The sequence below is a fragment of the Rana temporaria genome, chromosome 8, assembly GCF_905171775.1.
Source record: "Rana temporaria chromosome 8, aRanTem1.1, whole genome shotgun sequence".
NCBI classification, from domain to species: domain Eukaryota; kingdom Metazoa; phylum Chordata; class Amphibia; order Anura; family Ranidae; genus Rana; species Rana temporaria.
Window position 1 is genome coordinate 46751919 of NC_053496.1, and position 59442 is coordinate 46811360.

General features: G+C 43.4%; 4 protein-coding genes across 4 annotated transcripts; 3 read left to right on the forward strand and 1 right to left on the reverse strand.

The window, feature by feature from the left end:
• The first annotated feature begins 570 nt into the window (after positions 1 to 570).
• LOC120946887 (trypsin-like) lies at positions 571 to 8808 on the forward strand. The gene is made up of 5 exons (XM_040361711.1): positions 571 to 669; positions 3088 to 3241; positions 4916 to 5169; positions 5291 to 5427; positions 8565 to 8808. Exons 1-5 carry the CDS (start codon positions 630 to 632, stop codon positions 8712 to 8714), a joined length of 735 nt encoding a protein of 244 aa, XP_040217645.1. The 5' UTR covers positions 571 to 629; the 3' UTR covers positions 8715 to 8808.
• Positions 8809 to 21715: 12907 nt separating this feature from the next.
• On the reverse strand, positions 21716 to 28344 carry LOC120946893 (anionic trypsin-2-like). Its single transcript, XM_040361716.1, has 5 exons — positions 28251 to 28344; positions 25176 to 25326; positions 24621 to 24871; positions 23932 to 24068; positions 21716 to 22109 (listed from the first exon to the last, which is right to left on the reverse strand). Exons 1-5 carry the CDS (start codon positions 28288 to 28290, stop codon positions 21960 to 21962), a joined length of 729 nt encoding a protein of 242 aa, XP_040217650.1. The 5' UTR covers positions 28291 to 28344; the 3' UTR covers positions 21716 to 21959.
• A 5221-nt stretch (positions 28345 to 33565) lies between these two features.
• Positions 33566 to 39103, forward strand: LOC120946885 (trypsin-like). Its single transcript, XM_040361709.1, has 5 exons — positions 33566 to 33676; positions 36020 to 36179; positions 37359 to 37612; positions 37780 to 37916; positions 38873 to 39103. The coding sequence occupies exons 1-5, from the start codon at positions 33637 to 33639 to the stop codon at positions 39020 to 39022; spliced, it is 741 nt and encodes a 246-aa protein (XP_040217643.1). The 5' UTR covers positions 33566 to 33636; the 3' UTR covers positions 39023 to 39103.
• A 7409-nt stretch (positions 39104 to 46512) lies between these two features.
• Positions 46513 to 58564, forward strand: LOC120946882 (anionic trypsin-2-like). Its single transcript, XM_040361705.1, has 5 exons — positions 46513 to 46621; positions 49985 to 50144; positions 52230 to 52483; positions 53511 to 53647; positions 58341 to 58564. Exons 1-5 carry the CDS (start codon positions 46543 to 46545, stop codon positions 58485 to 58487), a joined length of 777 nt encoding a protein of 258 aa, XP_040217639.1. The 5' UTR covers positions 46513 to 46542; the 3' UTR covers positions 58488 to 58564.
• The last annotated feature ends 878 nt before the right edge of the window (positions 58565 to 59442 follow it).

A 59442-nucleotide genomic window follows, 5' to 3' on the forward strand; every position in this document is an offset into this window, starting at 1 on the left:
GGGGTGCCTGTCTAAAATCCTGGTTTTTGTAATTTTTTGGGTGTTACCACTTGGGAGGGCAACTCCAGGAATTTACTGTTTGTTGCCACCACCAAATTATTTTATAGTGTGAGGTGTGAAGTACCCCCTTCCCAATTCCAAGTGCGGCCCACCCCAATGTACAATAGACTAAGAATAGAATTGAATGACGGGCGTCTAATCAAATATCTTTCACTTGGAGTTTACACAATAAAACTGGTATAATATTTAGCAATGTTTTTAAACTTTGGTCTTTGCTTTTTTATTTTCACAATATTTCTATTTTTTATTCATGTTTTGTAACAATCCTCTGAAAGCGTGCACTGTATACAAAAAAAATTGCATTTTGGATTAAATGTTTTTATAAAAACCGGTAAGACACATAACAGATCTTTAATCCTCTATTTTGCCAGGCATGGGAATTTTATACATCAAGCCATAAGGCAATTAGGGCGACTGTCCATAGACTTGCCACAATATGATTTATTTAATTGCATTTGTAATTGCCAAGGCCGCGTGTCCTTGGACAGAATCCCACCGCGCTTTTCCTTCAGGGTATAAATTCACGATACCAGCAGCTAAAAAATCACTCGACATCCCAGAGATCAACCATGAAGTTCCTCGTAATTGCAGCCCTCCTGGGCTTGGCAGGTATGAATTTCAATTGTACTATAAAATAGCTATCTGTTGTTTTATAAGGTTTTTTTTCTTCTTTTTAATGACTCATTAACTCATAAAAGAGATCTATTTATAAAATAAATGTCACAAGTATTTGTCTAGGCTGCAAAAATGTTCCCTGTATTTTCCCTAATACTACCTTCTATGATCACTAGCTCAGTCTGGTGGCCAAAATGCAGTATATTTCAATGTAATACCATATTCTGGCCACTAGATGGAGCTGATGATCATAGGAAGTCATAGTTTTATAGGGGTAGGCAACAAGTAGCCCTCCAGCTGTTGTAGAACTACATTTTCCCATGAAGGCTGGCAGTTAAAGTTACTGGCAGCGGCATTATGGGACTCGTAGTTCTGCAACAGCTGGAGGGCCCCATGTTGCCTACTATATGGCTAAAATGTGTGCAGTCTGGCCAAATGTTTTTGACATTCATCCAATAATGAATGTTCCATGTGGAGAAAAAAAACTGCGCTAGTGTAAACGAAATTAAATTAAATTAAACTAAACATTCAAAAAGAGGCAGCAGCTGGCGTGCAATACACAAAATAACATAGAAATAAAAACAAAGCCGCGCCATAAACAATAAACTATAGTGATTGCCAGAAGTGTGTATGTGTCAAGTCCATATAAAGGGTTAAAAAACACAGGACACCCTTGAATCAAAACCAGTCCATATAGTGAGGTTGGTACCCCGCTGTTAACACAGGTCTCAAAGTAGAAGGTTCCTTTAAACAATTTCTCAGATAAACTTCACACCACCAAAGTGACTGGATATATATAATTAGTGAACCCTTCACCGGTAATGAGATGCCGCTTACCAGAGGGCAAGCACAAATGAGCAGATGGCTATAGCCTAGCCGCGGCCTTTGGTATTCACAGGATCACTCAGGCAAGATATCAGGAACCGCTCATAAGGTATCTCCATCCAATACATCCGGTAAGAGAGTAAGGAAAGAATGCACCATAGCGTAACTCCGTATCAAAAAGGGCGTTTTAATAAAACATAAGATGTACTTACAAAACATAGAAGTAAAAACAGCGTTTTTTTTTAATTCAAATGTAGCCGGCCGGCATACAAGAAGCCCTTCTCCTCTGCGTGGTGACGTCACTGCGCAGCGGTTAAATTTAAAGCAAGTTGGCTTTTTTTTAACCGATGGTTAAATAACCTATGGGGCCCACACACGATCGGTTTTGACCGATGAAAAAAGGTCCATCAGACCGTTGTCCTCTGGTTAACCTATCGTGTGTACGAGGCCTTATAATACACACAGTCTTATGCCACGTACACACGATCGGTTCATCCGATGAAAACGGACCGATGGATTTTTTCATCAGATATGCGATGAAGCTGACTTTCATCAGTCTTGCCTACACACCATCAGTTAAAAATCCGTGTCCAACGTGTTGACGTAAAACACATGCAGAGAAAAATTAAGTTCAATGCTTTCGCGCATGCGTCGACTTGATGCATGGATTTTTGACCGATGGATTTCCCCACAGACGATGGTTTTTTAACCATCAGAAAATTTTAAAACAGGTTCTATTTTTTTTCACCGAAGGGGAAAAAAATGGATGGGGCCCACACACGATCGGTTCGTCCGATAAAAACGGTCCATCGGACAGTTTTTATCAGACAAACCGATCGTGTGTACAGGGCATTAGATTTCAGAAATATGTTTACACCTCGAAATTAAATGGAATTCGATGTTTAATTCAAATTTCAATTCGAAATTTGTTTCGTTATTCGGAGGCATTCAGCCAACTGCGTTTATACTGTGATTCAGGTATTTCAGAAATAATCGAATCTCCGAATAGCAAAAAAGTGTCTAAATATTTATTCGGAACGAAACGAACCGCACATGTCTAGTGAGTTCATCTGTCTGCTGTGCTGCATCTTCCTTCACTGTCCAGTCAAAGGCTGAAGGCAGGGCCGTCTTAATAGCATCATGGGCCCCTGGGCAAAGTAATGCTCTGGGGCCCCTACAATGATGACAGTGCAGGTAAACAGACATTAAGTAGGTAGGAGGCAGACTGCCTCCCCTTTGCATCTATCACTCTCAGTGCCATCATGGGGCCCCCAATTTCAGGGCAGTGTGGGCTCAAGGACCAGCTGCTTTGGGGAAAGTGCAGGGGCCCCCCATGTAGCGGGGCCCCTGGGCAGTGCCCAGGTGTGCCCTCTCATTAAGACAACCCTGGCTGAAGGAAGGACAAGATCTGTAAATATTAATAACTGCAGCAAAGAAAAAGCAAGTCTTCTGCAGGGTTTTGCTGCATGGCCCTTTTTTTTATTTTTTTTATCCGTGTTTAGTGAAGGGCCTGAAGTTCAGCTTTAAGCAATCTGCTGCTATACTGGCTGGACAATGAACATTACTAAATTCAATTTTTCACTGCAGCTGCCTTTGATGATGATGACAAGATTGTCGGAGGTTACGCCTGCACCAAGAACTCCGTCCCTTACCAGGCCTCTCTGAACTCCGGATATCACTTCTGTGGAGGGACCCTGGTGAACGCCCAGTGGGTGGTCTCCGCTGCTCACTGCTACAAATCGTAAGAGCAATTTCTCTTATTCTTTAAATTCTGTATTTATTTTTTTTGTCCAATACATTTTTATTTTTGCTTTTTTGAAATAGTCAAAGAATATTTGTTCAGAAGTTATCTTTAAAGTTGAAGTTTCCCTTTACTTATTCCTCCCCCAATCCCCACCAGCCTGCTAGTGAAATAAAAAAAAAAGCTTTTATATTTTTTGACATACCTTATTTTAGCCACCGTGATATCATCACTGGGTCGCTTTGCTTCTCTATGCAATGCAGGCAGATTGTGGCTGGTAGGAGGGCGCAGTGCCTGATGCAAGCAGTGGGCTGGCTTTTAGTAGGAGTTATGCACATTTCCTGCCTTGATGGGTGGTCTAGGGGAGAGAGAGCATAACTAGGCAGACTGCATTTGCACACAGACTGCCAACTCTAGAGTTTGTATCTCCCCCTGAATGGCCATCACTGTTGTCTTTTGGCCAGTTGCCCGATGTGCTAGATCCTCTTTTTCCTTGGTTTACTCCCTGAAGTGCATAGCTCTGACATATGCCAAAAGTGGTACTGATATGATGACCTCAGCATAGCTCTGTATGAATATAAGGTGCTCAGGGGTGGGGCTAGGAATTCTCCCTGCGGTTGGTAGTCCTGAAGGATGCACAAAGTAGTGCTGACATGATGACATCTGCATGAATACAAGGTGCTCATGGGTGAGGCTAGGGTTTTTTCTCCTTGTGGTGGATGGTCCTGAGAGATGAAGAAAATGGTGCTGACATGATGACATCAGCACAGCTCTCTGCATGAAGAATACAAGGGTGCTCAGGGGCGGGTGTAGGGTTTTCTCCCTGCGATGGGTAGTCCTGACAGATGCAGAAAGTAGTTCTGACATGATGACATCAGCATAGCTCTCTATATGAATACAAAGTGCTCAGGGGTGAGGCTAGGGTTTTCTCCTTGTGGTGGATGGTCCTGAGAGATGAAGAAAATGGTGCTGACATGATGACATCAGCACAGCTCTTTGCATGAAGAATACAAGGGTGCTCAGGGGCGGGTCTAGGGTTTTCTCCCTGCGATGGGTAGTCCTGATAGATGCAGAAAGTAGTTCTGACATGATGACATCAGCATAGCTCTCTATATGAATACAAGGTGCTCAGGGGTGAGGCTAGGGCTTTCTCCCTTTGGTGGATGGTCCTGAGAGATGAAGAAAATGGTGCTGACATGATGACATCAGCACAGCTCTTTGCGTGAATACAAGGTGCTCAGGGGTGGGACTAGGGTTTTCTCCCTGTGATGGGTGGTCCTGACACATGCAGAAAGTAGTTCTGACATGACGACATCAGCATAGCTCTCTATATGAATACAAGGTGCTCAGGGGTGGGGCTAGGATGTGCTGCTAACACAGTCTATCCTTTTGGGTTGAGTGATGCTGGGAAGACTGAGGGCATCTTGTGGTGAAGATGAGGTACTGTAGGCAACAGCAGTGGATTGAATGTTTTTTGTGTTTTAGGGTGCCTATTAAAAAAATGCCCAGAAGCTTTAACCTTCCCCAACCAATACCTTATTACTCAACCAAACTGCTAAAATTGAGCACTTAAAGGCACTCTGTTGCTATGTAAAAGACATTCAATTAACTACATAAAGGCATAAAGATTATTTTAGCTTGAGATAAATATTTACATTTTCCTAATTTTTCCAGGAGCATTCAGGTCAGACTGGGAGAACATAACATTGCCCTGAACGAGGGCACCGAGCAGTTCATCAACTCTGCCAGGGTGCTCAGACATGGAAGCTACAACTCCAGAACTCTGGACAACGACATCATGTTGATCAAGCTCGCCTCTCCCGCCACCCTCAACTCCTACGTCAAGGCCGCACCTCTGGCCTCTGGCTGTGCCGCTGCCGGCACCAGCTGTCTGATCTCTGGATGGGGAAACACTCTAAGCAGCGGATGTAAGTTACAAAATATTATTTCCTAGACTTGTGATTCACAGCTAAATCTTGGATTGGTCAAACATAGAAGATTCATGTTTTGCTGACTTTTTTCTTTGTTTGTTTTTTTCCCCATTTTTAGCTAATTATCCAGATCAACTGCAGTGTCTCAATGCCCCAATTCTGTCAGATAGCCAATGCCAAAGCTCTTACCCCGGAGAAATCACCAAAAATATGTTCTGTGCTGGCTATCTGGCTGGTGGAAAGGACTCCTGCCAGGTAATCTATGATTGTTTTTGTATTTGTAGAGCTATTTGCAAGTAGGGTGGTGAAACAAAGTACTACATCTGCAAATGTAAAAAGATAATAAAAAAATAGGAAAATCTACTTTTGAGGTACCAAATAGCTAAGATATATAAACATATATTCCATATATTCCACTCAAGTGTAGTGCTTACCAATAAGTTTAGTCCAGCCAGAAAACACAGTTTTAGGGCTTTTTGGCACACTTAAGTTCCTTAAATTATGATTTCTACTAGACATGTGCACAGCAAAAATTTTCGTTTATTTCTGTTTCGTTTCTGTTCGTTTATCGTGATTCGTAACGAGTCGTAATTTCGTAAGACGTTAGTTATCGTATTCGTACTCTTTAGTATTTTCGTAACACTCTTTTTTCCGTTTCTGTTTTTTTCTGTTAGTTTATTTTTCGTTGAATCGAGATTCGTATTTTCGTTATATTTTGTATTCTGCCGCGTTCGTATTTTTAAAATGATTTTATTCGTTCCTTCGTTTTTACGTTAGTTTAATTTTCGTTGTTTTGTTATTCGTATTTACATTATATTTTCCATCATGCCGCATTCGTATTTTCGTAAAGAAATATATTTTCGTTGCTTTATGATCATTCGTATTTTCATGTCTAATTTCCTTTGATTGTAAAAACGTACTTTTGTAGATTTTATTGCATTCGTAATTCTGTTAGAATACATTTTACGTTTATTCGACACACTACTCGTCGTAATTTTGTAATTCGGATTTTACTGTAAATGACTTGACTGTCTTAGCACACACACCCTGTCTAGAATGAAGTCTGACGTAGAAGAAAACTAAAATATGTCAGATATTACAAATACAAATCTAGAAATTAGATGCACTGCAGTCTAACACAGAAAAAGACACAAGGAGCCAGGAGGTAATGAGAAAGAAGCTCATTGGGGGAAGGAACAGACCTCTTCAGAGGAAAGGGACAGCGCTCAGTGGCTATTGGTCAATGTCCAGACATATTTCAGTACTAACGAAAGCTAATTTACATTATTTTGTATTTTCGTTGTTTTCATTTCAGTTTTCCGAAGATCCGTAATTTATTTTTCGTTAGTTTTGATTATCGTTTTTTAGTCTTTGTTCGGCATTTCGTTTTCTTTTCGGTCTTCGAATATTAGTAAGTTTGCATTTTCGTTCATTTTGTTTTTCGTAATTATTATTTTTTTTTGGGTTCGGTATTTTCGTTGTTTCTATGTTTTCGTTTCTTTCTTCTTTCGTATCTTCGTTGTTTTCCATATTCGTTATTTTGAAAATATCGTTATTCGTTATTAATTGCGCTAAACCATTCGTTCATTCGTATGTTAACGAATCAACTAAAATAACGAAAAATGACGGAAAACGTATTCGTAACTTAAAAAATTGCACATGCCTAATTTCTACACAGGGTTCAGCTTCATACAGCATTTAAAGCACAAAAACGTATTTTCCTAGCAGTTCACCTCGTGCTTCAAAGCTCTCTGGGATACAGACTCTCAATCCAGATCACACTAACCCTCTGCACCACTGAAACTCCAGGTGTCAGCCTGGTCAGTGCAGATGTGCCCCTGCTGCTCCCTGTAGCACTGGCCCATGCCCTGGCCTCTGGGCAGGGGACCTCTTGTTTCCCGATTGAAGCCCTAAACTGTAGACTGCCCCTTGATTATAAAGGCTATATGCTCCTGCACACACAACCTGCTGGTCCTCAGTAAAACCTGGACAACATGATAGAGACTTTGTACTTCCAATGACTCTTTGAAGTCTCCAAACTCCAGAATCAATTCTGGGTGTTCCTTGATTATAAAGGCTGTGTTCTCCTGCACACACACCCTGCTGGTCCTCAGTAAAACCTGGACAAAATGATAGAGACTTTGTACTTCCAATGACTCTTTGAAATATCCCAACTCCAGAATCAATTCTGGGTGTTCCTTGATTATAAAGGCTGTGTTCTCCTGCACACACACCCTGCTGGTCCTCAATACAACCTGGACAAAATGATAGAGACTTTGTACTTCCAAACACTCTTTGAAGTCTCCAAACTCCAGAATCCATGCTGGGTGTTCCTTGATTATAAAGGCTGTGTGCTCCTGCACACACAGTGTGGTGCTCCTCAGTAAAACTTGAGCAAAGTAATAGAGACTTTGTTCCTCCAATGACTCTTTGAAGCCTCCAAACTCCAGAACCAATTATCTCTGCTTAGAACAGCCATTCTGGAGCATCTCAAGCTCAGTTTGTGAGAACCATGTGTGCAGTTTTACCTCTTTTATATTTTTATATATTGTACTCACCTTCGGATCAAAATCCGCACAGAATTCATCCGCGGTGACGTGTCGCGCCGTCGCCGCGATGATGACGCGGCGACGTGCGCGACGCTGGAAGGTAAGTACTTCCACGCATGCGTCAAATCATTAAGATTCATGCGAGGGAGGGGAGCGGACGGATTGATCCGGTGAGTCTGTACAGACCACCGGATCAATCCGCTGCACCCGATTCAAGCGGATAGATTTCTTAGCATGCTAAGAAATTTATATCCGCTTGAAATCGATCCGGCCGAGAAATCTCCGTGGATAAATATCCGCTAGGCCGTACAGACGACCGGATTTGTCCGCTGGAACTGATCCGCGGATCAATTCCAGCGGATAGATCCGGTCGTGTGTACGAGGCCTTACAGAAGATCTATCCCGCTTGTGGCTATTATACCCAGCCACGACCTCTGTTCTTCCAGGGGGATCAAGTTGAAAAGCACTCGCCACTCAAGGGAGAACCCGATCATAAAAGGACCCCAAAAAAGATAATGCTTCCATAGTGTAAAATCTTCAACATTGTGTTTAATATAACTAAGATTGCACTTACAAGTCAATAAAAACATGCATAAATAAGCAGGCCGGTTCAAATTTTGAAGATTTTACACTATGGAACCCTGGTTGAGAAACCCTGCCCTACATCATTGTTCTCCTAAGGAATCAGTTTACTCTGGTATAAGATTATTTGACCATACAGAACTGCTACAGTGGTTATGCAAGATCTCTTAGTTTTACATCTGCTAAAAAGAAGATTATTCTTTTAAATGTGGTTTACCATTTTGGAGATGTCTATTTGATTTGAAAAATCTGTCTCCTCAGGGTGACTCCGGTGGCCCCGTGGTGTGTAATGGACAGCTCCAGGGTATCGTCTCCTGGGGATACGGTTGTGCTCAGAAGAACTACCCCGGTGTCTACACCAGGGTCTGCAACTACAACTCCTGGATCGCCAGCACTGTGGCTGCCAACTAAACCTTTATCCAGAAGGATCCTTTCTAATAATCTCAGAAACAAATTGGAATTACTATCTGTATCAATAAATAAACTAACACTAATGGCCTAAAAACTATGGTGTGGTATTTGTTTTGATATTTAACCTATAAAAATATATATTTTTGTAATAAGGGTCAGATTGTCTAAACACTGAGCTTCGGTCAAGCAACTAAATACACAGATGGAAAAAAAAAACATATAATGGAGCCGTCTTGCAAAGAATTGTATTTCTATCAATTCAGTCCTGAGGTTAACACAGCTGTGCCACACAGCATGGTCCTGTCTGGTAGGGTAAGAGACCTTATTTCTCCTAGCTGCGATAAAATAACACTTATAGGTCTCATCCCTCCTCCAGTCTGCAGTTGGACAGTAAAGGAGAAGCAGCAAACTTATGACCTCATCTCATTGTCCCACTGCTCTTCCCTCTTATCAGCATGTCCCTTTTTAGCCCTGCAAACCAACTTATTGGCTTCTTTTTTTTTTATATAATCTTTATTTTCAAAAAAAAGTTTTTGCATAGGAAAAACAGACATACAATTGTAATGTCGGCCAACATGGCCCAGCAATTAGAATACAAGCAATGTAACAGTCCCCTGGCATGTCAATAGGGATCCTGTCCCGGGCTGTCAAGCGAAGCATATGTGGCAAAAAGCGTCTCCGGGGCGTGCCTACACCTGGAAGCGCGGCCTGGGGAATAGTGAACAGCATACGTATGACATGTTCTGAGCTATAACCATAGTGGATCTACCCACCCGCACCACCTAAGCACACCCCGGAAAGGAGGGAAGTCCCTCCATCTGTCAGGATAATCAAAACAAGCCTCTGCGCCTCGGACCCTCATGCCATGGGGGAACTAAGGAAGGGAAAAACAAAAAGGGGGACTCATACAGTAAGGGAGGGGAAAGGGGGAAAGGGGAGGGGGTAACCTCCGGTACATGTGCATCGACCTCAAAAAGACATTAAATAAACTATAGTGTTTCCATTATGGCTCTAACAGCCCACTGCAGCATCATCAGGGTCCCTAGCGACACTCCCCCCTCCTGCCCTGGGCCCCCTTCCAGAGGGGGACACCCCCTGGGGGGGCCCAGGCACAGGCAGCTCCTCAGGTCCTACATAGTGTATCCAAGTCGCCCATATCGAGTAGAATTTATCATATTTGTCTTTGCACTGCGCCATCCACTTCTCTGCCTCCATAATTTTGTTCACCATACACACCCACTCCGAGCGGGTCGGTATTGTGGGCGTCTTCCAATGTATCGGAATCAGCCGTCTGGCCGCATTGAGCAAATGAGGCAGTGCAGATTTGCAATATTGGCTGACCGGGACCGTGGGGAAGTGAAGCAGGGACTCCAAGGGAGAGTCCGGGAGCGCCACATCCAAGATCAATTTGACCTGGGCATGGACATCCTGCCAGAAGGGGCACAGTTTGGGGCATTCCCACCAAATGTGCAGGAAGGTGCCCCTCTGGCCACACTCCCGCCAACATGCATCCGAAAGAGAGGGGTATATCTGAGCAAGTCTAGTTGGGACCCTATACCATCTGGTGAGGACCTTGTAGCTATTTTCTTGCATCCTTGTATCAACCGTGCTTGAGTGCGTTAGTCTGTATAGGTGGTCCAGCTGCGGCTTAGTGAAGTTGTGCTGCAGGTCTCTCTCCCACTCCCTTATGAACCTGGGCTTCCCATCCTCCCGTAGGGAGTATATCAGGGCATATAGCACAGAGATGGCATGGGGGACAGCCTCCTGGGCCATACAGAGGCGCTCGAAGGGGGACGCCTGTGTTGGTGACCTGACCCTCTGGGGTAGAGTTGTGAGAAAATGGCTGAGTTGCCGATAGCGCCACTCATCCATTAGGAAGGGACCATATTGCTCCCTCAGCGTGGCCAGGGACAGCAGCCCCCGGTCCTGGACAAATCTCCCGCATCTGGACTCCCCATCCTCCGCCCACGTCCGAAAAAAGGATGGGTGTTCCCCGGGAGCGAACCAAGGGAAGCCCCCCAGGGGTGCCAGCGGGGAAGTCGGCAAAGCAAGCCTCCCCGTCTTATTTAAGGCATCCCAGATCGCTAGAGCGTGGAGGGCAAAAGGGGACACCAGCCCCGAAAGACCCCTATGTTCTCCAGGCACCCACGGGGCGTGGGACAGATTACGCCCCACCAGGAACTTGTCCAAGGGCACCCACACCTTGTGCTGGACCCCATGGTACCAGTCCAAAATGCGTTGAAGGGCTATCGATTCGTAGTACCTCTTCACCACAGGGACCCCCAACCCGCCTGCAGATTTAGGGCGTTGCAGAATGCAAAGGGCCAACCGGGGGCACTTCCCACTCCAGATATATTGGATGAATAGACTGTTGAGGCTTGAGAAGAAGGCCCTGGGCAGCGCAATCGGGACCATCTGTAGGAGAAACAAAATTCTGGGGAGCACATTCATTTTCAGCACACTGACCCGGCCCATCCATGAGAAGGCCGCCTTATCCCACCTCTTTAGGTCCACCCTGATGGCTGAGAGCAGCGGGGCGTAATTACACTCATACAACTGAGTGCAGCTCATTGGTAGTTGAACTCCCAGATACTTCAGGGATGACTGGCACCGCGTGAATGAGAAGGAGGCCTGCAGCTGTGCATGTAAATCCGGGGGAATGGTCAGAGATAGGATCTCAGACTTGGCATAGTTTATCTTAAAATTAGATAAGAGGTTAAACTCTGCCAGCTCCGCCATGATGTTAGGCAGGGACAGCAGAGGTTCAGACACGTAGAACAGCACGTCGTCCGCATAAGCGGACAACTTATGTTCCCTAGGGCCAACCGTAAAACCCCTGATATTGCTATTGAGGCGAATCCGGCTGAGCAGCGGTTCAAGCGTCAAAGCAAACACCAGGGGTGACAGCGGGCATCCCTGCCGTGTCCCATTGCTAATCGGAAAAGGGTCCGACAGTAGGCCGTTCACCTTAACTCTGGCGGATGGGGAGCTATACAGTGAGGATATCCAGGCCAGCATATTAGGCCCCAGGCCAAGTTTGGTCAAAACTATGTTCATGTACGTCCAGTCCACCCGGTCAAATGCCTTCTCGGCATCAGTTGAAAGCAAAAGGCACGGTTGTGGGGCCACCTGCGACTCCACCCAGTGGATCAGCTGGAGTGCCCTATTCGCGTTGTCTCTCGTTTCCCTGCCCATAACAAAGCCAGTTTGGTCCGGGTGGACAACAGACGGGAGAACCGGCTTAAGCCTATTGGCCAATATTTTGGCCAAGATCTTAACGTCGGTGTTCAGAAGCGATATGGGTCTATAGCTACCCGGTAAGGAGTGGTCCTTCCCTTCTTTCGGCAAGACCGAAATATGGGCCAGCAGCGCCTCAGGTGGCATAGCCGTGCCAGAGGCCAGTGCCGTAAAGTACTTGCACATAGGTCCCGACAGTACCTCTAGATATTTTTTATAATAGGTATTAGTATAGCCGTCAGGGCCAGGGCTCTTCCCGTTAGGGAGATCCTTCACTACCGCCCGAATCTCAGCGACGGTAATGGGGGCATCGAGTTGTTTGCCCACAGAGGCTTCCAGCTGTGGGAATTGCGCCTCCTCCAGGTATTGGTGTATTCTAGCGGCCCGTTGCGATTCAGATATGCCAGGCAGCGTATCAGGCAGGTGATAAAGCTGGGCATAGAAATCCCGGAACTCCGCCGCTATCTTAGACGAATGAACCGCCAACGCGCCCGTCGCTTTTTTCTTAATTTGTGTACATGTCCCGCGTCCCGTTGGCCTCTAAGGGCCCGCGCCAACATCCTTCCACATTTGTTGCCGAATTCGTAGAATTTGTGGGTCATGTAACGCAGCCGCGCCCTAATCTTAGAATCCAATAAGTCAGCCAAGTCCCGGCGGAGGGAGGCCAGCTCCACCGCCAGTGCCGGGGTGACGTTTTTCTTGTGTGTGAGCTCTGCTACACGAAGTTTAGCTAATAGGGTCTGTAGTTCACCCTCCCTAACCTTCTTGAGCCTAGCCCCCTGTGAGATCAGCTCTCCCCGCACCACTGCCTTGTGGCCCTCCCACACGGATCCCATGCCTACCTCACCAACCGTGTTTTCTGCAAAGTACATGGAGATAGTATCGGAGACCCGTTTTTGGGCAACCGCATCATCTAGGATGCCGTCATTCAGGCGCCATGACCATGTCCGTGCCTCCACCGAAAGGGGACGCAGGGAGATGGACAACAGCGCGTGGTCGGAGATGGTGATGGAGCCAATAGTAGCCCCAGCCAAAGAGTCCAGGGAGAACTGATCCATCAACAGAAGGTCAATGCGTGTATATACATCGTGCGTGGCTGAGAAATAGCTATAGTCCCTGTCCGTTGGGCGCAGCAGTCTCCAGCAGTCCACCAAATGGTGGGCCTGCAGAGACTTCCGGAAGCGCTTCAAAAAGGCGAATGAGTGTCCCGAGCGACCGGAGGACGTGTCCACCCGGGGGTCCGGGCACACATTAAAGTCCCCCCCAGGATGAGGTGCCCATCCCGGAAGGTAGACAGTGATTCCAAAACAGTGTCCAGAAAAGAAATCTGACCGCTGTTCGGGGCGTAAAGTGTAGCGAGGGTATATTTGCGGCCGGAGATGGAGCCCTTAACAAAAGCGAAGCGGCCATTGGGGTCTAGTTTTTGGTCCTCAACAATAAAAGGGCAATTTTTGTGGATCGCAATGGCCACCCCCCCCGATTTAGGTCGGGGGGAATTGCCCAGGAACCACAGGGGGTAGAGGTGGGTGGGAAGGCGGGGGACCGAGTCAGTGCGGAAATGTGTCTCCTGCAAAAAAAGAACATGTGCCCCCATGCGTTTCATCTCAAGCCACAACTTACTGCGTTTCATCGGTGAGCCTAGTCCACGAACGTTATAGGATACGAGTTTCACATCAGCCATCTCAGATACTCTGGAACTGGACCTGGGAGAGACCCTTCACACAACCTCGCCAGCAGACAGGTGCATACAGGAATCACCGAACCTCTAAGGAGCCTAGGAAACAGAGCACGGTTATAACGGATGCCAAGTACCGGAAACAGGGGGGATGAGGAAGGAACAAGGAAAAGACATCCATAAAAACATAAACCATAAAACAACAACAAAAAAAAACATAATGCCCAATGGGCATAACTTAGTGCAATATCACCCCTGGTCGGGGATCCCACCCGCCTCCCAAAAAGGGGGAAGCGGCGGGGATCAGCGAGCAGAGGTTGTCCCCAAAAAGGGAGCATGACTCCAATGGAGTCGGCCTACTGGGGGGTTAGTGACGAGGCACAGAGAGAGCGAGCCCGTCCAGTGGCCCGCAAGTATCACTCAAATTAGTGTCAACCCCTGAGCCCAGGGGAGACTAATATTATAACGGCAGTCAGGGGGGAATATCATCCAGCATATGTCAGCAGCAAAAAAAATAGAAGAAAGAGCAAATCTGATGCCAGGAACAGTAGAAGCCACAGTGCATCCGGCAATGCCATCAGACAGACATCAATCGGTAGTGAGGATGGAAGAAAGCATCACCGGGGGCCAGAGGTCCCTAAGGCCACAGTTCACGCCTCTCCTTGCGGGGAATGGGGGAGCGGGGTGTGCCCAGGTGGACCCCTCCTGGGGCCGCGGCGGCGGTTGCGGCGGCGGGCCTGTTGCCACTGTCCAGGGCGAGTAGGTAGTGGTATATCCGGTGAGGCCCTCCAATCCGGGATATCTACGCGGGGGAGCCCCAGAGATTCCAGGAATCGGGGTAAGTCCTCCTTGGTGCGTAGGGTATGTGACTGGCCATCTTTTGTAGCCGACAGGCTAAATGGGAAGCCCCACCGGTAGGTCAACTGGGCGTCTTGGAGAGCCCCCAAAAGGGGTTTTAGTGCCCTGCGTTGCATCAACGTGCGTCTGGACAGATCCGGAAAAAAGGTCAGCTGCGCGCCATCAAAGTCCACGTGTCTAACTCCCCTGACCTGGGTCATAATACGCTCCTTGAGGGAGTACTTATGTAACTTACATATAACATCCCGGGGTTTATCCGGATCTTCTGAGGGGGGGCGTAGGGCACGATGTGCCCGGTCTATTTCAATAAAATCAGGGGCTTGGCGGCCAAGAATTTGTTTAAAGACCCCCTGTAAGGTGGGAACAATCTCCCTCGGGCCTGTCGCTTCAGGTAGGCCTCTGATGCGAATATTCACCCTGCGGCTTCTATTTTCAAAATCGTCCATTTGATCTAGCAGGGCCTCAAGCCTGCGGTCCTGCATCTTACAGTGTTCAGTGAGTGCCTGCAGGGTTGGGGTGGTTTCTTCCCATTGTGCTTCCAGGGCCTCCACTCTGCCTCCCAGGTGGGCTGTGTCAGTCTGCAGATCTGTGATGTCCTGCCTCAGGGCCTTCTCCATCTTATGGGCAAAGCGCTCCAGATCAGCCTTGGTGGGGAGAGATAGAATATGGGAGCGGATGTCCTTATCCTCCCAAGGGTCCCCTCCATTCCCCCGCTCATCAACGCTTTCAGAGCCGGAGGTGGACGGGGATCGAGGCTGGGTGGAAGCCTGCACGTGCGGGGAGATGATGGGGGAAGAAGGCCTGGCAGCGTGGGAGCCGGGCGCCATCTTGGCTGCGCCTGCCGTCTCACCTCCGGTCCCAAAGAAGGCATCCAAGGAGCCGGAGTTTCCCCGTGGTGTCCGCTGAGGCTGCGGGGATGACTTGCGCTTCGGTGGCATCTTTTCAGAGCAAAAATCCCCCCTGGAAATCACCGTGTGTGCCGAGTAGAGCGCGGGTCTCACGGAGCTCAGAGAGAGCACGTCTTCACTCGCTCATGCCGCGGCCACGCCCCCCAACTTATTGGCTTCTTATGCTACATGTCACTCTCTCAGTCCAAGCCCTTCTGTACCTGGGTGTCAAAAGTAAAAAAAAATCCATTTTAGTTCAGGGATATACAGACTTTGTAAATGTCTGGGCTTATGGTGAGGATTAGTACTGTACTCAAACAATATGCACTCAGTGTAGGGTGGCACAACTCTAGTCCCTGCATGTACAGTTGACTCTTTAGAAACTACCCTAAAACAAGAAACTTGGGGCAGTGATCATTGCACCAGCTTAAACTGAAACAAAGGCAAGGATTAAAAAATGAAGAAGCTGCATACCCAGACAGTTATTAAAACCAGAGCTGAAAGTTCTTAGAAAACGGAGGGATTAATATTACATTGAGGGCGCGTACACACGGTCGAACATGTCCGCTAAAACTGGTCCGCGGACCAGTTTCCGCGGACATGTCTGACCGTGTGTACGGCCTAGCGGACAGGTTTCCAGCAGACAAAAGTTTCTTAGCAAGCTAAGAAACTTGTCCGCTGGAAACATGTCCGTCGGACATGTCCGATGGTTAGTACACCTAATCGGACATGTCCGCTGGTTATGACGTGTAACCAGCGTCCCGAAATCCCGCGCATGCGTCAAATTGATTCGATGCATGCGTGGAAGCATTGCACTTCTGTGTTTGAGAACGTCGGTGTCTTCTACGTCACCGCGTTCTCTGTCCGCGGGGATTTTGGTCTGATGGTGTGTACACACATCAGACCAAAAGCTCCCAGGAGACATGTCCGATGAAAACGGTCTGCGGACCGTTTTCATCGGACATGTCTCCTCGTGTGTACGGGGCCTGAGGGTTACCCTAGCCATGGAAAATACACACATACAAAAAATTCTGCGCTGCCTAAATGGTGAGCAGCTACAAAAACCAATAGACAAATGGTATAAACAAAACAACATATAGAGTGTAGTGCTAAACAAATGAAAATACACCAAGTGATATAAACACTGCGTACAACAATATATAGAAATAATCAATAGACATGTGTCTATCGCAAAACCATATAAAAAGTCTCTGGTATGCAAAATATTGGTGAATGTTACAAACAGTCCAATGAAAATAAAAGTGCTGGTACTCCCACAATCCAAAATGAAACAAGTGAAGTGAAGATGGCCACCACATAGGAGAGGCTTACCGGAAACAGTGAACCCTAAAGAATATACGTTCAAAGGGTCAACTGAACATGGTATAAACCACTGTAGAGACTGGATCCTCTGCTGCAGTTCCCACACAACGTCTCGCACACCAAGCCACTGTACAAAGGGTATGTTGATAATGGGTGCTTATGGGCAATGACCCAAAAGATGTCGGGGCAGAAGAACCAGATGAGGTATATTGAAGAAAAAAGAGAAGGGCACATAGCGTGATACTGTAAAATTAAGGTATTTAATGTAGGTAGAAACACTTACATTAGGAGATGAAAACAGTGCTTGCCAAAGTATAACTGGCAACAGTGGAGTATCTTGTCGCGTTTCGCAACATGGTGCATCGTCTGGTTTATACCATGTTCAGTTGACCCTTTGAACGTATGTTCTTTAGGGTTCACTGTTTCTGGTAAGCCTTTCCTATGTTGGTGGTGGCCATCTTCACTTCTTCACTTCACTTGTTTCATTTCGGATTGTGGGAGCACCAGCACTTTTATTTACATTGGACTGTTTGAAATATTCACCAATATTTTGCATACCAGAAACATTTTTGTTATGGTTTTGCGATAGACACATGTCTATTAATTATTTCTATATATTGTTGTACACTGTGTTTATATCACTTGGTGTATTTTCATTTGTTTAGCGCTACACTCTATATGTTGTGGAAAATACACACAGCTGTACAAAACATAGTCCCTTCTAATTCCCTCCTCCCACTGGCCAGTCTGTTGGCAGCTAGCGTTGGGGTCCAAAGTCTAAGTTGAGGCACTCTAAATTGAGTTTTGCAATCCAAGCAAGGGGAACACTCTTCAAATTCATGGGGGCCCATATAGGGGTAGCACTGTCCATTTAAGAAGGAATTTAAAAATAATGGGGGTCAAAGGCTTCTCGCTTCTTTGGCCTCCATCCCAAAGAGTTCTGCCTCTCCTTGCTCAAGCAGTCCCTGACATGTCAGTAGCAGACCTTGAAATCAGCAGTGCTCGAACAATAAGGCCTCGTACACACGATCAGTCCATCCGATGAAAACGGTCGTTCTCATTGGTTAACCGATGAAGCTGACTGATGGTCTGATGTGCCTACACACCATAGGTTAAATAACCGATCGTGTCAGAACGCGGTGACGTAAAAACACAACGACGTGCTGAAAAAAACGAAATTCAATGCTTCCAAGCATGCGTCGACTTGATTCTGAGCATGCGTGGATTTTTAACCAATGCTTTTGCATACTAACGATCGGTTTTGACCTATCGGTTTGGCGTCCATCGGTTCAATTTTAAAGAAAGTTCTTATTTTTTGGACCGAAGGTTAACTAACCGATGGGGCCCACACACGATCGGTTTGGACTGATGAAAACGATCCATTAGACCATTCTCATCGGATGGATCGATCGTGTGTACGCGGCCTTAGATTGCAACTAGATAGCCTCTATCTGGGTTAATCGGTTGCTGTCCCTCTGCAGATTTCTGGATGCAGCTCCAAGTATGTGGTCTCCCATATTCTGCAGCAATATGCAGTCTTTGATGCATGTAGGCAAATTGCATACAGTGTACTGCACTAGCAAGGTAGTCAAATCGTCCAGGCTGGGGAAGAGTTAAAGTGTTTGCAAACCCCATTCATGGAATTTGAACTAAGCACATATATCTGTAGTGTTTACTTGTTTCTCACCAAAGCTCTAAGTGTTGTTTCTCTCTGGTGATTTGTTCCTCTGTTATCAGCAGAGTCACTATTGACAAGTTCTCCGACACATGATATAACATGAGCTAAAATATGTGTCGGGAGGGTGCTTAGAGGGAGATAAACACTGAGCTTGTCTGTTCAGAATACAGCTCTATATGTTCCTTCATTCCTTTGACTATGTGGAGAGAGGGGTGGGGGTCCCTTTCCTCCAATCTGCACTCACACAGTATAAGTGAAGTCTCCCCACCATATTCATTGTGCTGAGACAGTTGAATCAAGATTTTTAACCCTTGTGAAAGGGTGTAGAAAGGGTAAGACACCAGATTTACAAGTAAAAGTTACAGTGCCTTGAAAAAGTATTTATACCCCTTAAAATTGTCCATAGACCAACACAAATTGGCATTTACAGTAATTGTGAAGTGGAAGGAAAATGATAAATGGTTTTTTTTTTTTTTTTTACAAATAAATATATGAAAAGTGTAGCGTGCATTTTTGTTCAGCCCCCTTTACTCTGATACCCCTAACTAAAGTCTAGTGGAACCAATTTGCATCAGAAGTCACCTAATTAGTAAATAGAGTCCACCTGTGTGTAATTTACCATCGGTGTAAATACAGTTGTTCTGTAGAGCCCTCAGAGGTTTGTTAGAGAATCTTAATGAACAAACAGCATCATGAAGGCCAGGGAACACACTAGACAGCTCAGAGATAAAGTTGTGGAGAATTTTAAAGCAGGGTTAGGTTATAAAAAAATATCCCAAGCTTTGAACATCTCACGAAGCACTGTTCAATTCATCATCAGAAAATGGAAAGCGTATGGCACAACTGCAAACCTACCAAGACATGGCCGTCCACCTGCATCTGGTGGCTGACTACAGTGATAAGTGGCAAACTGCATCTGTTGGAAGGCTGCAGTGATAAGTGATGGCAGACTAAATGGTTAGGTAATACAATGTATATGGTGGCAGGCTGCAGTGATAAGTGATACGATGCATCTGGTGGTTGTGGCAGGCTAGTTAAACTCTGTATCTGGTGGCTGTGGCAGGCTAGTGACATGCTGCATCTGGTGGCCATGGTAGGCTAGTGATATACTGCTTCTGGTGGCTGTGTAAGGCTAGTGACACTCTTCATCTGATGGCTGTGGAAGGCCGGTGACAGGCTGCATCTGGTGGCTGTGGAAGGCTAGTGACAGGCTGCATCTGGTGGCTGTGGAAGGCTAGTGACAGGCTGCATCTGGTGGCCATGGTAGGCTAGTGATATACTGCTTCTGGTGGCTGTGTAAGGCTAGTGACACTCTTCATCTGATGGCTGTGGAAGGCCGGTGACAGGCTGCATCTGGTGGCTGTGGAAGGCTAGTGACAGGCTGCATCTGGTGGCCATGGTAGGCTAGTGATATACTGCTTCTGGTGGCTGTGTAAGGCTAGTGACACTCTTCATCTGATGGCTGTGGAAGGCCGGTGACAGGCTGCATCTGGTGGCCGTGGAAAGCTAGTGACACGCTGCATCTGGTGGCAGACTACAGTGATAAGTGACACAATGCATCTGGTGGCAGACTACAGTGATAAGTGACACGCTGCATCTGGTGGCTGTGGCAGGCTATTGACGTGCTGCATCTAGTGGCCGTGTCAGGCTAGTGATATGCTGCATTTGGTGGCTGTGACAGGCTAGTGACAAGCTGCATCTGGTGGCTGTGGAAAGCTAGTGACATGTTGCATCTGGTGACAGGCTGCAGTGATAAGTGATATGATGCATCTGGTGGCAGGCTACAGTGATAAGGGATACGATGCATCTGGTGACAGGCTACAGTGATAAGTGACACAATTTATCTGGTGGGAGACTACAGTGATAAAAGACACAATTTATCTGGTGGGAGACTACAGTGATAAGTGACACGCTGCATCTGGTGGCACTTTTTTAATGGTAATGGCATTGATTTTTAGTGGGATTGCGACAGGCCGCGTACACACGGTCGGTCAAAACCGATGAAAACGGACTGAAGGACCTTTTCATCGGACCAAACCGACCGTGTGTGGGCCCCATCGGTCCGTTATCCTTTGGTCAAAAAAATTAGAACTTGCTTTAAAATTAAACCGATGGACGCCTAACCGATAGGTCAAAACCGACGGTTAGAATGCAAAAGCATCGGTTAAAAATCCACGCATGCTCAGAATCAAGTCGACGCATGCTTGGAAGCATTGAATTTATTTTTTTTCAGCATGTCGTTGTGCTTTACGTCACCGCGTTCTGACCCGATCAGTTATTGTAGTGTGTAGGCACATCAGAAAATCAGTCAGCTTCATCGGTTAACCGATGAGAACGGTCCTTCGGACCGTTCTCATCGGATGGACTGATCGTGTGTACAGGGCTTAAGTGACACTTTTTGGAGTGACACTAATACAGTGATAAAAAAAATGCACTGTCACTGTACTAATGACACTGGCAGGGAAGAGGTTAACATCAGGGGCTATCAAAGGGTTAAATGTGTTCCTAGGGAGTGCTTGCTATCTGTGTGGGGTAGGTGCTTTGACTGGGGGAAGACAGAAATCCATGTTCCTGCTTAGCAGAAACACAAGATCTCCATCTTCCCCACTAACTTGTTTACATAGGCAGACCGATATTCTGCCTCTCTCGGGAACGATCGCCGGGTGCCGGTGAACATCGGGTCCACCAGACCTGCTGATAGCCTCCCGCTGTGTCCAATCACAGCGGGAGCGGTTTGCCAGCAGTGCACATGCACATGCCAGCCCTAGAAATCGAAATCTAAATGACCTAGAGGTAGACGTACAAGGGCTGCTGCAGTGAATGTCGATTTCTGCAGAATAGAGTTCTGCTTTAAACACAATATAAATTGAGAAGGTCAGAAGGTCTAACCCTTCCTCATTGTACTAAAAATGTGTAATTGTCTTTGTGTTCATTCGAAAGCATTCTCATAATTTCCTCTTCTTGTCATGGTCTTACCTCTTTGCAGGCTTCTCATCACTGACATGTGCTGGCAGCCATCTTGCTTCATGGGGTTCTTGTAACCTGCCTCACCCTGCGGCTCCTCTAAATAAAATAATACGGGGGCTGAGTTTGGGCTTCAATTATTTAAATAAAAGAACAAAGACCATACTGGTGCTAGCTTTAGATTTCTTCCCAGATTGTTTAAGTTTTAGCAGGAAGTAACAGGCACTTTTTGAAGCTCATCATTTATATCATATTGACCCCTACCCTGCCATAATATAGTAATAAGATGTGTGAAAATAGTGGATCATTTACGAAGGACTGTGGTTGAGACCATTGCTGAGTATTGCCAATAACACTTCAAATTAAAAAAAGACACAAGTTTAAGTGCTAAATGAAAATTTTATTTCATACTTTCCCATTGCACAGCCCATCACGTGATGACAACATATACAACAACCATGATATTGTGTGAAAAGGTCTCAATGTATAGCTCTCAAAGAAGGTGGAAGAATAAACCTTGTTGCAGCCATGGACAATGCTGGGCACAGCTGTGGATGGACAGGGGTTTTGCGGTGTTCAGATTTTGTAGGTGGAAATCTTGGAAAGTATGATGACATCAGAAATTAGTTGTTGGCAATGGTATCCTCAATCCAGGAGATGAAATTACAGACTTTGGTGTAAACTCCAGGATAATTGGGCAGAGCGCAGCCTCTTCCCCAAGACACAACACCTTGGAGCTCTCCATTGACAGCCACTGGTCCACCGGAGTCACCCTGGATCAAACAAAAAGGGGATGAAAAAGACATTGGCATGCATCCACTAAAACAATTGTAGCCATATAAAGTCATTTCACCTTCTGTGAGACTTGGTAACTTTAAATGTTTTTATGTATAACATTTATTTAAGGTTTACTGCACTTTTAAAGCACTTTGCAATTTAAATAGATCCTTACCACCAGTATAAACACTAATGCCGGGTACAGACGAGAGGATTGATCCGCGGATACGGTCCGCCGGACCGTATCCACGGATAAATCCTCTTGAGGATTTCCGCGGATTTGGATCCGATGGAGTGTACTCACCATCGGATCGAAATCCGCGCCGAAATCCCATCGCGATGACGTGTCGCGAGGTCGCCACGATGATGACGCGGCGACGTGCGCGACGCTGTCATATAAAGATACCCACACATGCGTGGAATCATTACGACGCATGCGAGGGAGGGAATCGAACGGAACGATCCGGTGAGTCTGTACAGACAGCCGGATCGATCCGCTGAAGCCGATTCCAGCGGATAGATTTCTTAGCATGCTAAGAAATTTTTATCTGCTGGAAATCGGTCGGCCCGAAAAAAATCCGCGGAAAAAGATCCGCTGGGATGTACACACCAGCGGATCTATCCACTGGAACTGATCCGCAGATCAATTCCAGCGGATAGATCCTCTCGTGTGTACGGGGCCTTATTCATTTACAACAGTAGAGGGAGAGAGTTTAGAAGTTAAAAGTTTGAAAAAAAAAAGAAAGAAAAAGTAAAAAGATAATATATAAAATAGTACCACAAATTATGCAAAACTGAAGAAGAGACGATATTTATGAATTAATGAAATCATGAGCAAGTCTCTTGCTGTGGTTGAGTTTGAAGTGGTACAAAAAAAAGAAAAAAAAAAAAGTTTAAAAGTTTTTGTACAAATACATTGTATTTCTCTTTGCAAAATGTAAGAATGATCAACGCGTTTCAGAATTCCTAAGGGCCTCCATCATTAGGACTTATAACTTTAATCTGCCCAGATTTGCTCAGTGGAAAAAATTGTCCTAACAAATAGCACATTCAGTAGAGCTGGCAAGCTGTTAAAGGGGTTGTAAAGGTTCATGTTTTTTCACCTTAATACTTTGTATGCATTAAGGTGAAAAAACATCTGATGATTTCCGGCCCCCCAGCCCCCCCGTTTTACCTACCTGGGCCCTGGAAAGTCCCACGTCGCAAACACGCTCGTTCGTTGCCCAGGCTTCTTGGCTCTTCTCAGCTCTTAATTGGATAAATTGATAGAAACGCAACCATTGGCTCGCGCTGCTGTCAATCAAATCCAATGACGCGGGTGTTGGGCGCGGGTCCACAAGGTAACCCCCTTGGGAGAGCACTTCCCAGGGGGTTATATGAAGCGGGGAGAAGCCAAGAGACCCGTCGAGGGACCCCAGATCATGAGGATCAGGGCCACTCTGTGCAAAACGAACTGCACAGTGGAGGTAAGTATGACATGTTTGTTATTTAACAAATGCATGCCCCGAAGCATTGAACTTAATTTTTCTCAGCACGTCGTAGTGTTTTACGTCACTGCGTTGGACACGATTGGATTTTTAACCGATAGTGTGTAGGCAAGACCGATGAAAGTCAGCTTCATCGGATATCTGATGAAAAAATCCATCGGTTCGTTTTCATCAGATGAACCGGTCGTGTGTACAGGGCATAAGTGTCAAGTGTACATTATTTATTTTTCAAATACAATATTGTATTTCACCAAAGTTATTTAAAAAAAAAGTCTTCCATTTCTGTTTCTATACAATTTTTTTTAAATGATATCAGGTTCACACTTGTTACCTGGCAAGAGTCTTTTCCGCCCTCTGGGAAGCCCAAGCAAATCATGTTCTCTGTAATTTGCCCTGGATAGGACTTCGAGCAGTCTTCAGCAGGCACAACTGGGACATCAACACACTGCAGAAGATCAGGGTTGGATGCTGAAAGTGAAAAAAAAAATGATCTTTAAATCCTCTGCACAAATAAGCAAACATTTGACTCAAGAGCATAAACACACGTATTGTCAACTGACAATAAAAATCACTCTGTTTGCAAAGTAAGTATCTGTGTTTCTTGGGAGGTCTAGTTTTAAGAAATTTGCTGGACGAATTTCACAAGCTTTCACCTATAAGTGATCAATGACATAATTAACTACATGTTACCTAAATGTACTCAATACCTAAACCCAACATGAGGCACCTAACCTTTCTGGAAATTATAGCTGCGTTTCTGTAATGTTGATAGTATGGGTTCCGTAAAGAAAGATCAGCTCTGACTCTACTTTCTGGATACTTTTTTGGGCTTAGTGAGTCAGAACCTTTACAATCCAAAGACAGCCAAGCACCTAGCCTTTTCATAAGACCAACAATGGTAGCTACCATATCCATTACAGCACAGAGTCTTTTGAAGGATTGTCTCCTCTTTGACTTCATGTGATACATGCATGGGGTACTTTGGTAGTATGTGGTAGAAGGGTAGTCTTCAGTACTTACCGGTGTTCATGGTGTTCCCCCAGCCAGAAACCAGACACATGGTACCATCAGGTGCACATTGAGATGGGAGAGGGATGGACTGAACTACTCCACTAAGCTGGGCTGGCTCAGACAGCTTAATCAACATGATGTCGTTGTCAATTGTGTAAGCGTTGTACTTTGGATGACGGATGATTTTTGCCGACTGAATGAACTGTTCTGTTCCATCTGTGGCTCTGATATCATATTCTCCAATTCTGACTTCAATGCGTCTGAACAAGGGAAAAAATGCAGACAAGCATTGTGTTGGCTTTTTGGAATTTAAGAACTTTGGGCAAAATTTAGTTCATTAGTGATATGAAAATGTTTACATAGTTGAAAAGGTATTAGCAGCTCTTATACATGTCTTTTAGGTTCAAAAGATCTTTTAGCTTCACCAGTTGTGGCTGTGCCAACATTATTTAAACTTTTTTTGGTTAGTTCTTGCTTTCACCATCTCTTAAGATATATATGGCCTCAATTGGATGGCCAGTAGCACATAGAAGGTCAGGCTCTCTGAAAAATCACTATACTTACGACTTGTAGCAGTGAGCAGCAGATACAACCCACTGTTCATTAATCAGGGATCCTCCGCAAAAGTGGTACCCGGAATTCAAAGAGACCTGGTATGGCACTTGGCAGGTGTATCCGCCTACTATCTTATCATCGTCATCGAATGGGGTTGCAGCTGGAAAGAAATATAATATGAAGTTACATAAAGCTTTGTCACTGATCTATCCCCAGGCTGGGTATTTAAATAGGAAGATCATGACCACACTGGTCATCTCTCGACCATGGCCTAAATGCCTTCCTTAATGGTTTCCAATGCCTTATAACATCTTTAGAATGGTAATACTCTCTAATATAATAGAGTCTCATGGGCATACAGTGTCAGCCCTTTCTCTTTGAGGCCTAGTGTACAGGGGATTATGGGACAATAATATAAAAAAAGATCCAACCACCAGTCACTGCAAAAACAACTTGAAGGGGTTGAAAAGGTTTGTTTTTTATTTTCTAAATAGGTTTCTTTAAGCTAGTGCATTGTTAGTTCACTTACATTTTCCTTCAATTTCCCTTCTAAATTTTTTTTTTCTTTGTCTGAATTTCTCACTTCCTGTTTCTCCTCAGTAAGCCTGCCCCCATCATCCGAGCCGTTCTGGCTGGGGGTTAGTCAGCGTGCTCGCACCCACCCTTGGGACTACATCCCTGCAGAGTGACGCTGTGTGTCAGGAAGTGATGCAAAGCATCAATATTTGCAGGGTTGACCCTTTTTTAATGCCCTGGCATGCTGTCAATCAACTTCTGGGCCACATCCTGACTGCTGACAGCCCATTCTTGCATAATCAATGCTTGGAGTTTGTCAGAATTTGTGGGGGTTTTTTTGTTCTTGAGGATTGACCACAAGTTCCCAATGGCATTAAAGGGGTTGTAAAGGTAAAAAAAAATGTTTTCCCTAAATAGCTTCCTTTACCTTAGTGCAGTACTCCTTCACTTACCTCATCCTTCCATTTTGTTTTTAAATGTCCTTATTTCTTCTGAGAAATCCTCACTTCCTGTTCTTCTGTCTGTAACTCCACACAGTAATGCAAGGCTTTCTCCCTGGTGTGGAGAAAGCCTCTTGAGGGGGGAGGGGGCGAGCAGGCAAATAAGGGCACTCTCCACTTTGCAGATAGAGAAATGAGCTGTGTGTTAGTGGGCGTCCTGACACTCCTGCTCGCCCCCTCCCCCCTCAAAAGGCTTTCTTCACACCAGGGAGAAACCCTTGCATTACTGTGTGTAGTTACAGACAGAAGAACAAGAAGTGAGGATTTCTCAGAAGAAATACAGACATTTAAAAGCAAAATCGAAGGATGAGGTAAGTGAAGGAGGACTGCGCTAAGGTAAAGGAAGCTATTTAGGGAAAATACATTTACCTTTACAACCCCTTTAAGCTCTGGGGAGTTTCCTAACCATAAACCCACAATTTAGATTTTTTGTTCCCCAAGCCATTTAGTTATTACTTTTGCCTTATGACAAGGTGCTCCATAATGCTGGAAAAGGCATTGTTTGTCACCAAACTGTTCTTGGATGGTTTGGAGAAGTTGGAGGATGTTTTTGTATCATTATTTATTAATGGCGGTGTTCTTAGGCAAATGTATTAGTAAGCCCACTCCCTTGGCTGAGAAGGTTTTTTCAGATGCCCCAAATAATCGGAAAGGGGATTCATTAGGGAAATGACTTTACCCCAGTCCTCAGCAGTCCAATCCCTGTACCTTTTAGGCCTTGTACACACTATCAGTCTAAACCGATGAAGCTGACTGATGGTCTGATGTGCCTACACACCATCAGTTAAAAAAACGATCGAGTCCAACGATGGTGACGTATAACACAACGACGTGCTGAAAAAAACAAAGTTTTATGTTTCCAAGCATGCGTCGACTTAATTCTGAGCATGCGCGGGTTTTGAACCAATGCTTTTACGTACTAACCATTGGTCTTGACCTATCGGTTAGGCGTCCATCAGTTCAATTTTAAAGCAAGTTCTACATTTTTGGACCGAAGGATAACTGACTGATGGGGCCCACACACGGTCGGTTTGGACCGATGAAACTGAACTTCAGTCCGTTCTCATCGGTTTAGACTGATCGTGTGTACAGGGCTTTACAGAATATCAGTCTGTCCCTAATGTTTTTCCTGGAGGGAAGTGGCTTCTTTGCTGCCCTTCTTTACACCAGGCCATTCTCCAAATGTTCACAGTGTCTCCCCACAGGGATGTAGTCCCAAGGGAGGGGGTGAGCACACTGACTAACCCCCAGCCAGAACGGCTTGGATGATGGGGGCAAGCATACTGAGGAGGAACAGAAAGTGAGAAATTCAGACAAAGAAAAAAAAAACATTAAGAAGGGAAATCGAAGGAAAAAGGTAAGTGAACCAACAATGCACTAGCTTAAAGGAATCTATTTGGAAAATAAAAAAATTAACCTTTACAACCCCTTTAATTTAAGGGGTCACATACATGGCTGGTATGCTTTTCATAAGGTGATGAGTAGAGTGGCCCTGAAAATCACTTACATTGGGAAAGTTTATAGTGTATTAAAATCATGTATGAAGGAACTGGAGATTGTGCAGTGAAAATTGAGCTATAAATACTTAATAAATAAATAAATAAATAATAATAATAAAAAAAGATTAACTACACAAAAAAGCTGTTTCGGCTATATGGACTATTTTGAAGCATATAATTAGCACTTTTTCTCTAATTTAGAGAATTTTAAGAACACGTTACTAACGAACATATGTTGCACAATGAATATAGGCCTATATTGTTATTATATATGTTTATGTTAATCATCTATATGTGTAAGGGATGTTTTAAGGTTCCTGAGCGCTGCACCTTTAAAAAAAAAAAAAAAAAAAAAAACAATGCTTCAAGTGTATATGTATAAAGCAAATGTGCTTGTACTAAGTATTAACTATTTCTTACAGCAAACATATTATTATTTTAGTAATCCGTCTCTAGGTAAATATAGATCAATTACTGAACTGAGAATTTCTTGGAGTAGAATACTAGTAAAGTATAAAGAAAATATAATTGAATTGCACAGTACACCAAAAATAAATGGTAAAACTCACCTGCAAAGCCAAAAACACAGAGCAGTAGAAGGGTCTTCATGATGTTCAACCAGTTGTGTCTTCCAAAGCCTCATACCAGCCTTTATACATCCCCATCTTCCTAATCTTATCATCTGTCCACATGCTGGGCCAACCTGAAGAAAGCGAATGAAGCAGGTGTTCGGGGTTGGCACTAATCTTTTTAGGCAGCTTTCCCAAAAGTTTTATAAGTAGACTTTGCTCACAATGCCAGTGCTTCTGTCTCTGCTTTTGCTAGTTGGAATTCATATTCACTTAATATTCACATAATATTAGAAAATAAACCTTAAAGTGGAGTTCCAGCCTGTACATAAAAATAGAAGTCAGCAGCTACAAATACTGTAGCTGCTGACATTTATTATAAGGACACTTACCTGTCCAGATATCCCGTGATGTCGGCACCCCAAGCTGATTTGTCCATCAGCTTTGGGTGCAGGTGCCAGCATTGAAAATAAGGGAAACCAGCAGTGAAGCCTAAATGGTTCCTTCATCTTCTGGGACACACAGGTCCCAGAAGGCAGCGGGGGGAGGAGGGGCTGGAAATTATGGAGATCGCCATGCGGCGATCTTACCAGCCACGTCCCCTCCCTTTCCTGACTTGCCAGGCTGCATGCTCAGATAAGGGTCTGGTCTAGATTTTGGGGGGACCCTCATGCCTTTTTCATTTCTAATTTTGGCATTGGGGTTAGCTATAAAATCCAGACCAGACTCAAAGGGCCTTGTATGGACTGGGGGAGGGGGGCTGCACGCTGTTTTGGTCTGGATTGTTTAATAGTCGGGTGCCGGCAATTGTAACCACTACACTATACTATTATCCAGGTCTCAGTTTGCTTAGTGGTATGCACTGATGTCTACAAAGCACTCAGGTTATGAGTTCAAATCCCAGCCAACTTGCCACCCATGGTCGCTGTGTCAATTTTTCCAGTGCACAAGCGAAACCCTAAAAAAGTAAACACCCGCACGTTAACTTAATTTTGGAGTACAAAGCAAGTTTTCAGCAGGTGAGACCATCAGTAGGATTCAAACCGGTAGCTTGAACTATTAAAGGTAGCAAGGCACACCACTACACTACTGATCTGACCACAATCATACCCAGGAAATACATGTACTAATGTTTGATTCTTTAAATTCTGTACAGTAATGTTTTGCACTTGAGGCATTAATATTATGGCAACAACCATGCTCATGTGGCTTGGCTATTAGGCATCCGCCTATTGTCAGCATTTGCTGCTACATGTTTGTAGGCTGTTTCTCTGTGGTGTCTAAACTGTCCTAAGTCCCAGGGTTGCAAGAAGTTAATCAATGCAGATGTACTGTGGAAGGCCAGAGAGCCATTGAACGTATGCCATCTGTTTTGAAGGCTGGTAATGGCTGATTACTGTCACCATTCTGAGGCCCCGTACAGACGAGCGGACAGTCCGATGAAAACGGTCCGCTGGACCGTTTCCATCGGACATGTCCGCTGGGAGATTTCGGTCTGATGGCTGTACACACCATCAAACCGAAATCCGCGCCGACAGAGAACGCGGTGACGTAGACGACACCGACGTTCTCTATCGCGCGAGTTCAATGCTTCCACACATGCATCGAATCAATTTGACGCATGCCCGGGATTTCTGTCCGCTGGTTAGATGTACTAACCAGCGGACATGTCCGCCGGACAGCTTCCCAGCGGACATGTTTCTTAGCATGCTAAGAAACATTTGTCCGCTGGAAATCTGTCCGCTAGTCTGTACACACGATCGGATATGTCCCCTGACACTGGTCGGCGGACCAGTTTCAGCGGACATGTCCGGTCGTGTGTACGAGGCCTGAGAGATAAAACACTGTCATTTCAATTAATTATAACGCACTTACAGATCCAACTACTTTTAGCTGATCTCCTTGCATTGCAACTCTGCATTAGTCAGTGGTAAATGTGGTATACACTATATACAATCAGCCGTCACTAGTTAGTTTCCACAATCCATGACTTAACTTCACAGTTCACACAAATATGTTTTAAATTCAAACTGTAGCACTGACGTAAGTAATTTTTTCTTATTAAACTTTAAGTAAAACGTAGAAAGTTAATTTAACTTTAATTATAAAACTTATCTAGTATATTGACTGTCAGTCACTTTATAGTAGGCAAGAAGGCATCACTTTAGCCAGTTACACAGACATACCAGATTGTTTACATTTTCTGGAAGCAGACATGATCGCATTTTATTGACAATATACCCTGAAGAACTGAACAGTCTTTCGCACGGAACAGATGTTGTCTATGCACAAAGAATTGTCTGTACAAAACTGCTTAGGACAGGAAAACGATGGTTATTTATGCCCCCTTCCCTTGATGGAGCCTGATGCATCCTCCTGCTCCACAGATGCAAAGGTACCTCAATCCAATTGGTGCAGTTTGCTCACACCCAGCAGGATAAGTCTCACTGTCCAGGCTGTCCGGTGACATCAAGAATTTTGATCGATCAAAAAAATTAAAGATTAAGCAAGGAATTAATCTTTATTTCCCCAGCCTTAGTATTTTTTGCTAGAAAATTACTTAGAACCCCCAAACATTATATATATTTTTTTTTAGCAGAGAATCTAGAGAATACAATGGCAATTGTTGCAATATTTTATGTCACACAGTATTTGTGCAGCGGTGTTTTAAACACAACTTTTTGGTGAAAAAGACACTTTCATGAATAAAAAAAACACAGCAAAGTTAGCCCAATTTTTTTGTATAATGTGAAAGATAATGTTACGCAGAGTAAATAGATACCAAACATGTCATGCTTTAAAATTACGCACACTCGTGGAATGGTGACAAACTACGGTACCTAAAAATCTAAAACCTGTCATGAGCATATGTAATTTAAACTGAACATGTGATAAAAACATTGTAAACAGAGGTTACCTTCAGCAGACTGATAAGCAGATCTGCAGATATAGGCAGCTTTAAGCGGAGTTCTGCCAAAAAAAATAAAAAATAAAAGTCAGCAGCTCCAAATACTGCAAGAGAGAGGAGAGAGAGTGGGTGGGGCTGAGTCATGGCTTCCGTGTCTAAATAGACACGCAAAACGCGCCTGCTTGGGTGCCCCCATTGCAAACTGCTTGCTGTTGGGGCACTTAACAGGAGGGAGGGGCCAGGAGAGTCAGCAGGGGGACCCGCGAAAAGGAGAATCGGGGCTGCTCTGTGCAAAATCACTGCACACAACATATAAGTATAAAATGTTGGTTTTGATTTAGCTGTTTTAATTGTGCCTTTAATATCACTTTAATGTATTCTCTACATGTAAACCCAACATTTCCTATTTCTGATATGTGCCTGCTGTACCATGAACTTTTATGAAAGAGCCTCCTCTAACTTAAACAAAAGTGGCGAAAAGACTTGGGTACCTGTTGGATGATATTTTACAATCTTTTCCATGTGTTTCAATATCTTCCTTTCAGATTGATGCTATTCATAGGGTTTAAAGAAACCCCAGCCTTTATATACAAGATAGAGGTCACAGACAATCCCAATAGCAACAAATTCAGAGAGGCTCCAGGTGACCTCATACATTTGGATTTACCAGAAATTGGTACAATATCGGGGCTATGTGACTACACAAATTAATTCAGTCTTTGGTATACTTATTAGAGACTTGCCCCTTACATGTATTTTAGAATACTTTGATTCAGCCAACCTAGATCCATCTGTGACTCTAGCAGGAACCAAATTACTATTTGGCCGCGGAATAGGTAGATGGTGCTTAAATGGGTCTCATTCCCCCCCTCTTCATTAGGGAATGGTTTGCCAAAGTCTATAACATCTGGATGGGCAGAGGGGCACACTTTGTACATTTTATGATATCTTAGATACATGGCAAGCTGCTACCCAAGGGATTGTACAATAGCTTATTCTACACCAATTGGCTCCTTCTCCCACCTCCTACATTTATTGTCTCTGGACTCTCCATATAACATATTTGGGTCTACCAGTTCTTAATGTGTTAGCTTTTTTCAAACTGTTTATTTCTTTATTTTTACCTGGTGATTCTTTCAGTAACAAACTTTCTATCCTAGAGTGACAACAATCATTCTCTGCACTGTATCTATGGAGGAGAAGCGTTGTCATCCCAGGACAGGAAGTGTGTTAGGTCTACAGAAGACGTTCTCTTTTGCTCTTCTCCATAATTAAGTCTAGGTTCACAGTACCTCATGATAAAAAAAAAATCTCTGCGGTCAATCAATATTCAGAGTGTGTGTTAGTAGCCACTGTCGGGCATTCAGGAGGCAGTGCTAGATTTATAAGTGGGAAAAAGGGCAGAATGGACCCCCCTCTATACAAAAATATTATAAAACAATATAAAATGATATACAACGTATTAAAAAATTAATTACAATAAAATAATGTAAAATATATACTAATGGAAAATTACTTTCCTTTATTAATATCTTGGACGTTTTTACTCTGGACTGGTATATTGTATCATTTAAAAAATGAATTTTGGCAGCTCAAGCAAACCGTAACAAAATAAGGTAGGTGGCCTTTGGTGCGTGTGTGACCTCAAGATAATGTTGTGTCATACATTTTAAAAATGTGTGACGTCATTGAGAATGTTAACCAACTCTATGTATGAGGGCTAATTTAATTAAGTAAAAACAGTCATACCTGGAATTCTTCGTTAACCCTCACATCAATTAAATAAAACAATCACTCAGCTCAGTAAGATAATACCACATATCACGACCAAACCAAAACCAACTTTCTTTGCAAATGGCTGTCTCGCTTACATTGATTCCCCCATTTCCATGTAATATCCTGCCCACTTTCCACTTATGACCACCAACGATCCTTCAAATCCCATTAACTCCTTTATTTGCCTTCCCCAATCCATTTAAATCATGCCTTTCTCTCCTCCTTGTTAGCTCAGGGTGTTCAGTAACATAGTGGGGAGCTGTTCTGTAGTCCATAGGGCTGATTTTATTGCCTACCCAATGGAAAAGTAAGCAGAGAAACATGCACCTTTACAGGATAGAAATTCTGGTGCTAGAAGTAGCCTGTCTTTATTTTTTTTATATTATGCCCCCTCTTTAATTCTCCTGCTGGCTAAGGGTCTGTGATTATGTGGTCTGTCATCTTTATCCGTCCTTCACTACTTTGCAAATCATTGACCTTCAACAGGCATCAGGTGTCAGAATATCATGATTTAGGAGAAGCTGGAAGTGAAACAAGGTTACTGATAATGTCCACCATGAGTAAATGCCAACATCTGCTAGATTTTCCTCCATTCAGTTGGCATGGTGGCATGGGAACTTCCAGGTGTCACCACACGATAATGGATATTTGTGGTATAAAAGTTAGCTGTGGACCCCAGGATTACTCACTCTCTCTCTCACCATGAAGTGTCTTATCCTCCTCTCACTCCTTGGCCTTGCTGGTAGGTTCCCAACTGAAACCTTTATTTTTAATGACTAAATAATAACATGATGTCAATTTAACACTTTGTAAATGGTAAATAAGCCTCATTTGATGAAGTTAGCCTTATTCTCTAGGCAGATATAAAAGACACAGATTGATAAAGCTATGCATGGTTACAAGTATTTTTTTTTAAACTAGTAAGTAAAAACTATTTAAGTACCTGAGGCAGACCTGATATCAGCCTATTGCAGTCTCTGCACAGCAGAGCTAGAATGTGTGAGATAGAAGTAGAAGCAGAAGTGTCCAGACAGTACATGTACTGACAAGAAACATGCTGAGTGACAGAGAAATGAGCTTATCACTGTGCTGCTTTTCCTTTCACTGTCCAGTCAGAGCTTGAGGGTGAGTCTAAGAGAACCTGGGCTCAGATGAAGTGGGTTGAATGATGCTGGTAATTAGACTGAGGACATATAGAGGCATAAAAAAGTACTACAGGGGAATATTATGAGTTGAACTGAATATTACAGCAACAACAAGTTTAATTGTATCTTTTAATGGGCTATTGTTTTTTATTTTGTTAATTTTAGCTGAAGTTCAGCTTTAAAACTGAACTCTAGGGATGTTTTTAACCTTACATTGGCCAAACTTTGTTATATCTAGTTATTTGTATGTCACATCTGGAGGGCCACTGGAGATAGAGAAGTTTCTTGTAGTAACCTACAAGATACTGTGTTGCAAATGTCTATAACTTACAAGCCAACTTCAATACACTTTTAATTTTAATTAATTTTAATTAATTAAGTTTAATTGGGCAACTATGTGGAACATGAGGTTTAATGTTGATAAATGTAAAGTTTTGTACTTTGGGGCTAAGAATATGCATGCATCATACATACTAGGGGGAGTACAACTGGGGGAATCCATGGTGCAGAAGGATCTGGGGGTTTCCGTAGATCATAAGCTTAATAATAGCATGCAATGACAAGCTGTGGTTTCCAAAGCAAGCAAAGTCCTTTCTTGTATTAAGAGAGGTATGGACTCCAGAGACAGAGATATAATTTTGCCCCTGTACAAATCATTAGTAAGACCTCATCTGGAATATGCAGTTCAGTTTTGGGCACCAGTTCTCAAGAAGGATATTGGGGAACTGGAGAAAGTGCAGAGAAGAACAATCAAACTGATAAGAGGCATGGAGGAGCTCAGCTATGAGGAAAGATTAGAGGAACTGATTTTATTATCTCTTCAGAAGAGGAGATTAAGGGGGAATATGATCAACATGTATAAATACATAAGGGGTCCATATAGTGAACTTGGTGTTGAGTTATTCACTTTAAGGTCATAACAGGCGACAAAGGGGCACTCTTTACATTGGACAAAGGGGCACTCTTTACGTCTGGGGGAAAGGAGATTTAATCTCTGAATACAGAAAGATATCTTCACAGTAAGAGCTGATTGTAGAATAGACTCTCTCCAGGGTTAGCCAGCTCAGTAGTGTCCTTAAAAAAAGGCATGGATCCTTTCCAAGAGATGTATTTTTTTTTGCAGATTAATACTTACCTAGGAGGATGCAGCATCGGTCTGATACTGCATCTTGCCCCCGCCACCTCTGCATCGGTCTGCTCTGCACTGAGGACTGAGCAATCAAAACACAGCCGATCACTCGGTTCTGACAGCTCCCTGAGTAGGGAGCTGGTGACTGTAAGTCACAGCTCTCTGCTCTGCCCTCCTCGCTCACTGGATTGCTGAGCTGTGGAGGGGGCAGAGCGTCCGGCTCAGCCTCTCAGCAGCTCACGTCGGTCCAGGCACCTGGCGGATCCAGACTTTATAGACGCGATGATGCGGAGCCTGGACCGACTCTTGTGACATCAGCAGAGAGCCCGCTTCTCTGCAGAAAATGAGTCAAAGGAGTGCAAAAGGAATTGCACTCCTGTGATCCATAGGAGAAGTACAGACACGCTTTGGCTATACTTCTCCTTTAATGTAAAGTACATAATTTAACTAAATACTAACATTTATAGGTAAAGGTGATCCAGGGAATATCCGATTGCCTCTCGGAGGATCAGGAAGGAATTTTTTCCCCTGCTGGAACAAATAGGATCATGCTTTGCTGGGGTTTGTTCCTTCATGTGGATCAACTGTCGGTATAGGATTGTGTATATGGGATAGTATGATTTATTTTTTCCCCCTTTTATTGGTTGAACTAGACAGACTTGTGACTTTTTTCAACCTAACAAACTATGTAACTATATTGCAGTACCTCTTTTGTAGTTTTTATCCATAAAGGTAAACATACTATTAATTTGCGTTGGAAAAACCCAACCTGGACAATTCTCATTAAATATAAAAAATCTTTTTTTTTTAGCCGCCTTCCACTACAACGATGATGACAAGATTGTAGGAGGCTACACTTGCCCTGTCAACTCTATTCCCTACCAGGTGTCCCTGAACTCTGGGTACCATTTCTGTGGAGGGTCCCTCATCAATGACGAGTGGGTGGTCTCTGCTGCTCACTGCTATAAGTCGTAAGTAATGTTATTGGCTAAACAACAATCAATTAGGAACAATATTTTAGGTGTCCAAAACCAGTGGCAATGCACCGAATCAGACAAACTGGCCCTTTAAACATAAACAAAGCAGAAAAAGTTGAGAATGTCTCCTCTAGTTCTTCATATAACTGTTTTTGTTGCATAATTGTTGTAAGAAATATAAGACTAGTAATGTCACACACCCCCCACACATACTTATCCTTCCAGGAGTCTTTCAATTTTTTGAGAAACTGTTTGGTGTCTGTCAAATATTCAGGCAGACCCATAACCAGGGGCTGTAACTGATGGTCAACCCACCGGCTGAGCCTTTCATTTAAAGAACCAATGCGTGCAACAATTGGCCTTTCACTTTCAGACAAAGATTCAGGCACACCCATAACTAGAGGCTGTAACCGATGGTCAACCCACTGGCTGAATATTTTCTGTAAAAAACCTACGCCTGCAAAAATAATGTCTTTCAGACAAAGGTTCAAGGCCATTGTGAGTTTTGGGTAGATGGTGGAACACACCAACATAATAAGGGCATATGGAACAAACATATCCCCTTCCTCCTCAGTGAAAAACAAACAAACAAACATTTAACCCTCTATATAGGACAGATTATAGGTCCTTCCTGAATGCATTGGTGGGGTTACCCCTTGACTTAACATACGTATCAGCATCAGACAGCTCTAAACTGTACATTCAAGATGACCACCAACCCTCCCTTATCAGAACTCCTAATCATATTATTAGGATCCGCATGCAACATTTTAAGAGCCATTAAATTATTATCAACAACAACGCCTAAAGCAGTCACCTTTGAAGCATGAAACATCTTGTTCAACCAGTCTCTATTACTGTACTAAACATTTCAACTCACAGGGTAAAAATTGAATCCTAACTTAAATGGAATGTTAGATCCAAAAGTAATAGACTCACCTAGCATATGATCAGACTCAGAGGCAATGTCTTCAAGGCCACTTCTAGTGTTACAATGCACCTAGCAAAATGGGACAAAGTAATACGTGAACTTTGCCCCATAGGGGACAAAACTGGAACATAACAATTATAGTGATTGAGCTTCTTTTAGGACTGATGTTGGGAACCACTGGGTTATAAAGGTAGGGTTATCGATTAGCATGATGTGACCACACAAACCCTTCTCTCTTACAGACGTATTGAGGTCAGACTTGGTGAACATAACATTGAGCTCTTGGAGGGGACAGAACAGTTCATCTCATCTGCTAAGATCATCCGTCATCCTAAATACAACGCCTACCTTCTGGACAATGACATCATGCTTATCAAACTGTCCCAACCTGCAGTGATAAGCTCCAGGATCCAGGCCATCCGTCTGCCCAGCGAGTGTGATGCGGCCGGCACACAGTGTTTAGTTTCAGGTTGGGGAAACACTCTGAGCAGTGGATGTGAGTCCAAGTTTGTTTTAATTTTATTCTCAATCACTAATTTAAGCAGATTAATTCTATCTGGTTAGAGGGAACCAAAATACTTTTCTCGAAGAAAATTTCTGTACAACTGCTTTACTGCACATCCTGTTCAGATGTCCACTCATTCCTGAATTTCTCCTTTCTAGCGAATTTCCCAGACCTCCTGCAGTGTCTTGAAGCCCCCATCGTGTCTCATGAGGAATGCCAAAATTCCTATCCTGGTCAAATCACTGAAAACATGATCTGTGTTGGGTACCTTGAAGGTGGCAAAGACTCTTGCCAGGTGAGCATAGCTTCTTCACTAAAGCATGTCCCCCTGATAATTATCCTGGGCAACAACATTCCTTTTTTTTTAGGAGGGCACAATGGTTCTGGAGCATTATCTCAGGTCAGACATATGGTTCTTTTATTAGAATCTTATATTTTGGTGTCCCAATATGGTGACAAATTAATAACAAGGTACTACGAATTGACTCTAGGAGTCCGATCATGAACAAAGCAAGAAAGTTGAGAGTGTCTCCTCTAGTTCTTCAAAGAACTTTAACCCCTTGTGTATGCAACCTGTAGATTGGCAGTCCTTTACATAAGACCCTAGGCAGAGAGAACATTATTTATTGCATATTACATTTAATGCTATTGACAACTGCACAGGCATCAGCCAATGAAAACCAAGCAGCATGGCTCTACGTAGTTATGACATGGTGAGCACATGGGTTTGTTTGCAAACAGGTGTTTCTAATAGTGATGGCTGATGGTGTATTTCTTTCTGAATGTATTCACATATTTATGCTAGCAATTCTTTATACATTTGTCACAATTGAATGCCTCTAGCACTCTTCTTACTCAAGTATCTTCTCATCTAAAGCTAGAGCTCTGTCACACGAGCAAGGTAGCAGCCCATGTCTCCAAAGAGAGATCAACACCATCATTCACCCGTATAACCACCTAATATCTATTATTCTACTGGTTCAATGGGGTCTCTAGCGCACTAATGCCTCTGATTAAAGGACGTTTTTTTTTTATTCTGACACTGTATTTCACTTAAACTATATTCATGTCATGGAAATATCATTTAAACCAGTAGTTGGAGACCCTACTTGTAAGGATAACATGTCAATGGGTTTTCCTTTCTGTACCATGTAAGTGGAACATTGGTGGTATCTCCATCCAGGTTTTTGAAGTTATTTTCCCATCTGAAACCAGTAATATAGATAATAAGCCTATGTTTTTTTCTTGCAGGGTGACTCTGGTGGCCCTGTGGTTTGCAATGGAGTGCTGCAGGGGGTGGTCTCCTGGGGTATTGGCTGCGCTCTTCCTGGCTACCCTGGCGTTTACACCAAGGTGTGTAATTACGTGTCTTGGATTGGAGACACCATCGCGCAGAACTAAACATCTCTACATATAATGTTGGGATGAGAAGCATGACATGTATCATTCCAAATCCAATAAAATTATACACGTGAACCATTACTTTTCTTGTTTTATTTCATATGCAATAGAATATTTTGTATTCTGTGGTATTTTTTTTTTTTGTGTGTTTCAAGTGAAGAATGTAGCGCAAAGTTTAAGGCAACAGTCCTGGAAACCTGGGCTGATCCACCAGGCTCTACTCTTACCTTTGACCAATTCAATAATTTAATTACACCTTAACCACGGTACCTCTTTTAGTTCCTCAAAGCCCACCATTTTCATAGCTTTTGAGTGATTATTATGGATTAGAGTTATTTTTCCTTTAAAATGTTACATACATTTGTTCTGTGAGCATGGAGGCAAAATAAAATGTTACTCATTTATAAGAAGTAGAGTGAATCAGGAAAATACCACATTATGGCCACAAGACAGAGTTGACATTTATAGGGAATAAATACTTGTTACCTATAATCATCAGCTCCATCTAGGGGCCATAATGCAGTATTTTCCTGAACCTGTCTATTTTTTATAAATTAAGAAAGTTTAACCTAGAGAGAAACTAGCCTAATAACATTTGATTTTGCTCCCATTCACACAGAATGAATACGCTTCAGTTTTGCTGGATGAATAGCTCTTTTATGTTTTTTTTTTAAATAAATAAGCTCCTAGGTGTTTTCCACTATTATGTGCTTTCTTCAAACCTAGTAAAACAACCCCTTATAGTTATGACACCAGCAAGGCTGCTATAATTTATACGAGAGCTGATGTCATGTCTCCGCTCCTTCCCCCAGTCTGTGTTGATGCTGCAGCCCACACCAGCCATACTTGTCCATACTAATATCATATGGAAAGGATAATCCTCACTTTAATTGTCTGCATTGTAAATACATTTTCCAAGTTATTGTGACCCTTATATGAAAATAAAATGTTGCAGTAATGTAGAACACTCACCTTCTCATGTGCCATCAATTGCTGCAGATGTGAAGAACTGATGACTGAAGATCCACCAAAATCTGATACTTCTAGGTGTTTTGGGTGCCTGGTCCCCCTGCTTCAAACAGTGGTTCGATCCACTGACACCTAAATTAAAACTGTGTCCTATAGGCCCCGTACACACGGCCGAGGAACTCGACGTGCCAAACACGTCGAGTTCCTCGTCGAGTTCAGGGATGAAGCCGCCGAGGAGCTCGGCGGGCCGCCTTCTCCCATAGAACAACGAGAAAATAGAGAACATGTTCTCTATTTTCTCGACGAGTTCCTCGGCGGCTCCATCGGGCCAAAAGTGTACAGACGACAGAGTTTCTCGGCAGAATCCCGCTCTGACCGAGTTTCTCGCCAAATTCTGCCGAGAAACTCTGTCGTGTGTACGAGGCCATAGTGATGTACCGGCTTTAAGGAGAAACCACAGCATGCAGCAGGGGACTGGAAATCAGAACTTTTGGATATATCAGATTCTGTAGGATTTTCACCTAAATATTTCTTTTTAGTATTGCAGAGATCAGCAGTGAGGGCAGTAGGAGAGATGAGTATTCATTGTGTTATTTGTAGGGGGCATATTATTGTAAAGTTTTATTTTAGTCCCTATAAGTCAGTTGGGGTAAACTTTCTTGATATGAGGGGCCTCAAGTGCAGCCTCTGACATAGGCCATACATAAAATTCTATGGATATTCATTATTAGAGTCAACAGACACAGAACAAAATATAGTCAATGAGATTCTCAGAGACTGTGGACATAATACAGTAAATGCTCAGAAACTGCGGGTGTGATACAAGAGATAGTCAGACACTACAGAAATGATACAAGAGATGGTTATAGACTGGAAGCATGGTACAGGATATGGTCAGAGACTGCGGACATACAGTATCTCACAAAAGTGAGTATACCCCTCACATTTTGTAAATATTTTATTATATCTTTTCATGTGACAACACTGAAGAAATGACACTTTGCTACAATGTAAAGTAGTGAGTGTACAGCTTGTATAACAGTGTAAATTTGCTGTCCCCTCAAAATAACTCAACACACAGCCATTAATGTCTAAACCACTAGCAACAAAATACAGATACAACCCTTAGCGAAAAAGTCCAAATTGGGCCCAAAGTGTCAATATTTTGTGTGGCCGCCATTATTTTCCAGCACTTCGTTAATCCTCTTGAGTAATGAGCATAGAGGTCACCAGATCTTCACAGGTTGCCACTGGAGTCCTCTTCCACTCCTCCATGGCGACATCACAGAGCTGGTGGATGTTAGAGGCCTTGTGCTCCTCCACCTTTCGTTTGAGGATGCCCCATAGATGCTCAATAGGGTTTAGGTCTGGAGACATGCTTGACCAGTCCATCACCTTTACCCTCAGCTTCTTTAGCAAGGCATGGTTGCCTTGGAGGTGTGTTTGGGGTTGTTATTATGTTGGAATACTGCCCTGCGGCCCAGTCTCTGAATGGAGGGGATCATACTCTGCTTCAGTATGTCACAGTACATGTTGGCATTCATGGTTCCCTCAATGAACTGTAATTTCCCTACTGCTGGCAGCACTCATGCAGCCCCAGACCATGACACTCCCACTACCATGCTTGACTATAGGCAGGACACACTTGTCTTTGAACTCCTCACCTGGTTGCCGCCACACATGCTTGACCCCTTCTGAACCAAATATGTTTTTCTTTGTCTCATCAGACCACAGGACATGGTTCTAGTAACCCATGTCCTTAGTCTGCTTGTCTTCATTAAACTGTTTGCGGGCTTTCTTGTGCATCATCTTTAGAAGAGGCTTCCTTCTGGGACGACAGCCATGCAAACCAATTTGATGCAGAGTGCGGCATATGGTCTAAGCACTGACAGACTGACCCCCCCATCCCTTCAACCTCTGCAACAATGCTGGTAACACTCATACGTCAATTTCCCAAAGGCAACCACTGGATATGACACTGAGCACGTGCACTCAACTTTTTGGGTCGACCATGGCGAGGCCTGTTCTGAGTGGAACCTGTCCTGTTACACTCTTGTATGGTCTTGGCCACAGTGTAGCAGCTCAGTTTCACGGTCTTGGCAATCTTCTTATAGCCTTGGCCATCTTTATGTAGAGTAACAATTCTTTTTTTTCAGATCTTCAGAGAGTTCTTTGCCACAAGGTGCCACGTTGAACTTCCAGTATGAGAGAGTGAGAGCGATAACACCAAATTTAACACACCTGCTCCCCATTCACACCTGAGACCTTGTAACACTAACAAATCACATGACACCGGGGAGGGGGAATGGCTAATTGGGTTCAATTTGGACATTTTGTACTTTACTCACTTTTGTTGCCAGCGGTTTAAACATTAATGGTTGTGTGTTGAGGTATTTTGAGGGGACAGCAAATGTACACTGTTATACAAGCTGTACACTCACTACTTTACATTGTAGCAAAGTGTCATTTTTTAGTGTTGTCACATGAAAAGATATAATAACATATTTACAAAAATGTGAGGGATGTACTCACTTTTGTGAGATACTGTAATACAAGGGATGGTCAGAGACTGCAGAAATTATACAAGAGATGGTCAGAGTCTATAAATATTGCAGGAGATTTTCAAAAACTGTGGACATGACACAAAATATGTCAGAGACTGCAGTCATGGTACAGGAGATGATTAGAGACCGCAGTCATGATACAGGAAACTTCCTGAGACTGAACACAGGACTTTCAGAGTTTGTGAACAAGCTAAAGGTGTTGTTAGAGACTGTGGACATTCTAGGGTGACCACCTGTCCCGGATTGCCCGCGACAATCCCGCATTTTGCAGGTCTGTCCCGGGCACATTCATTCCAGGACAATAAAGTGTCCCGGAATGAAACTGACACAGCCACCCCCCAGGCCAATCTGATGCCCCCAAAAAAGGCCGGCACATCAACGCTTTACTCACTGACAGTACTTGTCCTGGCCGGGAATGCCTGGGGGAGCACAATCCCGCTCCCCCTGATTGTGATTGGAGAAATCATAAATCCTGCGTCTTGTGTCCAATCACTGTGTTGTGATTCGTTACTTTTTTTGGAAAGGGAGTGTGTCCCTGAATGGTATTTTTGAAATGTGGTCACCCTAGGACATGCTTAAGGAAACAGTTAAAAACTGGAGATATATTACATGAGATTGCTAAAAATCACTGCTATAGTAGGGCAATAAGAAAACACAAGGGCCCAGAGGGCCCCACAAAAAGTGCCAAAGCGACGCATGCTGTGCCTGGGCCACAAGTTGGGTATCAGGTTTTAAAGTGGAGAAGAAGTTAGAAGCACTGACAAGTATTTTTGTCTGTATCCCCAGTGGGACGATTTCTGCGTAACTATTGTTTCAGTGACTGTAACAGGGCAAGAAATTAAGGTTTATCTACCCAACAGAGGTGGAAACAGCAAAATAAAACAAAGATAACTTTTAGAACTTCTCCACTCTTCCCAAAATGATAAAAAAATTCTGGCTAGGGTTCTGACATTAGGTATGTAGAGCCTGGTTACTTTACAATTACTTTAAATTTAGAGGGAGATCAGAGTTATGGCCTACCTGGCCGGGGCGTGCATGCCACGCGGTGTTCCTGGTTCCTGGACCACAATGGCCCGGAGCATCTGAACAGTGACGGGGACCCAGTGAGCGACTGGGTTCCCACCTTTGAGGGTCCCAAGATGTATTGCTGTTCGGTGGGGAGTCCGTCTGAGGAGAGCCATTGAGAGGCTGGCGGTCCAAAAGGGCCTTGACAAACCACCGGAGATCAAGGTAGCCGGACACTGAAGGATTGATCAACTGTTAGTCGGTACCTGGGTGACAAATTGAAGGAGATCCAGGCGCAATTCAACAAAGGAGGAGTTCCTCCGTAACTACAAATCAGAGAGGGGCCTGTGGCAGAGGTATCTCCCTGACGTTCACCAAGGAGGGTCTGTGGCAGAGACTTTTCCCTTAAGTTCAAGTTCACCAAGGAGGGTCTGTGGCAGGGACTTTATCTTACAAATGTTCGAGTGATACTCCGGCTGCCATGTCAGTGAGAGAGGCCTGTCCGGGTACGCTAACCCCACTCTGGCAGGAGTGGCGCAGAGAAGTGTTACGCTTGGGAGCAGGACTGTTTCCCTATCATCACGCCTGAATTTGCTATTCTCCTTTCTTCTTCAACTTTACTTTCCTCACCACAAGTTTATTGTTTTTACCCGGCTGGGTAATAAAGAGCACAAGAAAGGAGCACCTGTTGCGGACATTCCTTTACTTCTACCAAATGCAATATGCATCATTCACCCCTAGGAATTCGGGGGAGCCATGAGGTAAATGTGCCACCCAAAACAACCAGAAGCTCCCCTGGGGGTAGTGCTACAGTTATAATTAGGATAAAGGAAAACGGAACATGTGTCTAAGAAACTACAGTAGGATGAAACTAAAGGAATGGGAGCGCCTAATTCCACCAGGATAGGCACTGGATTTTTTATATGTATATACATATAACTATATATATATAACGATATATATATATATATATATATATATATATATATATATATATATATATATATATATAGGATGGGCATATGTATACACTAATTCTACATTATATTGTACATTATGTGATAATGGGGCCCCTCCTCAATTTTTTTTGTCGATATGGAGTAACCTTAAACATACCTTCCATTGACATTGAATTTGGTCATGGGGCCTTGACTGGTCATCACATTCACCCAGCCTGACACTTAAGGACTTCTTTTTGGGGGGCGGTGGTAAAAGATAAGGTTTTTGAGAGGAATCTGTGTGTTACTGTGCGTCACAAAGTTGGGGACAGGATCTTGGAATATTTCAATGTTGGAGGAAATTTCAAGAACCTATGAGACTAAAGGGCCATATACAGCGGTCCAACGGGCGTGTTTTATCAGACAATACAACCGTCTGTATGCTCCATTGGACAATTGTTGTCGGTTTTTCAACAGACAAATGTTTGCTGTGCATGCTCTCAAACTTTCCGTCAACAAATGTCCAATGGAGCATCATGCGACCTTGTGTACACAAGTCCATACTAAAGTACAAAGTACAAACACGCATGCTCCAAACCAATGCTAAAGATCAGACAACAATAGCAGAAGTTGCCCAAAGGGTGGCAGTAAAGATCTGAAAAATCATGTGATTAGGTGATTGTTGGCTGAAAAAGTTCTGCCGTGTGTATGCAGAACAAGTTCACAGCCAACGTCCCTTCGGACCAAAATCCACGGAAAAGTCAGATGGAAGTCCGATCGTGTGTACAGGGCTTAAGAATGACTCAATTAATACTGTAGGCCAATTTGTTCTGAACTCTTGACCGATCCCATCTATCAAAAAGTGTTACATAGCTAAACCTTTCATTCAATTTCTAAATTGCAAATTCTAAAAGCCAAAATAAAGCAACAGTAGTGGTTAAAAAAAGGCATTTGTGGGTTTAACCATAGTTACATAGTGAAAAACGGTCCAGAAATATTTAGACAGAATAAAGGTGGATAAAGCACCTGGACCAGATGGCATCCACCCACAGACCCTAAATGAATTGAGCTCTGTCATTTCAAAGCCATTGTTTCTAATATTTAGGGACTCGTTAATGACTGGAATTGTACCTATGGATTGGCGCAGGGCCAATGTGGTGCCTATATTTAAAAAGGGAACAAAGTCTTTACCAAGTAACTATAGACTTGTTAGTTTAACTTCTATAGTCCAGGAAGATACTGGAGAGTTTAATAAAAAAACACATAGATTAGTTCTTGGTGGAAAAAAAAAATATTTTACGCAACAGACAGCATTGATTCATGAAAGGCAGAAGTTGTCAAACAAATCTGATTTATTTTTATGAGGAGGTAAGTAAAACCTTGGACAAAGGGGTGGCTGTGGACGTGGTATACCTGGATTTTGCAAAAGCGTTTGACGCAGTTCCCCAAACATGGCTATGTGTAGGGTAAAGTCTACAGGCTTGTAAAGATCAATTTGTAAATGGATCAAAAACTGCATTTAGTAAATCTCCCCAATGCCTCTTTAACCTCTTGGCGCCAACGGCACACAAAAATGTGTCCTCTCAATGAGTGGGCCTTGGCACTGAGCAGCAGCATATTTGTGTACCACATTGCAAACACAGCTGCGCGCAACCTGGCACAGTTATCGGCAGAAAGCTCCCGATCGCTGCTTGTGATTGGGAGCGTTAAGAACATGTGACCGCCATGACAGCCAAAAAGCCCTGTCTTGCCTCCCAGCATCTGAAACCCCTTAAAGGGCCGGGAGGCTCTGGTGCCAAGGGGTTAATGCCAGATAAAACATTACTTTACCAAGACCGCTAACGTGAGGACAAGTGGAAAGAATAATGGGCTAATTAAGATACGAGTGCCAACATTATGAAATACAAGAATGAAAGCCAATCTCTACCAATTGACGTGTTTGCTGTCATTTATGAAGGTGAAAGAAAACTGGCATGATAAGTACGGTGGGAACACACATGTGGCCTGACAGAGGAGATAAAAACGTGTCCATGGAAAGGTTATAATGATGAGTTTACATCATAGAAGGACTCAGAAACTCACCATGAAGATCCTTCTCCTCCTCGCCATCCTTGGGCTCGCTGGTATGTATGACTCCAGGACTTCTTCATGTCAGGTGTTGCATACTTTAAATCTGATTCAATGATTTATCCTATTGATGTTACTCATTGGTATTTGGAGAATAAAGAATTGTATTTTATAATATACTCTACAACAATGGCATTTGGGGTTTCCTGGGGATTCAAACCTGTATATGAAAGAGGATTGGGATTACCTCCTCCTTGAGCAGGACCAGTTTAAAATATATATATATATATATATATATATATATATATATATATATATATATATATATATATATATATATATATATATATATATATATATATATATATATATATGTTTCACAAACTACAGAAAGCATTATTTTTGGTTGGGCAGAATTATAAAATATCACAAAGGTAATATTCTTAGATGAGAAGGTCTTAATTTCCATCAAAAATGCAAAATTCACAGTTTACTTCTCAATACAAAGAGTGGGTGGTATCATCAAAATGATTTCATTAGAAACCTGTGGTCAACAATAAATGCAGAACTATTGCTTTATATGATTCATAGGGGTTGATTTACTAAAGGCAAAAAGGCTTTGCACTTTGCAGTTGCTCCAGAGCTTAGTAAATGAGATGAAGCTTCACTTTGCAAAAAACCCAATCACATGCAAGGTAAAAAAAAAAAAAGCAACTTCTCTTGCAAAGTGCACAGTGTTTTTGCCTTTAGTAAATGGACCACACAGAGTCTTAAATTTATACTTCAATTTACATCACCTTACATACAGCTGTGTCCGACATGTTAGGCTTCAACAGTCTAAGGCAGGCTCTCAATCCTTTTAACAAGGAGAAACCTTAAAAAAAAATGTTAATGTCTTGGGGAACCCCTGCAGAAATCTATTTATTGGGAGTCAGGGGAAATGCCCCATACATTGATGACCAGTGGGAAAAATGGTCCCCTTGCAGTGGTGGTCAGAATGCTACCCTCTCAGACAGCTAAATAGATCATTGATATCATGTCGCTAACTCTGCCAAATGGTGCTGGAAACAAAACTAAGCAGGCACCATCAGATGGGAAGTCAATCAGCCACAGCTCAAAGAAGTCTCAGAAACGTCTAGAAAAACCCTAGGGTTCAACAGAACCCTGGGTGAGAATGGGGTGTATTTAAACCAAGGTAAGGGCTGAGTTTGGATAACTGGCCTGTTAATGGGCTTATTGGAACCAAATTTCTGTAAATACAACCATTCTTGTACTGTATTTTGCAGTTCTTCCACGTTGCAGTTATGAAATTTTATATATCAGATTAACAATTTTGCCAAGCAATCACCTTGCCAAAAGTGTGTGCATCTGCCTGTGTACAAATTTCCTTTGTGTGCATTTGTAATTCAGGAGTCAAAAGACTATTTTAAGCTTATAGAATTCAATGGGGAAACACATTAATAATTTACAGTAAAGGAACATTTGGACTGAGCTTTGGGTTTGATATCTTATAACTCATGGATGTAGACTCCTATGTAGAATGTCTTAAAGAATATCCCTGTTCTATAACTCTAGTTCTTGAGCTTTGGATCAAGTGAGGATGAGTTGGTCCTCTAAGGCCCCGTACACACGACCGAGTTTCTCGGCAGAATTCAGCCAGAAACTCGATCGGAGCTGGATTCTGCGGAGAAACCCGGCGTGTGTACACTTTCGGCCGAGGAAGCCGACGAGTTCCTCGTCGAGTCAAATAGAGAACATGTTCTCTATTTCCTCGTTGTTCAATGAGGAAAGTTGGCTCGCCGAGATCCTCGGCGGCTTCACACAGAACTCGACGAGCAAAACTATGAGTTTTGCCCGTCGAGTTCCTCGGACGTGTGTACGGGGCCTCACTGTGCCCCCTTTGAGAAGAACCTTTAAATCCCAATATGGTTTCAATGTGATTCTAATAAAAATCGTGTGTAAAAAATTTAAAACATACAGGATAAGTACCTCCACAATCCCCACCACTATTCTTTCCTAACCCCTCACCCCGTGTTTCCATAACCCCCTTGGTCTTATTGCCTTTACCCCTACTTATTCTACCTTAACCCTGCATTTCTTTTACCCTCGCAAACAATTACTATCCCCAATCCCCCTCAGACTTGCACAACCTCCTCTAACACCTACCCCAAAACTCAGGGCATCTTTTCTTCATAAAAGAATTCCAGGTATGGCATATTCTACATAGTGTTAGTATAAGATTGGACCAATGTAACTATATGTGTATATATACAGTATATATATATATATATATATATATATATATATATATATATATATATATATACACATATATATATATATATATATATATATATATATATATATATATATATACCATATACAACAGGGGTATCAAACTTAATTTAATTGCGGGCCGCATCAGCATTATGGTTGCCCTCAAAGGGACGGTTGTATCTGTGAGACTAAATGTCCAGACCCCCCTCCCTTCAATCAGATATCAAAAGTCCCCCACCCTCCTTTACATCACAGTGCACTCTCCTTACCTTGTGCTGCTACCTGGAAAGTTGAAAGTGCAGGGTCTGGAAAAGGACCAGAAGGGGGTTGGTGTCAGCTGCCACAATCTGCTGAATGCTGAGACGAGGCAGTGTTACGGATGCACAGAGAGGTGCAGGATCTGTAGGAGGAGTTCTGTCCTCTTCTCTGCTGCCGACTGTTGAGATGGGGACAGGCAGAGACAAGCCTCTCCTTGGCTGCAAGGAGAAGAGCAGAATCTGGCAGAGGATTTCTGCCCTCCACTCTGCTGCCGATTGCTGAAACACAGGGTGGTGGAAACAAGGGGAGTGGTAGGCCAGATGTGGCCCGTGGGCCTTGTGTTTGACACATGAGCTCCAGAAGCTGTAAATCACCAAAGAAGACACCACTACTCATAGGCGTGCGCACAGGGTGTGCCAGGTGTGCCCAGGCACACCCTAATCACTCTGTGCAGAATAGATTCTCCCTACTGCCCTAGCTCCTCCCTCTACCCCATGCACCGCTGCTGGCTTCCCTCCTCTCCCGCTGGCTGTTGTTGCAGGGATGTTATTTATTGTCTCCTTCCCTTTCTGAATGAGGACAGTGAGTGATCCGTTGGCAGTGTTTGAGCTTTGGGGTGCACACCCTAATGCAATAGGCTGCGCACACCTATGATACTACTTCAGTGATCTCCACTGGTGTCTGGGCCCCATGCCCGGCATAGGCGCCATTCAAAGAATGCTTAGCATCTTTTTAATGATTGCAAGGCATTCTTTGTTTGGACAAGGTGGAGAGGTGGGGTGGCGACTGAAGGGAAAGCCATGGTTCAGCTGTAAGAAAGGTTGAATGCATTCTTATAGGTTATGACAGATAAGACTATTTTAAAATTTGGTGAATCTCTGCAGCTGCCGTCCCCATCAGTGATGATGATAAGATTATTGGTGGTTACACCTGCCAGGAAAGCGCTGCACCCTACCAAGTGTCTCTAAATGCTGGATACCATTTTTGTGGAGGGTCCCTGTTTAGCACCATATGGGTGATTTCTGCTGCACACTGCTACCAAAAGTAAGTAATATTTTTAACGGCAGTCAAATGTATAATCTTTAAAAACCAGGTACCTAATAAATTTCGTATTTTTTTACATAGTTTTCTTGTACCAAGAATACAAATATTAGTGTATCGATGATGATAATTAAATTAATTTTATTTAAAAAAAACAGTACATCAAACAATAATAAAATAAACATGCACAATACGTATATGTCTATCAGCCATAACACTGGTATTTTGTTTTTCAACCGGCATCATTGACAGCCATAAGCTGTAAGGTTTATCCATGCCAAACACCCTAAACTTTTGGCATTTGGATGGACCTCAGAATTTGTTCGATACAACTTGAACATTTGAATTTAATTTTTCAACAGTTGTTTTCAAACCTTTAAAGGGTCACTAAAGGAATTTTTTTTTTAGCTAAATAGCTTCCTTTACCTTACTGCAGTCCTGGTTTCATGTCTTCATTGTTTGTTTTTGCTCTGATGTTGCTGTAATTCCTCTCTGTTCTGGACACTTCCTGGTTGTCTGTTACCTGATGACCACAGTACTAAGAGATTCTAGTTTCGTTTTCCAAACCAATACTGCTCTATTGGTCTGTCTAGCACAGAGGCATCAAATAACATGCAAAAACTAAGCTAGATGCAAAAACGAAACTGAAACTAGGAGGTACATTATATGATTGATTTTTATCTATTTTTAATCTTTTTTAAAAGGAATCAGTTAACTATTATGTCTCTATACCCTGTAAACAGTCATTTCAGCAAAAACATGTTTTTCCTTTACAACTCCTTTAAATATGCAACTTCCTTTAAATAACCTCAGTTCATCCTGCTATTAAGGGGTAGATTCACGTACCTTTAGGCGGGCGTAGCGTATCTCCTAAACGCTATGCCACCGTAACTTTCGAGAGGCCAGTATGGTATTTTCAAAGATTTTTCCGCCAAAGTTACAGCGGCATAGCGTATTAGGGCCGGCGTAAGCCCGCCTAATTCAAATTTTTAAGCTGTGGGCGTGTTTTATGTATATTAACTGTGACCCCACGTAAATGACGTTTTGATCGAACGGTGCATGCGCCCTCCGTGGACGTATCCCAGTGCGCATGCTCCAAATGACGTTGGCAAATCGTCGTGCTTTCGACGTGAACGTAAATTACGGCCAGCCCCATTCACGGACGAGTTACGCAAACAACGTAAAATTTGAAAAATTCAACGCGGTTCCGACGTCCATACTTAACATTGGCTGCGCAATGTTTTTGGTGATTTATCTTTACGCTTGAAAACCCCTTACGTAAACGGCGTATCTTTACTGCGGCGGCCGGGCGTACGTTTGTGAATAGGCTTATCTAGCTGATTTACATATTCTAGGTGTAAATCAGCGCACACGCCCCTAGCGGCCAGCGTAAATATGCAGTTAAGATACAACGGCGTAGGAGATTTACGCCGCTGTATCTTAGCAACATTTAAGCATATCTCAGGTTGAGCATACGCTTAAAGTTGCAACGGCGCGGATTCGGACTTACGACGGCAGATCTACTGATACGCCCGTCGTAAGTCTTTATTCATGCACTTCCTATTATGGAGTGACATTGTCTCCCAATTATGCTCTACAATTATTGTAATGTAATGCATTGTAATGTAAGGAAAATTAACATGGTAACATGGTAAATGTCCATCTTACACAAGGCTTTAGCAGACAAAAGAGTCTATGTATCAATGTCTATCAATAAATCAATAAATTATGTGAATCTTGAGAAAAATTTTGGGGCGAATCATGAGTAAAAATATGGATAAATAGACCCCTAAATGTCATTCCACTACTGTTCAACTAGTGGGTATTTGTAGTGACTTTAATGTGTGTTTTTAATATAATTGTAATAAAGATTATTTTGTTTATATACCTACTGCCCCATGTTGTGCTCACAAAGTCCACTATTTTTTTTAGAAAGTTCACATTCCCAATCATTTTCTCTAATATTTGGATGTTGGCAAGGTGGGGGTCCTCCTTCCCTATCATCCCATTAAAAATGTACATCTATTTAGTAACTTGTAGCAACTGCTATAATTGTTTATTTAATAAACTTTTTCTGCACATATTAAGGAATATTGAGGTCCGGCTTGGAGAACACAACATTGGTGTATTGGAAGGACCAGAACAATTTATTAAGGTCGCTAAAGCTATCAAGCACCCACAATATGACCCTAACTTTCTCGATAATGACATCATGTTAATTCGGCTCCGTAAACCAGTCAAGATTAACAGCCAAGTCAGAACTGTCAGCCTGCCCACTCGCTGTGCAATGGAGGGCACTCGCTGTCTGATATCTGGATGGGGGAATACGCTGAGTGATGGAGGTAAGAAGCCATATGGAATAAGAGATGGACTAAAGCCTCGTACACACACGGCCGAGAAACTCGACGGGCGAAACACATCGTTTTCCTCGTCGAGTTCCTTGTTAGGCTGTCGAGGAACTCGACAAGCCAATTTTCTCCATTCCCGTCAAGGAAATAGAGAACATGCTCTCTTTTTGGCTCGTCGAGTTTCTCGGCAGTTTCCTCGACGAAAATGTACACACGACTGATTTCCTCGGCAAAAAAATATCTTCCAGCAAGTTTCTTGCTGGTTTTTGTGTGTGTACGAGGCCTGACAGTATACATCAGTCTTGCTCAATCCTTGAAAAAATTCCTACTACTAAGTATTGTGTCTATAGCTCCTGGTACATTAGCATGGTGGTACAGTGGGACAGTGGGAAGAATGCCCCTTACATCGGTGGTCGGTAGATTTCCCTTTTTATTGGTGGACAGTGGGAAGAATTCCCCTTACATTGGTGGACAGTGGGAAAAATGGCCCCTGCATTGGCGGTCAGTGGAAAGAATGCTCCTTAAATTGGTGGTCAGTGGGAAGTATGCCCCTTAGTTTGGGGGACAGTAAGAAGAAAGCAATTTAACTTGGTGGTCAGTAGAATGCCCTTTACATTGTCAGACAGTGTGAATAATCCCCCTTCTATTTGTGAACAGTGGGAAAAATGGCCCCTGCAATGGTGGTCAGTGGGAAGAATGCTCCTTACATTGGTGGTCAGAGGGAAGAATACTCCTTACATTGGTGGTCAGTGAGAAGAATGCTCCTTACATTGGTGGCCTGTGATCAGTATGCTCTTTACCGTGGTGGACAGTGGGAACAATCCCTCATCCATACAGATAGGTAAACGTTTATTGATGTAAGTAGGGACTTATTGCTCATTGCTTAAGGTACTCCTTGCAACCTCTGAAAGACCCCTAGGGTTCCACAGAAACTTGATTGAGAACAGATAATGTGTTTTAAAAGTTCCAGCCCAGGTCTTACTGATCCTACAAACTGTAAACTCTTTTGATTTCTTTCTAGCTAATTATCCTAATCTCCTGCAGTGCCTTCAGGCCCCCATTCTTAACAACCAAGTGTGCCAAGATGCCTATCCTGGAAAAATTACTGAGAACATGATTTGCGTGGGGTATATGGATGGTGGAAAGGACTCTTGCCAGGTACACACCAGAAATACACTAAAGAAAATAGAACAAAATAGCAAAAAATATAAAAAAAATAGTCCAATTCAAAACATCAGATTTTTTTTTGTTTATTCCATTGATCAGCTGTTCTGAAAATAAAAATTGTAGTTCGGGCCAGTTCTGTACTGCTTTGCAATTCAGAGCCCAATCTCTTCCTCTTCCTGTTCATACAGGTGCCATGGAGAGTAGATCATGAATAATTAATTAATAAATTGTCATCATGGGTTCACAGTACAATTATGCTGTGAACAGCAATGATGTCATTATGTCCATAAAGCTCCCTTAATCACAGAGGAGGGCCATCCATCACTGGAAAATGTGATAAGGAAAAGAGAACCCTGTGCATTACAAGACTGACCAGGAGACCCCATAGTGGATACATCAATCAATTACAGGTCATTACTCCCAGAAGAGGTGCCATGGTGGGTCACAAAATGGCAGACTCATGTAAGTAAAATAGAGAGAGCAGTGTGGATAAGAAAATGAAAGGGCCCTCCCCAGATTTGCCCAGAAATAGGTGCGGCATTCCCTTGCTCTTGGGTGGCAGATGTGGTCTCCCAGGTGGTTTAATGGGCCAACATCTAAATCTGAGGCCTCGTACAGATGAGAGGATATCCGGCGGACCGTTTCCAGCGGATAAATCCTCTGGCGGATTTGGATCTGATGGCTGTACACACCATCAGATCGAAATCCCCGCGGAATACATCCACGGTGACGTGGCTGCGCCGTCGCCGCGACGATGACGCTGCGACGTGCGCGACCCTGGAAGGTAAATACTTCCACGCATGCGTCAAATCATTACGACGCATGCGAGGGATGGGAGCGGACGGACTGATCCGGTGAGTCTGTACAGACGACCGGATCAGTCCGCTGGACTGGATTCCAGCGGATAGATTTCTTAGCATGCTAAGAAATTTTTATCCGCTGGGAATCCGCCGGCTGGATTTTTATCCGCCTGAAAATGTCTGCTCGGACGTACACACGACTGGATCTATCTGCTGGAATTGATCCGCGGATCAATCCCAGCGGATCGATCCGGTCATGTGTACGGGGCCTTAGTGTCTGTTCCTTGGCATATGATGGAACAGAAAAGTTGGGTGCCAGTCACTTTAGAGTCTTTACAATATATTGTTGAGCATAGTGACAGGAGAAGGTTAAGGGGTGCAGTGGCTATAGCAGTAAAGAGGCTCCCGCCGACCAGCAAGATAGGTATGCAAGCAGATCACCCTGGCAGATGACATGGGCTCATCTGAGGTACAAAGTCTAACCAGTGTTAACCAGAGCTCCTGATAGTGTAGATGGGTTTTGCTGCATGTTAGTACTGGGTCAAAGTCCTCAGGATCACCCACCAGGAGGTGAGCAAGCTGGGGTCTGGTAGCAGCTATAGCAGGTAGGGATCAAGCAAAAGTGTAGTCAAGGAACAAACCAAAGGTTGGTAACGATTGGTAGCTGAGATGTGGATGGCAGCTGGAGTGACAAGAGTGAGATAGTGGCTGGAGAGAGTACAATAATCTGGCAAACAGCAAGTTCAAAGGCATAGCTAAAATAGGAAGCTCATGGGAGGAGCAAAGGACTCAAAGTTCAAGAGAAACAAGATTCAGCTAACCAGCATTCCAGCAAGAAGAGACATCACCAGACAGAGCAGAGGTTGCAAGTTTAGACCCAGGTCCTGACACCAGGTTTATTTCAAGTATTCACTCCAGCTCAAGTTCTTGGTCCTACAACATATACTCCAGCAGGGGTCAAGTCCTGGGGAAAAAAGTGTGGGAACTCCCACCCAAGATCCACTCCCCCACAAAAAAAAAATTATACGCTCAAATGCATAATTACTAAACCGCAAGTTCTTTCTAAATCCAGCGATAACTCGCGGCAGACCTCCGCAATGTCTCCTGGGAACAATGACAAAAGCTCCCAGGAGACATTGCAGCATCGAAGAAGTGACGGAAAACCCGCACACTACCTGAGGAATCCATATACAGGAAGTGGCCAGTAACATAAAGGATTACTAAGGTTCGCCTGCCCCTGACAGTGACTCAAGCAGGGCATCGCCGCTTAGTGAAGGATTGGCTCGGGCGGCTCGGCTGCTCTAGTCCTGCAAAGGGAACTGAGTTCCTGCTGTGAAAAAAGTGCAGGAACTCCGTTCCCACGCGTTCCCGCAGGACTTGAGCCCTGTACTCCAGGCTGCGGTAAGGTCCAAGAGAAGGCCCCCCTTTAAAAACACACATACTACCCATGTACAGCCAAGGAAAACAACCTGGAAAGGTGCCCCTAATATTTATAATGCCCCAAACCATAACTGAACAAGGGCCTTAGGGGTTGGTTAAAACAGATGAATAGTTATAGCTCAGTGTTCTTACTGTATTTACTGAAGCCTCCTTTCTGTACAGTACCAGACAGAAGTAATGTCGGTGAAGGAATACAACAGCTCCAGGCACATCCACCTGTATCACAGTTATATACAAAATTGACGTCCTTTTTCCCACAAATAGAGCTTTCTTTTGGTGGTATTTGATCACCTCTGTGGTTTTTATTTTTTGCGCTATAAACAAAAATAGACAATTTTGAAAAAAAAGCAATATTTTGTACTTGTTGCTATAATAAATATGCCCATTTTTTTTTTTTAAAGCAATTTTTTTCTCAGTTTAGGCCGATACGTATTCTTGTAAGTACGTTTGGTAAAAAAAAATCACAATAAGCGTATATTGATTGGTTTGCTCAAAAGTTATAGCGTTTATAAAATAAGGGTAGTTTTATGGCATTTTTTTTTTTTTTTTACTTGTTATGGCGGTGATCTGCAATTTTTATCATGACTGCGACATTATGGCAGACACATCGGACACTTTTGGTGCTATTTTGGGACCATTCACATTTATACAGCGATTAGTGCTATAAAAATGCACTGATTACGGTGTAAATGTGACTGGCAGTAAAGGGGGTTACCCACTAGGGGGGCGCTGAAAGGGTTACGTGTGTCCTAGGGAGTGATTCCAACTGTTAGGGGGTGTGGCTATGTCACTAGGCAGAACACGGAGATGTCTTGTTTACAAAGACATCCCCCCGTTCTGCCATTCCATGACCTGATTGCGGGACATCGAGTCCACGGGTCCCGCTCACGGAGACCGTGGCGGGCATGCCCACTAGGAGGTAGGTTTAAAGCAATGTATATATATGTTGCTTTGCCTGCCCGTGCCATTCTACCGACATATATCTACGTAAGGGAATCGGCAAGCGGTTAACTCAATGAAAAATATATAAGTAAAATGAATGTGCCAAAAAATATATTAAGAATCCTAGAGTCCTCAATAGAAGAGTAAGTAATTGTAGCAAAACAATATATTGAAGTCCTCCGTGACTTTTGAAAGACAACGTGAATTGACCACCAAGCTTCCCAGCTGCACAAGCTGTTAGAGGTTGTGGCTAACACCCAGCCAGGGCCATTAATCCTCTTAGTATCTCCAATAGCCAGTGAAACGGCCATTCCTGGATACTCTGGATGTATTCAGCGGTCAATGGCCTGCCACTATAATCAACTCGATGTGGATGTTCATAACGATCGAGAATCACGAGAGAGAAGAATAATCTCCGACTTCAAGTTCGCGTCAGCATTCCACAAGGTGAAGGAAGCAGGCGGCATGGAATGGATGGAGCTGGGATCGAGTTCTTCTGACAACACATGGAGACTCTTCTGTCACCAGAAAGTTCCTTCTTATTTGTAGCTCATCTTTGCTTTAACATTGATTGCAGAAAAGCTTTGAATATTTATGTTTCAACCAACCCCTCAGACCCTTGTTCGGAGGTATGGTTTGTGGCATTATAGATATCCCTGGTACCTTCCCAGTGTGTTTTCCCGGGCTCTACCTGGGCAGGATGTGTGTTGAGTGTGTCAACCCCTAAGACCCTTCAACCAACCCCTGAGGCCCCTGTTCAAAGGTATGGATTGTGGCATTATAAATATCAGGGGCACCTTTCCAGTGTGTTTTCCTGGGCTTTACCTGGACAGGATGTGTGTTTAGAGTGTGCCAACTCCTGAGACCCTTGTTCAGAGGTATGGTTCGGAGCATTATAAATATCAGATATTCTCATTTATCCAGGTCATGGTATAACTAGTAATAGTTAGTTGCATAAAACTGGGATTGCTCTGTAATGTTGAAGACGTTTTGCCCCCAAGCCACTCGTTTAATTATAATAAGTGTCTTGGGGTATTTTCCTAACACTCATTAGAACTGAACAAGTGACTTGGATAATCTATGAAATGTCTTCAGTATTACAGAATAAGTCCAATTGAATGTGACAACTGCAGATAATGGCAGAACTATTCAAGCCACTGAGCTCAAGTTAGACCTGCAGAGCCCAAAAACGGTAATGCTACGGTAGTTATAGCCTAGCAATAATACACTAAATCTGATTAGTAATACAACTGCATAGGAAAGGGTTCCTGTATAGACTTAAAAGAAGAACGCCAGTCATACCTCAGAGGTGTAGGTGAATGGTGGCTAATCCATATCTTTTCTTTTCACGTTTAGATTACCCAATGGGCAAAAAAGTGTTCGCTCCAGTATTTGCTGTCCTACCACTATTAAAACCTTCCCATCAGTTTATGTAAATCAAAAACTCAGTAGGTTGTTGCAGGCAATGAGTGTATTTTGATTCTGTTATTTATTTCCCCCAGGGTGACTCTGGCGGTCCTGTGGTTTGCAATGGAGAGCTGCAGGGAGTTGTATCCTGGGGTTATGGCTGTGCCTTGCCCGGATACCCGGGTGTATACACCAAGGTGTGCAACTACTTGTCCTGGATTGAGAAGACTATTTCCAGCTAAGTGTTTCAAACTGACACACCAGCAGAAGAAGGTCCTGATGTTTATGAAAATTGCAATAAAAATTATTCTGGAAATCATATGCTCTCATTTGAAGTCTATTTGCTATTATTGTTAGTCAAAATCATCAAAGCTCCAGAATCACTAACATCTACATTTCAAAGAACCTTTAACTATTTATCAAATTCTGAAATGCTAATAAAAATAATAATAATAAAATCAAAATGTTCTAATTATTGTCCAGTTTGCACAAAATGTAAAATTACACAGGTCTGTTTAAAAAAAAAATCGGTATGGATGTCTGAGCATTCAAAAAGAAAGGTCAAACCTAAATGCCCACATACCTCAAATCCCAATGCTACACAAAAACAAATACACTTTATCCTTACAGGAGCAAAGCTCACAATAGCCAAAGCGTGGAAGCAGCCTAAAACCTACCTTTCGGCAGTCAGTAGGAAAATATCTTGGATAATGACCCAAGAAAAACTAGCCAGTATCCTGACAGATACAACCCAGAAGTTCAAAAAGATCTAGGAACCCTGGGCTACCTTTGTGGGGATCTCCCTTATTCCTGGTGTTCCGTCGGTTACGTACCCCCACACAGTGTTAGGGCAGGCAGATACCCCTCTCCCATCTCTCTTCCCCCCTTAACCTCCCTTTCCCCCCTTTCCTCTAACCCATGTTACAGTTACGCCTAGAGATGACCCCAGGGACACCTCCTGTGCCATGTGAGCATGGGACTGGAGGGGGCAGAAGAATAGGCCACGAGCACTGACAGCATGATCAAGCCCATATAGCTGGGCTGTTCCTGGGACCCCAGGGTGGGGCCGTGGGAGAGGTGGAAGGGTTCCCCCCTCGGCACAGAAAGATCCCGATAGGGATGTAGGGGGGTCAGAGGAGATCCGGTCTCTGCATTATGGCCACTAGATGGAGCTGTCAATCATAGGAAATAAACATA

What these genes read in the sequence shown, in the direction of transcription:
- LOC120946887 (XM_040361711.1), top strand. Translation starts at nt 630, where the DNA reads ATGAAGTTCCTCGTAATTGCAGCCCTCCTGGGCTTGGCAG. An exon ending in AGCCCTCCTGGGCTTGGCAG is followed by an intron (nt 670 to 3,087) that starts GTATGAATTTCA and finishes TTTTCACTGCAG; the next exon opens with CTGCCTTTGATGATGATGAC. An exon ending in GCTGCTCACTGCTACAAATC is followed by an intron (nt 3,242 to 4,915) that starts GTAAGAGCAATT and finishes TAATTTTTCCAG; the next exon opens with GAGCATTCAGGTCAGACTGG.
- LOC120946893 (XM_040361716.1), bottom strand. Translation starts at nt 28,290, where the DNA reads ATGAAGACCCTTCTACTGCTCTGTGTTTTTGGCTTTGCAG. An exon ending in GCTGCTCACTGCTACAAGTC is followed by an intron (nt 24,872 to 25,175) that starts GTAAGTATAGTG and finishes TCCCTTGTTCAG; the next exon opens with ACGCATTGAAGTCAGAATTG. An exon ending in GCGGAAAAGACTCTTGCCAG is followed by an intron (nt 22,110 to 23,931) that starts GTAACAAGTGTG and finishes TGTTTGATCCAG; the next exon opens with GGTGACTCCGGTGGACCAGT.
- LOC120946885 (XM_040361709.1), top strand. Translation starts at nt 33,637, where the DNA reads ATGAAGTGTCTTATCCTCCTCTCACTCCTTGGCCTTGCTG. An exon ending in GCTGCTCACTGCTATAAGTC is followed by an intron (nt 36,180 to 37,358) that starts GTAAGTAATGTT and finishes TCTCTCTTACAG; the next exon opens with ACGTATTGAGGTCAGACTTG. An exon ending in GTGGCAAAGACTCTTGCCAG is followed by an intron (nt 37,917 to 38,872) that starts GTGAGCATAGCT and finishes TTTTTCTTGCAG; the next exon opens with GGTGACTCTGGTGGCCCTGT.
- LOC120946882 (XM_040361705.1), top strand. Translation starts at nt 46,543, where the DNA reads ATGATGAGTTTACATCATAGAAGGACTCAGAAACTCACCATGAAGATC. An exon ending in CGCCATCCTTGGGCTCGCTG is followed by an intron (nt 46,622 to 49,984) that starts GTATGTATGACT and finishes GAATCTCTGCAG; the next exon opens with CTGCCGTCCCCATCAGTGAT. An exon ending in GCTGCACACTGCTACCAAAA is followed by an intron (nt 50,145 to 52,229) that starts GTAAGTAATATT and finishes GCACATATTAAG; the next exon opens with GAATATTGAGGTCCGGCTTG.